At 34.7% G+C, this 72,089-nt stretch overlaps 3 protein-coding genes across 3 annotated transcripts; 2 read left to right on the forward strand and 1 right to left on the reverse strand.

Annotated features, from left to right (window-relative positions):
• The first annotated feature begins 3,593 nt into the window (after positions 1-3,593).
• Positions 3,594-9,746, forward strand: LOC147070284 (G2/mitotic-specific cyclin-A-like). Its single transcript, XM_085949932.1, has 6 exons — positions 3,594-3,653; positions 4,476-4,679; positions 7,668-7,743; positions 7,835-8,013; positions 8,096-8,220; positions 9,548-9,746. Exons 1-6 carry the CDS (start codon positions 3,594-3,596, stop codon positions 9,744-9,746), a joined length of 843 nt encoding a protein of 280 aa, XP_085806058.1.
• An 8,082-nt stretch (positions 9,747-17,828) lies between these two features.
• Positions 17,829-28,878, reverse strand: LOC147070285 (guanine nucleotide-binding protein G(o) subunit alpha-like). Its single transcript, XM_085949419.1, has 7 exons — positions 28,414-28,878; positions 26,347-26,531; positions 23,867-24,027; positions 22,596-22,724; positions 21,823-21,937; positions 20,211-20,385; positions 17,829-19,492 (listed from the first exon to the last, which is right to left on the reverse strand). Exons 1-7 carry the CDS (start codon positions 28,544-28,546, stop codon positions 19,302-19,304), a joined length of 1,089 nt encoding a protein of 362 aa, XP_085805545.1. The 5' UTR covers positions 28,547-28,878; the 3' UTR covers positions 17,829-19,301.
• Positions 28,879-36,657: 7,779 nt separating this feature from the next.
• On the forward strand, positions 36,658-41,809 carry nero (deoxyhypusine hydroxylase nero). The gene is made up of 4 exons (XM_085949580.1): positions 36,658-37,084; positions 38,075-38,401; positions 39,607-39,796; positions 40,206-41,809. The coding sequence occupies exons 1-4, from the start codon at positions 36,805-36,807 to the stop codon at positions 40,321-40,323; spliced, it is 915 nt and encodes a 304-aa protein (XP_085805706.1). The 5' UTR covers positions 36,658-36,804; the 3' UTR covers positions 40,324-41,809.
• The last annotated feature ends 30,280 nt before the right edge of the window (positions 41,810-72,089 follow it).

A 72,089-nucleotide genomic window follows, 5' to 3' on the forward strand; every position in this document is an offset into this window, starting at 1 on the left:
GTTAATCCTAACTTATATAATAAATTAATACAATAAAGTAGGTACAAACTTTATCATATACCTACTTATTAAGTCAAGGATCACAATAAAAAATATAACAAACAAATTTTGAATAGAAGTGTTTGTAAAAAACCTTTACCTTATCACTAATAATAGGTACACGACATACACTCGATAAGCATATAAATCGTCAAAAATCTAATAATATTGGTATAATTTTTTGTTGTTTAATTTAATGTATGATATTGCACAGGGCCGATCATGTGAGTTTTTTAGGGGCCCTAATTAAGGGCAGCATCTTCGACTTTCTCAACGTTTGTTAGTTAAATAATCGTTTAAAATTTTATTTTTCGTATCCGAGGCCGCCATTAACTTGGGGTTACTCAATACAACCCCTTTACCTCTAAATCCGGCCCTGAACATGTTCTCATATTTTTAGAAGGAACAAATCCGTTCATATTATAAGGAAATTCACAAATGTAAGTATCTAGATTAGATTATCTTCTGTACTTTGGTTGTACGAGTAGTGTTTAATAACTTTAGGCTGTTCAAAATCAACGAAAACATGAAACAATACATTCAATTGAAAAAAAACCTGAAAACGTAACTCTGTATGTATTTGCAATATCGAATGATGGTTTATCGCATATTCAAAGGGGCCCGCCAAACCTGTCAGTGATTTGGGCCACCACGTACCTAAAACTTTCACCGGGGCTAGTTATAATAATTATTCTTCAGAAAATTTTTATTATATTTTACAAAAACCATATTAATTGGTGGGTGCTAAAAAATATTTTACACATGTGAACAAGGTCGTGTTTACATTGGCGCATTGTAGTTTTCATAAAAACTCTGGGGAAAGAAAAAGAAACTTATTGTTTGTTGGATAAAATAATGACTCTTACAATAAAGTCATGATGTGACCATTGGTCGCCTTCGTCTACCTCTAATCATTGTAAACTAATAAATGCATCCATTTATTTCGAGTAAAAAAATTAAACTGCTGTGCAGTTGTGTGAATTAGCGGCTAGCGTTGTAAACGTCAGTGCTACATTCTGTCTACAAACAGGACGGCCTTATGACTCTAATTCAAATGTAACAGGTATAACATGATAATCATGTGCAGAATATTGTTTACAAGGGGTGACACATGGATTTAAACATGTATAACAGTTTTCAGATATGACCAGATATTTTATCCGTTATATTGAGGTTCTATTGTAATCAGTGACGTCCCTAGACAAAATGCCGCCCCATTTTTTTATGCAGTACTTTTCATCATCCTTTCATGACTCCAATATCTAAGAATTATGTTGTATGGATACATTACTAACAAGATATAGGTACCCATATACTAAATCTAACTTAAATGCCATCTCTGCTCCAATAGACAATATTGCGAGTCTACGGTTTCAGATAGGTATATTTAAACATACACCTGACAACTTACATAACTCGCGAGTGACTGTGAAGAACGTGACGTCTAAGGACAACGGAAGTAAACTAGACATCGCGAACCCGACAAAAAAATAAAGTCCTGTTGAAAATTGTATAGTACCTATTTACCTAATTAATAGATATATTTTGTTTCCAATAAGTGAGCTGATTGTTTTAATGGAAAGATATTTCCGTTATTACTAAGTTTAGGTAGCTTTTATATATACCTAATGATTCTCCTCGATTTGCCGCCCTTTGAGTAACTGCCGCCCCCAAGCGACGCTCAATCTGCCTACCCCCACGGGACGTCACTGATTGTAATACGTGTCTAGGCTCACAGTTTTATAAGCAATAATGGATAATTTACCCAGAAATTACTTATTTTATTTTTCATACATAAGAAGGTATATATTTTTACTAGAAATAGTCCCCCGAATTTAATTAATATGTACTTGCTTATTTTTTTAAAAGATTTTAGTGAATCTTCTACAGTTTGAAATAATAAAAACTGACTCCTAATAGTTTATTTTAGAGTTTGCTTCATTACACACACATACAATGGCGGCATTTAAAATACACGAGGACAATGGAAGTAATATTATAATGCGCAATCCAAGCATACTTGACCTAAGTAAAAAGTATTCAAATGTACCTGGAAAGAATGTCATTGAAAATAAATTCACTAGACAAAGGACAGTGTTGGGCCAGTTAATGGAGTCAAACACAATAATTATTAGCAATAATGACAAACGGAGTAAAGATACTTCAGTTTATGTGAGTATTAAATTATTTTATTTATTTATTTATTTAGAAAAAGGGTATTACAGCATTACAGCGATTGGCCAATGCGCCATAATACATAATAAGTATGTTTTAATCACATTCCTATAAATAATATTCATTTTTATATGAAGAATCTATTATATTTTTACATATTATGAGGCGAGCAGTATAGCGTAAAATAATATGTGAGAATGATAAGGGGTGTAAAATTTCTCATTGATTTTGTGCTCTGGTGGTCTCTTCTATACACAAGGCGGCTATCGATCGCTAAAGTGATAAATATTATCATATTTATGTATTGAGGCGGTTAATTGTTATGATAAGTTAACCTATCTCGCTCTAAAAGTTAACACAGCCAAGAAGGGGTTGTTAAAACATAGCACTTTTTGACAGTTAACTTATTGTAACAATTAACCGCCTCAATACATAAATAAATATAATAAACTACTGTTGATAGCTGCCTTGTGTGTAGAATAGATTTGCTGACTATGTTATGTTGGTCGGCTCATATGTATCTATGTCTTCAGGTGGTTGACAGACCTAATTTTGTTTTGCCATTGTGTTGACAATATACTTGTTTTCAAGTATAGGATATTCCAGTGGCGAATAATTTAATAATTATTCTACATAATATTTTAATAATGATCAGAACCAGTTTCCTTCGCTTCCATCAGGCAATCTCAACTGATACAATATAATATTCAGTCAAATAGCCATTTATAGTAACAATTTTAAAGACAGCAATAATTAAATGTAATATAATATTTGCCTTCTTCACAATGGCTCTAGCAAATCTTGATGGCTTTTGATGCATTTTGAACACTGACATATTGTCGAAGACGAACAACGTATATGTCGCCCACTTCACGATTTTGAGCACCACATGACCGCTAACATTTGCCTGACTCAGGCCATTATGAAGGGGTCATAGAAAATTCTCTGTTAAAAAATAAGTTAATTAAATTTCAAAGGTATTATTAATTGAAAACATTGTGTAATTTTTTACTATTATTATGATCCATATTAATTAATTTTAAATAAAAAATAATGTTTTGTACACAATTTTTTTTGTTCTAAAATAAAATATCTGGAAGAACTTCATCTGCCAAGTAAACATTTTCACTTCATCTATTATTCTGTATTTATTGTAGAAATATATTGAACATACATACTTTGAAAACACCTCAGATATATCTACTAGAAAAAATCTTTGAAAAATATACAACACCTGTTGGGACATTCATTGAATAAAAGAAATAGTGTAATATATAACTATACATATTACAATGTATTATCTGATACCGTTTTAAAATATGGGCTTCCATAAAGTACCAATTGACATTATTAATAATTATTTATTTTATAATAATAGAATGTTCGAGTACATGAGTCGAATACCACATATCAGTCGACCACCGTTTGCAAAGAAGAAAGTAATGTGGCATTGCCGAAGAAGCGCAACGATCAGTACCTTCTGAAAAAGACATGTTCCTTGGTGCCTCAACTTCACACATTATCTGCTGAATATTTTCAATCGCCGCAATCTGACAATGACATTATTCAAAATATGTCAATTGAATACTCGACAACCAGTTTGAATATACTACGGGTGGAAACTCCATATCAAAAGGTATTTATTTACCAAATCATTATATTATTATGTGATACAAACATAATATATTGAATATTCATCATTATGTATATAATATGTTTGTGATTATAGCTGATTCTCCTAAATAATTAGTTTCATGCAATGATTTGTTAAGTAACTAGATGTCTCCCTGTAATATTTTAAATTCAATCCTTCAGATGTAAGTGAAGCTTATGATTTTTCAACTTCTTTCGTTTTTTCGAGATTTTTGAAATTTAAGAATATATTTTTCTTGAGAATTAGAGATTGGTTTATTTCTCAAGAATTTTCGAGAAATATTTTTAACTCTTTTTTAACTCGATCTAATTTGAGGTCTTCTTTTTTTCCGTCCATGTCCGATCCTACTAAGATCATATTATGGGGCTCCACAGAGTGGAGGTTTGTATTAACAGATTTTGTTTTTACGAGAAATGGATGTCAGCCACTTGCTTAACCTATTAGGTCCATACTCTGACTCATACACAAACTGATAAACAATATGTGTACTTGCGAGACCCAGGATTCGAACCCGGGACTCATAATGTTATAGGTGGACGCTTAAGCCGCGTGACCATCGTGGATGACAAAATTTTTTTCTGTTTAAAGTTAAAAATTACTGTTTTAGGACATTTTACAATATCTCTTGAAAGCGGAGCATAGTCACAGACCCCATCCTTTTTATATGAACAAGCAAAAAGAATTGACCGACAGCATGAGAGCTATTCTCGTTGACTGGCTGGTTGCTATAAGCGACGAGTATAACCTGGTTCCGGACACTCTTTATTTGGCTGTTTCTTACATCGACAGACTTCTCAGCAAAATGTCCGTGGTGAGTATACCTTTTTTCGAGTCCCTCATTGCTGACAGTTTATAGTCTCCTGTGATGACTGCCTCTGCAAGTTTGGTAAATATAATGATAGGTGCAGTGAGACCAAAATGAAATATTTCAATACATATAATGATTTCGCGGTAGTGTCGACAAGCTACATAGATCTTATAAAGAAATGTCATGGCGGAACTCTGATTTATTGAATTATTATGTGATCCTACGATTATTTCGAGCGATTTTATCAAATGCAAAATCGGATTAGCTATATTTCTCTGCCAATAAATAAATCTTATGTCTGTCAGCTAGGCCTGATAGAATTTCCGATTTGCTTATGTGGCGAATTGCAGGATGCCGATCACATCCTCTGGGAGTGTCCCCATATCGTCGCTATAGGATTTGTTTCCCGAATATCCATTTTTGTCGAAATCGACATTTTAATGCAGTTCAATTTCTTTTATCGAACTCTACCGAAATCATTTATAAAAACAATATATTTTTATCTAGGAACAGAGATATTTTTTTAAAAAACCCGAATACGCCATGTTAAGTTACAATTACTCCGTGGTGTTCTCCCGAATGTCCAACTTATCGTACCTGAATATCCAAGTTAATTTCGGTCGAAATAAATCTCTGGCTGCATTTTTATTTCCCGAATATGACTTTTAGCCAATCAAACCGCGCTGACGCCGTGCATCTCGCTCCCACATTCACGCTGTCTAGCTCTAAAACAATCACGCCCACTTTCATATTTTTCGGCCGTCCGAGGGCCTCTTTCAAATTTCGTCTTATTGATATTGTTTTCAAAGTTACTATTGTTTTAATAGTGAATTCATCAAATTCGAAGAGATCATTTATAGCTTATACATCACCAGTTTGCCCTGAACTTATAGTAAAGTTATGGAAGTGAGTATTTTAACCTAAATAACTGCATTTTGTTTTGATAAATGACACAAAATCCCAACGGTTATATGAGTTCTACAGTATGACCCGGCAACTACTATGACGTAAAAAATAATTATTATTTCAAATTATTATTAATCAAACATTGTTTGTCTTTATTTTACTTTTAATCTAGGTATTTCTATGAAAATAAAGGCGATGCTATTGTTTATTTTTGAATGCGCTGATAGTTAATTTAATTTAATATGTATGTTAGTAACTATTTATTTGGTGAATATTATATACTTAGGATATTGGTACCTACCTAATATTAGCAGCCAATGGTAATTAATTTATAGATGCTATTATTTTGTGTTGTCATTCCAATAGTAAATAATATATAATATTTATTTGGTGGTTTGTAATAAGTTTAATTGTTAATTATAGAAATATATAGATATAATAATATACAGATATAATATATACATAATTTTTTGGAACAAGTATTAATATAAAATTGTTAGCAAGTACGAGTAAGTACCATCATAAAATATTGGAGAAATCCGTGATGTCGGTTAGTAATTTGAAGTAGTAGATACCTACTTTTATTTAATAAACAAAAACCGATCGCCGATAGTCGCTTGATTTTGAAGAATACTGATGAGCAGGTATTAAAAGGCCAATAGTTAAAGTTTGTCGTCATAAGTATGTCACCTCATAGCATAGTGGATAATTCGTGGACTGGGTCGTAAACCCAGGAGATGCAGGGACGATTCCTGCCGGGTGTCTTACTTTTTTCAAAAAGATTTTTTCTATTGGTTATAATATATTTTCTCAGAAGTGATTTTAAAAATTGTGTGTGTTCAATTATTAGAATGGTACTTACATTCTTAAATCTTGTGAATTATTCGTTCAATAAAAAAATAGTTAATTACTTAAAAACTATTTTATTAGGTACTTAATCCGAAAAAACCGAAAAAGCGATTGCCGCATGTTATTATTACATACGAACTTCGGTGATTACGAACATTAAGTATTTAAATAGTAGAAGTAATTATTAACAATTATCGTGTAAATAAATATAACATTTGAGGCGCGTCCTTTTTGACCACTCAGTAATCCGTGGGCCGTGCAGCAATACGCTACGGTTTTAAATCCCGAACGTCCTTATTTGGTCCCGAATATCCATTATTCTGAGAGAGCGCTAAAAAATTCCCGAATATCCACAGTGAGTACTTGTAAATAAAAGGTATTTTCTGTGCATTTAATGATTTACAACAGTATATTATTCTTGGAATCTATTCTTAGATAATGTTGCAATCATACAGTGTAGAAAGAATGATTGATACATCTACTGATATTTAAATATACGACAATGAAATTTGTTTTTCGTCTCCTGTAAAATTGCAATTTGGTCTATTCGGGAAACAAATCCTATAGCGACGATATATCGGTTGAAAGGGAAGAGCTTCTCAAGTCGGTCCGACCCTCAGTTGGACCAGTCGGCCATTAGAACTTGGTATCTACGAGGGAAAATTTCTCACCCTTTAAAAAGTTTACGGCATTTTACGGCGAGCGAGAAGATCTTTTCCCATCGAAAATTAACTGTAATACATAAGATCGAAGTAGGAATCATGCACATTCTACTGCAGGCCAACTAAGGTCTTGGGAAGTTGCTTCTGGGACACTTTCGGCACAAATTTGAAGAGTGCCTAACGTTCGTTACGCCACGGTACACGCCTGCATAACGGGTGTGGAAACGTGGCGGGTGGTGGAGAGAAAAGCAAGTAACAAAGTAGATCTTAGTAGGTATTCATTTAAAGAAAGGCTTTAGAATTAGCTACTCTCTTCCAGAAGTTGACTCATTTCTCCATTCCTCTGTTGTTTTCTCAAGGCTTTTTACAGGCCCCTTGGGTTACAACTTTATGGTAAATCTAATCATGTGGATGGATGCCATGTGTAATTTTCACTAATTTACTTAATTTTAGGTCATGTCACATTCACCCAACTCATTGCACTATTTGTATATCTAATTTATTATCCATTGCGAATTCATATAATAAGGAAAATCATTCACAATAATTAAATAAGCAAAAATATTTTTATTAGATTCCATCGAAGTTGCAACTGGTGGGTGTAGCTGGAATGATGATTGCCGCCAAATATGAAGAAATTTACCCGCCAGGTATGTAATTTTTTTTATTCATGTAAAAAATATTTATTATGTCAATAATAGAACGTAAAAATAAATCAAATCGTATATATTTTATTTGCAGATATTGCAGAGTTCTCGTACCTCACGAACAGTACGTACACCACTAAACAAATCCGTTGCATGGAAAAATTAATGCTACGAGTGCTCACCTTCGACCTGACGACGCCCACTGTGCAGACGTTCATTGACGAATTTACAGTGCAAGCAGATATCTCAAACGATGCGATGAATCTGGCAATGGTACATAATAATTTTCAACTGGTAATTATGTAGCGAGTGGCGTTAGATTATCTTACCGATGACATGACATTTTGTTTTTTAGCTAATCAGCGAACTTTGTCTTGTGGAAAGTGTTCAATTCATTCAGTACCTCCCGTCGGAGCTTGCCGGAGCGTCCTTGGCATTATCAAGACATATTCTTGATGAGAACGATGTCTGGCCTCAGAAGTAAGTATGAGAAGAACTGTATTTTTTTATGGAGTACGTGATAATTGATTTAATGATTGATATTAAGAAATACAAATAATTATTAACATAGAACCAAGCTTCAGTATGATCACGATATCGAAACACAATTTGATATAAATAAAAACGATTTCATTTTCAAGAAATTAACTAGAAGAAAGAAACTACGAATTATATATTTTAATGATAAAGATAACCATAAAAATAATATGTAATAATAAGATGAACATGTTCGAACGGACACACATTTTTTCCATCCATTTTATCTTTGAATCAAAATAAATATTATTCTTTTAATGTTTTAACCGGTTCTATGGCTTCAACGAGTTTTATCGCTCTTATATATATAGTTATATTGCCTGTGATTTTAAACTCAAATTACTAGCCACTGTCGATTGATTTGCGTAATCTAAAAAATTATACACACAGTGACATCTGTTTGAATAATTATGAAATACTAAGACACAAATTATCGGTATTAGTGATTTTAGAAAAGGTTATGTTACTTATTGACTACGTACCTATTTAAAAAACTTTTAAAATATAAATTATCATAAAATGTATTATATTGCATCTTTTATAATTTATTGGGTCCTAGTAATATAATGTTCTCCGTAAGTCTTGAACAAAAAAAAATAATTAACATTTTTGATGTCAGGCATGTATCTTTATAATATGTAAATATGTATAACCCTTTTGGTTAAATAATTAATCATACCGATACCTCCTACGTAAAAGGTCAGAAATGCGTTTTTGGCTATTTTGACTTCATTGCCTTTATTATATAATTTTAAATATAAAAAAACAAAAATTCAGTATATATTGTATAGGTACAGTTTGGTTATGAGGAATACAGCGGCAAACACATTTTGAAAATAGCCGATACACTGGATTATTTGTTAGGTTAACCATGCCAAACCTAACCTAAACTAACCCAAACTAACAAATAATCCAGTATATCGGGTGTTTTCAAAATGTGTTTTCCGCTGTATTCCTCATAACCGAACTGTACCATTGTATATTATGCATAAGTAAAAAAATAGGATTCCAGTATTTCAATTAACATTGTGGTGTCATTAAAATTTCTTAAAATCATACTACTGAAGAGTTACCATTTTGCAGTTTCGACGTTATACGTAGGAGGTGTCGATACATAATTTGAAATTATTTTTTTATATTGGGTATAGATTTATCTGAGATGATTTCGAATTATGTATCTTCAATAAAAGAATGTTACATTCTTAAATCTTGTGAATTATTCGTTGAATAAATAAAATAGTTTATTAAATAATTAATGATAAAATTGCAGAATTGAAGATATTTCTGGTTACAAATTGCAAAACCTGATGCCGATAATAAAGCAGCAGTACAAAGTCTTTGAAGATTCACCAAACAAGTCTCTACAAGCCGTTCGACTGAAATTCAGCAAAGATTCCTACAACGGCATACTCGACTTAAAATTCCGAAAATGGTCTGAGTGTGAATTTGAATCTGACATGGATTTATAAGACATTTAAAATGAAGATTTAGTCTACTTGTAATTAATTACTACCTATTTTAATATGTGAATGTGCATGACTATACCATTGATTTATATTTTTATATTATTATTATTTAGTTTTAAATAATAGCATGTAATGTTTACTCATTTACAAGGTGTTCCCAGTTTTAGACTTTTAGCTTATTGTTTTTAATAGAATTTAAAATTATTAATAATTTATTTAATTTATATAAAATATGGCACAACATACTGTCGTGCCAATTTAAAAAGAGAGAAACGTGACTGTTAGATTATTAAACTAATCGTTTTTATGATCACAGAAAATAATATATACCTACACTTGTGTTAAAACATTTCACTTTTATAAAAATCGAGCAACAAGATTATGTTGCAGTGATTTATTAGTATTTATTTTATTATGAAATTGTGCCAAAATATTTATGTTAGACTGGTTTTATTCTTGCATTATATTAATTATTGTTACGAGACTATATTCAATTTACAGTATTTGATTATTTAATCTCAGTGATTAGTCTATTATTTTTTTTAAACTTTTTAGAAAACACCGTGTGATATAAGTACCTATTATCAGTGTGTTGTTTCTATAAGGTGAAAAGGTGCGTATACTGTGTTTTTTATAATAAAGATGCGTGTATTCTCATGCTGTTTTTTAACTACAGAATCATGGAATGTTAATAATTTCATGTTGGATTCTGTTATAGGTGATTGTGGGGTTATTTTCAAAAGTTGGTAACTCTCGAAATCATGTTATGCAATAATTGCAATTTGAAAGTTTAACATCCCCTCTAAAATCAGGCATAATGCTACTTTCTTTGTACTCTCTGTGAATGTTCTATATCGGAAGACCTAGAATTTTTTTCCTTACATACATTTTCATATCATCATCAGCCGGGGTCAATCCACTGCTGGATGAAGGCCTCCCCAAGCTTTCTCCAACTCTCTCGGTCCTGTGTCGTTCGCTGCCACGTATTTCCGCCGAACTTTATCAGTTCGTCAATCCAGCGGCTTTTAGGGCGACCCTGTGGCCGTTTCGTACCCCTTGGGTACCATTGGATGACGGCATTTGTCCAGCGGCCGTCCTTTTGGCGAGCAATGTGCCCCGCCCATCTCCATTTCAGCTGCTTGGCGACGTCTATTACATCGCGTACTCTTGTCTGCTTCCTAATCCATTCGTTTCTCTTACGGTCCTTTCGCGTGATGCCCAACATGCACCTCTCCATGCCTCGCTGTGTGACTCTTAGCCTTTGGACATCTCTCGTGTTGAGGGATACATTTTCATATATAGACACATAATCCATAGTTAACTCTAAATACCTAAATTATCGACTTACCAACTTTTGGCAGCAACCCCAGTAACAAAAAAGATTTATAATACTTAAACGGGGATATAGTGCATCCCCAGAAAAAAGTACTTTATATTATGTGCATACATAGTCTGATACCATATTTCAATAGGGAAACAACTCAAAAAACCTTATTCCAAGATAATGGCGTTTGAAATTTTTGCAGAAATTGACATTCTAATTTTAAAGCCTTGATTTTGAGGAAAATGTATGTTTTTAAAATTCAGTTTGGTTGAATTCAGCAATGCACAATGAAATTTTACAGTTTAATGAGGAATTACCCAGACGTTTCAGTATATAATTGAATTAATGATTATTATCAGAAAGGGTTATTCGATTTTATGACACATTGAAGAAATTTTTGACTTAATTTTTATTGAATTTTGAAACAATGACCTTTCTCACCGAATTGCATTATTAACTTAAAACCTTACAATTTTTAGTTGTTTCCAAGAACAGATTAATATAACAGAAATATGAAGGCCAGTTGCCCTGGACCCTTCAAAAGTTGGGTTTTTTATTATTTTATGACCCAACCTAAAGAACATAAAACGTGCTGACGTCTTTTTTTTGCTGAATTATAAAAAGAAAACCTTCCTACATTGAATGGCATTATTAACACAAAACTTTGTAATTTTGTGTTGTTTTCTTATTGAAATAGGGCATCGATACATAGTTACGATTTGTTGCCAGAAATTTTATGTTGAAAGATAAAATGCTAAATAGAAATATTATATTTTTAGCCATTACTACTACATTTTTATCAATATCTTTTTAGACATTTATAAATAAAATTACCTTTATAGCTTTAGATAAGACTGAAACCGCATGTGGTTTTGAACCGCGTGCCATACTAAATTTATGATTTCTATTCATGGAAATATACATTCACTATCTATGGATGGCTTCCTGGACGATTTATTTGTGAATAGACATTGTTCATATCTTTACACCGTTATCAAATTATTAGGTACATGTTACGTCATTTTTGAATATCTGTGTTTGAACGTACTCATTGAAAGTCGGCGCACTGAAAAACTGAATCAAAAGTGCTTTCTTATATTTTTATAACACTATCCGTACTTACTTGTTAGCTCTAGGTATTTAGATAAATTATATGACCTGTGTTTTTAATACATTTATTTTAATTTAATATATTATACTAGTCAGTGTTATAATATATTGTTTGTTAATCATATGGCTTTAAGGTGAAGAGGGAGATAATCGTGCCAAATATAACCAAAATAATTGTGCATGGGAAACAAACTATGTACATATTTCAAAATATAGAAGAGTTGAATACCTACTAAATATAGAAAGAATACATTAAGTATTGTAATTTGATTTAATAATTATATTCCTTTACGACTGATGTACAGATGTCAAATTAATATGATTGACACCCGTTCGCCATTGGGTGTCAACAATAAAATTGATGTAATTTTTTAGAGAAATACCTACATGTAATTTGGCTACTACTAAAAATATTATTAATTTAAATTGTCGTTTTGATTATGTAATTGATTGTTATATTTACAATTAAATGTATCAATCCAAAGGACTGAAATAAATTTTTCATACAATATAAATAAAAGCAGTTTTATTCACTGTTCTAAATTTTATTGTCCATTATAATATTTACGCATTATTAAACAAAATTCAATTGTAGAGATTAAATTATAATTGGGGTACCAAGGATTGAACAGATACAAGTGTATCAGTGGCCAAATTGAGTAAATCGGCTTCAAATTTCAATTCGGCCTCTTAGGACCAAAGAAACATATTTTATTTTTCTCTACTTTTACAGGTGACACCAAATATAAGGTTTCTTGGTCGATATGTGATATGTCTTTTCAATATAAATGAAGCATGGTTCTCAAATGATCCATTATTACCTACTATTCCATGAAAAATACGTGATATTTCTTTGTGTTTATTTTAATGTTTTGAGTGTTCAGAGGAGAATTAACTCAAAACATACAAATTATCTTCGTAGGCGTGAAAATGTGTAATCACATTCTATAGACCAGGGTTTCCCAAACTTTTTCTGCAATGGAACACTTCGCAAACTCTGAAATTTTAACGGAACGCTTAGTTTATTTATTAGCGCAGATAACCGTTCTGCCAATTTTGGCAACTGTCGTTAAACTGACAAGACTTCTCAGCCGGTCAGTTAAAAACAATTTACCCCATCTTTTTCATGCGCTTGGTGTGAGAAAAGATGGTCGTCCGTCTGTACCTAGATCATGGCCTCCACATCCCGAAGCGGACCCCCAGGCTAGGATCTTTGGAGGCCCCCGTAATTACCGCTAAGGTTAAAGGCAATGTGACGATCTACAGTTGCATATTCCAAATGGTGTTCGAGGTAAAATTAAGGGAATTTTCAGCGATTTTTTGTATTTTTAATACATCCACTTTTATGTTGATATGCACAATATTATGGACATGTCAAATATTGACAATAATCAAAAATTGTAAATATGGCAAAACCACATATTATTAAATGTTGGTATGCTTGAAGTGAAATAGCACCGCAGGCAACATTTTTTTACTATTAGTGCATGTTTGTGATGTGTGTTTATCTCACTTGGCTAGTCGATCTCTCACGCCGGGCCCCCGTAAGCCCAGGCCTCCAGGCTAGAGGCCTGTCAGCCCCCCCCCCCTTCGGGGAGCCATGACCTATCTAGATACTTGACTTCATAAACATCAGTGGAGATTGATCATCACTCGCCTTTCAATATAAAGTAGATTCTTTAATTATTTTAGTTTTACTTATGTTACTTCTACGTAGTAGAAGATCTTTAAATGTGTTGCAGTGCATAAAACCTTTCCAAATGGTCGCGGAACACCTATTCAGGTTAGGCGGAACATAGTTTGGGAAACCCTGCTATAGACCATGTCCATGGGATATACTTACTACAATGTTGGTTGTAAATAGTTTTCATACAAGGCAGTTACATGTTTGAATCATTTTTTACGTATCAATAAAACAGCTCAATCAATAGATGGTAAATAAATAAATAAATATGACAGTATTGTATCTAAAAAAATTCATTTATTATCCGAATAAATCTTTTACAAAATATGCTTGACAGTAAGTATATAATAGTTATCTACATAATATTTTTAAAGACCTCTTTTATCACAGGTATTCTTATAGGCAATAAAATATATTTTTATAATATAAAGCGTACAAATTGTTTTGGAAAACAGTAAATTAATAATTATTATATTTGGTCCACTACAGAGAATCGAGATCGTAACGCTATTTCTACGGGTGCAACGAAAGATGAATACAAATAACGATTATGGATGTCATTAATATAAAGCACGCGAGAATGGTAATTTACGAAAACAGTAAATATATTCAGTAAACAGTACCACGATTGCCGCGGAGCTTAAAGCCGCGTTGACACGGTCCAAGTACGATCCAAGTCTACTTGGATAGGAATAATTAGTATGAAGATGTCTCATCCAAGTGACAGCTTCATACTATTTATTCCTATCCAAGTGCACTCGTATGTGACATCTTCATACTAATTATTCCTATCCAAGCTACTTGGACCGCGTCCTACTTATCCAAGTTAACTTGGATAGGAATAAATAGTATGGAGCTGTCACTTGGATAGGAATAAATAGTATGAAGCTGTCACTTGGATGAGACATCTTCATACTAATTATTCCTATCCAAGTCTACTTGGACCGTGTCAACGCGGCTTAAGCGTCGGTCTATAGTGATGTGGGCCCAGGTTCGAATCCTGGGTCTGGCAAGTACACATATTATTTTTCAATTTGTATATGAGTCAGAGTATGGACTCAATAGGTTGAGCAAGTACCATTTCTCGTAAAAACAAAATCTGTTAATACAAATCGCCACTCTGTGGAGGCCCATGTGATCTTATTAGGATCGGACATGGTCGGGGGGAATGATGATGAATTAATGATGACGATGATGATTTTAATGAATAAAAATGAACTCAAATTATGGACAAGATTTATTGGCTTGAAACCATTGAATTGGAACAGTGATTCCCAACTGGATTTTACGAGAATTCATAAACTCTATTTGGCAGTAGAGACAAAAGATTTTTAAAGTTTACTTTGATTAGATATCGCATCATAACACAGTAATTATTGAAACAGTAAAAGGTTCACTGAAGGGAATTTTTATAGGCGGCAGGAAGGAATAAAAACTGAAAACTTTAGTTGTCAGTGATGAACATCACCACCTACTATGCACTGTTCATTTTGTGTTTGTTGAAGCGTTTTAGGTACCCATTTTATGATTTATTCTCTGTACCTTCAATGGTTCCGTCAAATAAAAATAGTTGGAAATCAATGAGTTAGAAACTTAGAGACATTCACGGTTTAATAAAAGTTTTTCATTAGTGCTGTCATTTTCTTCACTTTGCTGTATCTTTTGTACTTTATCGCTATACTTTGGGTTGGGGGGATTCACCAGAGCGGCTTACGATGTAACTTTACTATCTGACTTTTGTTTTAATATTGTTGAGTTGTGGTCTCCTAATTATAATACGTATTAATAGCTCATTTTTTAAAGATGATTTAAATTCATTTTGAAGATGAATATTTGAGTCGCTTAGAATCATAACTCACATATTCCAAAAATCAAGTTTTGAGATAATCGCTAAAAACCAACAGAGCACTATTTTTTGTAATTAGAAGAACAGTATTGAACTCCCTAGAATATTAATGAGTGAGAGTCGAATAACTTTTTTTTTTTTTTTTAAATATATATACCTAATACTCCTAACGTTGCAGACATACAGCATACTATGAGAAATAGAGCTCCCCGATTGGTTAGGAAGACGTTGGTGACAAAACTCTATTCTTTGAAATATACGACATATTACACCAACAATGAACTTTGTCAACGATTTTCACATGGTTTAAATTGACTTTTAATACTCAACTATTTTTCGGTATATAGATTAATTCATTTAGAATCACTTGGCATATTTAACTAAAAAACGACAAAATTGCAATATGTGAGTTATGATTCTAAGCGACTCATTTCTTAAAACATAATTATATCTGCTGATATTACATTTATCGCTAAAGGTGGATAGGTACAGTTTGGCTTAAGAGATCAAAGGAACTAAATTTGACAAACATTATACTATATACCTACCAAATGAAACAGATATTTTGTTTATACAGGAAGACAATAGTGCTATTCTAATAATTGAGGAGCTGGGTGGAAGAGTGATGTAAATGCTAAAGTATAGTTTTGAGCATGTATTAAATATTTTGATGACGGCGTTTTTTTAATGTCTCAGTATGTACATTTTGACAGAAACGACACAATATGTGGTCATCATATTTAATACCGATAGGTATTAGGGTTCGATACATAGTCACACTTAAGTAAATATGTCAGTTTATGCGTTATGTAGCCAATTAACACATAATGTGTGTTAAATAAATACATATTGTAAACGTAAATATAGTATTGAATGTCGTTTACTCAAATTATATCAAGTATCGATTATCTACTCAAAAACAAAAGACTAGCAGTATTAAAAATGTAACTTATTATATTAACTGATGTAGTGCTGCAATACTTGCAATTCAAGTAGAGTAGAAAATATTCACTGAATGAAAGGGGCAATGTTATCAGTCGTGCATGCATTTATTAAAAAATTACGTTAAAATTATTCAATGTTTATAATAAAATATATAAACTATTAATTCAATTTATATTATGCAGTTTTCATAGTCTTACCGTTGTAATTATGTAAATTCTATGCATAGGATTTATAATTAGTTAGTTTTACATAACGTCGACATCTTTGCATTTGGCCCTTAGTAAAGAGGGAATTGAGAATTTTAAAAACATTCATAGCAGAACACTTTAATTTTACTTATACCCCTCTTAATCCAGCTCCAGAACAATTGAAATATAATTTTTAACAAAAGGCTTCTCTTATTTTTAAAGGCAGTGGATAATATCATAATTATAGCTAATAGTAATTATCTTTAACTAGATAAAATTTATATACTTAAAAATAATTGCAACTGGAAGAATAATTATAGAAAAATGAAATGTAGACTTACTGTTTTGCATTCAGCAACTGAGGTTACTCGATTGTTTATATAATAATATGTATTAAAGTGTTTAGTGGAAACATAAAACAAGACCAAAATTTTCAAAATATTTAAATTACATAATATTATCGTCATTCTATCTTGTACACTTCGTAAATCTAAATCAACTTTTTTTTAAAGAGACTAAAAACAGACTGAATTTCGAATATGAAAAAGAACAAACTTTTCATGCAAATTGATGATTCCTGGCAATACTAGCGTATTCAATACAAATCAAATTACTGACCAAAATGGGATTTACTAGTTTTACAAGATAGACTGATGTAAATCCATGCATGTGTAAATGGGCTATTATACTGTATAATTATATTATTATTGATTTCCTTCATCAAGAAATCATTGATGAATTGCATACAAAATGTGTTATTGAAGAAAGGATGTAAGTAACTTAAAAATAACTAAGCAGTAAAAAAAATATAATGTAATTTGACAAGACGCAGCTGCACAGTAATAGTCCAAATCTTAGACAATAGTGATAAAATAAAATTTGTACTGACTTATTATCTAAACAAATTAATCTTACATCACAAAATATAAAGATTTGATACAATCGAGATAATATAATACTAAAACGTATAAAAATATACTCTTATTTATATGTATTATATTTTTCGAGGCTAGACTTGTGCGGAATTTTTGTGAATAATATTATAAGTGTCTATTTAAAGATGGAAGACATCAAATTTGTGACATTGTGGAATATTTTAGCAGTGAGTTCTACTTAAATATATGGGCGCCATGTTTACTCTACGTTATTCATTTACAGCAGATATGTCCAACTTCAAGTAGGCTGAGATTTACAACACTATCTAATTGTCATTCTTCAACTAAACGTTACATCTGACGTTACAAATATCACAAAGAAATGTTCAATTTCGCATTGTGTTTGAAAATTGGCGGCTCTCGTGGTGCAGTGTGCAAGGCGCAGGCCTTCCGTCACAGAGTTCTGGGTTTGATTCCCAGTGAGGTCAAAATATATTTACATAATCTAATATGTAAATTCCTCAAGCCTGGGTGTTTTACTACTATTATTGGGCTTCACGGCCTGTTGTGGTGTTTAATAAAGAAACAAAAAAAATTTTTTAGCTTCCTGCACAATTTGTAAAAATTCACTTACGGGATATTGACATTAGGCCATCGATCATCTCTTTTGTTCACTCCTGCGGCAGGCCGTGATTGATGCAATACGAATCAAATGATATGACGAGATCACGTGGCTTCTTCATGGGTAATGTCTCCCCTTTAAAACCCAATGAAATTATATTATATTACAACAGAATGTACACGTTTTTACATTTTCTCAACTCAATTGCTCTGGACATATGGTGAGATCAATCAAAATCCACCTGTGTTGGACATGCCTAATCTACGGTATATACTTAGTACTGTTTTGGTTGAGCACAGAGGTGACATACCCATCTAAGAATATGAAGCTTCCATTGCCAAAAACCGATAACTTCACGTATGTTAATAATAACAAAAAATACATAGGTATTCTATATTCACAATATGTTTTGTTTTATTGGCTTTACAATCGAATGTAAATTTGGCCGCCTCACAAAGAGGTTTCCCTACAATTTATTTTTATGAGAAATGGATGTTAGTCACTTGCCCAACTTGTTAGGTCGATGCTGTGAGTTTACACATTGAATAACATGTGAATTTACCAGAAATTAGAATTTGAGACTCGGCTAACAAGGAATTGCTAAACTTTCAAAATCCGTTTATGAAAAATTGATATGTCCAATTACAATGGTAATGGGACTTCTTGTGCGCCATTCAACGCTGTTGGAGACAAATAATTGACATGAAACAGCATTAAATGAAAATGAACATGTTACTTTTGATGTATTGAAGATGCATTGATGTATCCATACATATTATTATGTTGGGTGAGATAATACTATCATCTTCAATATATAAGGGGCGGACACTGGGCATCGCCAGCCCCCGTGCAAACTAAATTTGACAAAACATATATAATATCTTTAAATAATGGAAAGAGTGACACCCATACAGTTAATCAGTATGTACATAACACTATATGGATTATAGAGATGACAGTTTTTTTATAAGAGTGTAACTTGTCCCATATTATCAGCCATTACCATGTCCATAACAACTTGGAAGACACCTTGAATGTTTGAAGTGTCAGTTGCGGTCGTGAAGTGCGGAAAAACAAGCTTATTTTCATTCCTATTCTTTAACGAGAACTCAGCCTGGATAAATAATGCTGCGCTGTCAACGTCTCGATCTGGACCTGAAATATACAACAAAATAATTACTTAACCTTTTCTATCTGGTTAGTTGCCTTGGACAGGTTGCAGAGTTTTAACGACACACGTCGAATGTAGAGCTAGGCTTTAATAAAATCGCTATAATAACGATAATCTGTGGCTCAGTATTTCATAATTATAGAAACAGATGTCACTATGTGTTTAATTTTTTAGATTATACAAAGCAATCGACAGTGGCTACTAATTTGAGTTTAAAGTCGGCCGAGATAACTCGCGAAACTTGTATGTCCGACCAGTCGATCACGGCCACATAGAGTGAGAAAACTCGCTGAAGGCATAGAACCGGTTAAATACAGCACATAGAAAAATGGTTTGGGGAGGTCCATTTCCAAAATATATCTATAGTAATTTAATTCACATAGGAGGCGGGATCAATAAAATCTAGCAGGTCTTCAATCACGGCCTTCCACCCCGCTACATTCTCCATACTCAGACACTCCACAGTTTATGATACAGGAAATATCATTCATTCAAAATTCAAATTCAACAAACTAAATACATTTACATTGAACCTTTCTCAGTGGCGAATGGTGGAGATAGGCTCTGCAGATCGAACATAAACGGTGCACACAAAATTTTGTCAGTCATACTTATTTGTTTTCATTGAACTAAGAATACATATTGCAGATACTGTTAGTTAGTTTTTATAATGTTATATTTAAAACAGTTCTTGGCACTTACCTTTATAGTGTGGGAAATAATTTCGAAGGTGTCGCCCGGAATGCAAAATTTTATCTCTGAAGAGATCTAGCTTATTGAAGAAGAGGACAAACGATGCGTCGGAGAAGAAACGGTTGTTGATTATTTGGGAAAATAGGTTCAAGCTTTCGTGCATCCTGTTCACTGTTGGGTCCTCCTAGAAAATAGCACGATACATATTACATTTTTGCATTTTATTATAATGTACCTATAATAGTACAGGCGGCCCTTGACTTTCGCACGTAATTGGTTCCTGAAAATGTGTTCAAATGTTGAATGTTCGAAAGTAGTGTGATGTAAAAAAAAAACAAACATCAAAAAGTGTACTTTAAAACATTTATTTATCAATGGGTATAATACAGTTAACCATGAGTATTAGCAATCAGGTGTTTTCTTTATAAACTTGTCAAGAGATAGTTAAATATCACCATTTTACATATTTGAGAAGGTGACGGGGATCGGAGGAGAGAGGAGCGACTGCATGGAACCGCACAGTTTTTGCATTATCAACAAAAATCTAAATTTTAAGACATACGAAATAGGGAATTGTGCGAAAGTAGAACTTTTTGAAAGATGAGGGCCACCTGTATTCCATAAGTTATAATAGTTTAGAATTACAACTACAAAAAACAAATCTAAACATTAGGCATAATGCACATTGAAATTCGATTCGACATCAACATAATCCAATCTCAAAAAGGTCAATAAAGGTGCATTTACTACCACGCACACAGACGTGAATTAATCCAGAGTCGAAATATCAAAAACTCTACTGTCAAAATATTCAAGTCGGATAAACGTCATTGACAGTTTCAATTTGATCGCCGCTATTATTATGCTGCCTCTTTCTCTATTTGAACGACTGTTGCTTGAGATTAGCTTAAAAAGCGACTTGAGCGCTATGAATAGTATGAATTTGTCCATGGCAGCGGTGAATTAATACAATCATTAGTAACACTCATGCCGAATGCTTACAACTATGTTGCAGGTGTTTTTTATAAACCAACAATGTTGCATTAATGCTATGTGTGATGGTACGTTAACTATAAATATGTTCTGTAAATGACAATAAAATTCACATCAACAAAGTTGACACATTGCATTTGTATATGCAATCCAACTTTATGAAAGATATTTTTGAAACAGTTTTTATTTATATACAAATAGAATGTCTTTGCAATGATTTATTTGGCAAATGTGGCAAACCGAGGTTTTAACTGGTTCTATGGCTTCAGTGAGTTATCTCGCTCTATGAGGTTGTGATCGATAGGCCACACTACAAATTTCAAGAGTTGTCTCGCCCGACTTGAAACTCAAATTACTAGCCACTGTCGATTGATTTGCATAAACTAAAAAATTAAACAGACAGTGACATCTGCTTGAATAATAATATAAGACTAAGCCACTAATTATCGGTATTACAGCGATTGTAGTAAGAGCATCGCTCTACATTCAACGTGTGTCGTTAAAAATCTGCGGCCTGTCAGATACTGCCATAGTAATATCGTGAGGCTTAGATAAGGTTAAATGATAGAATTAAAAAGATTATGAAGTTACGTGAAGATATGATACAAATTATTGTCTTAGTACTTACAACAAGTGTCATATCGTATGCACTCAATGACACAACAAACAAGACAGCTTTCACATCATCAAAGCAGTAGATCCACTTCCGCCTCTGCGAACGCTGGCCCCCGACATCAAAAACACTAAAAAAAATAAAATACATGTTATTCAAGTTTACCTATGCCAACCTATCAAATTATTATTCCATACTTATGCGCGTAACGATTAGGTGGCCATTCAATATAATTAGCATGCTATTACCACATTTAAATAGCATGCTAATAATTATATCGATTGGCCACCTAATTGTTACGCGCTAGGTGCGTCTTTAGCATCCAATGTATTAAAAAGTAATTATCTAGTCAGCAGTCAATGTGTTAGTAGTGTCATGGAAACCGCGGCTGCATATACATGGCGGGTGGAGATGGGGCAACTCAAATCATTGTTACCACCGTAATAATACATCAGTAAGGCGTGTGAACCAATGTATTTTGAAAATCGTGATTAATAATTGATAAAATCAGATCCAGTTTGATTTTTGTTTGAAATTAGTGTATTTTAGCAGTGTGCGCAAGTTAAAAGTCCATAATATTGTATAATAAAATTATCGTGCTTTGTCGAATGTGTAAATTAGTATCAAAATGAATGTGTTTGGTCGGATCCGACTCTAAATGATGTACCTAATATTAATAATCTACCACTCCACTCCCTCGGATCGTAAAGCACAATACGTTCTAGTGTTACACATTTGGTTAATATTACAATTTTAATGATAGATAGTTCAGATAGAATAATGAATACCTGATAACCACATCATCGATATTGAAATGAGTTTCCATAATTCCTGTTGTGCGAACTCGGGCTCGTAAAACATCAGTTGGCGTGGGAACATATTTATCGTCAAGTAACCGGTCCATATTTTCAAATAAGCTAGAAATTATAAACATACACACATTAGCTTGAGAGCGATGCAATAGCCTTGATGTAAGTGTAGTAGAGAAATAGCAACAGAAACGATAATCACATTTGGCCTGCTTTATTGCAGTGCACTAGAAGAATGGCATCTTGAAATTGATATTTACTTTAAAAATGTAATTTTTCTGAAGGCCCGCAATCATTTTGGATGTGCCTATACAAAAATTTCCCAAATTGAGTGGTAGACCACTACTTATAACTTATGATACAGGATCAGTAGATCACGGTCTACTTGAAGTTGAACATGCCTGCACTATATTATAAGTATGGCTGACTATAGTCAGGCCGTGATACGAAACATGAATTCCAATCGTAATGCTAGTTATTGCTCAAACTTCGAATGCAATATGTTTGTCATATATTGAAAAAATTTTAATATGTTAATAACTAACGAAATATTCAAATGAAAATCTTAATTTACTGCGTTGCATTCGAAAATAAGCAATAACTAGCACTACCATCTTAACTCTCAATTCAGTGCTGCAGTCTGACTATAGTGGGGTTTCATATTAAGTAAAATAATAATAAATTATTCATTTCAGATTTAATTAGTTACAATAGGATAGTATTTCACATTATTGGTTTTTAACTCATTGAACCAATGACATTAATATGGACGAATCATCTAGAAAAGAAAATGACACTCACTTTATTGTCGGGTCTGCCGAATGGCATAATCTGTTCTAACGCCATTACAATAAAGGTGATATTGCTATAAATTCCTGATGCTTTTTGTTGGGTCTGCCGAATGGTTCGGTTCGAACGGGTTCGCTCAAATGAAGATTGACATTAGAAACACTGCTCTAACGCCGTGTCATATTGCTATAAATTCCCGATGCGTGATATCGCATAATGGAAATTGCGTGACGTCTACCTATACATGCCAATGCGCGAATCTACTTGCTAGCTATTGTATTGAGTGCGTCATCCATTAATAATGTCATTGCATTGAACTAACAAATGTTCTCATAACAACCCAATGGGTCCTTGCCTACATCATCGCTACAAAATAAGTATGATATTCATTTTAGTAATTATTTCTAACTTAGGGTGGCATTTTTATGAATATTCTTGTATAGTGGATATTGACTACTCACTATAATGCCGAGTCGTTGAGTTCATATTCATATCCTCGTGCGACCGCGAGACGTACTCCTCGGTCTCTCCAGAGAGCTTGCAGGGCGGTGGCCACGGCCAGCATCACTCGGAATTGAAGATCGAAAACGCTCCGACTCAGCAAAACTTGCTGGGCATGGATCTGTAAAGAATTTGAAATATTATTGAAACACCGATATATTCATATTGAATTTCTATCAATAACTGACCACGAAACCACCATCACCATAGAATACGCCACGGTATTTGCAATAATATTTTTACGATGTTTATGATTATGGAGCAAGTTGTGTAATTGTTTCCCTTAATTCCACAAAATTTCTTCCTTGAACGCGGTGACAAAGATTCGATACTAAATGATTATTTAATATTTACTTAGATTAGATGAGCAAACTTTATGGACAATCGGCAGCACCTAAAATGATTAGGCCCAACAAGGATTTTTATAAATCATTCTGAGAACCGTGGGTTGCTAATCGCTGACCTAATAGAAATATTATACAAATGATTATCCAACAGACAGAGCAAATTGATTTATTCGTAAGTAATGAGATTGCAATATGAGAAACTAGTGACAGCTATATATCGCAAAATGGAGAAATAAAAAAGATTCAAGAGTTTGGAGAATTTGTAATCTTAGTTCAATGAAAACAAATAAGTATGACTGACAAAGTTTAAAATGCACTATTTTTGCCAGATCTCCACAGCCTATCTCTCTCTACCAGCGCTCGAAATGAAAAAATTTATGAACCGGAGCGCTCGACATTTTTCTGAAGATGTTTACATAATGATTACCAAATTTTATGTGTAATTTAAAAAAAAATAGGTGTAAGGCATAAAGCCCACCAAAAAAGCGTTCGATGCGCTCACTACTGAGTAGGCCCCCTCCCACCCGCGCATTGCCCTTCACCTATGTAATAAGGGGCCCAAGAAGCACAAAATAATTATTATTATCAGCGTCTCTCATAACAAAGCAATAAAAATAGTATATTATATCTCGGGGCTTGTAATTACGCAATAACTAAACAATGAGTTCTCTGTTATTAAATAATGGCTTCTCGCCGACGACGACGGCTTCTATCGACGACGCTTCCAGAGCGTGATTTTGCTCGCCGTGTTCAATGAATGGACTACGTTGTATTTTCGTTAATTCGTCCGGCTGAAAAGCCACCAACGGTGATTCATGGGGCAGGCGGGCACAAAGCGTCGTCAAATCCAGTGTGTGCTGGCGTATTTGATTACTTTGTATTTTCGATGATTTACACGCCACTTGTGAAATTTTGCGCGACAGCCCCACTCGCTCCGTTAAGTGGGTTTTACGCCTTATATTTTCTATTATATGGCATATATCACTTCCCTCCATTTTCGCAAGTGAATAGCAAGCTGTCACTTTTATTTTGTTGTCTGGTTTTTCGTCTGGATTTTAGGACTTGGAGGTGAAAATAACACACACCGGAATTGTTTTGGAAACGGCAAGGTATAGTTAAGTTAATATTATAATAGTTACATTTTTAATAATTTATTTTACTCGAGGACGAAATGTACGTGTTTGCGATTTGGCTGTTGCAGCGTTCTGCCCGCCATCTTGTGTTTCGCTTTCAACCGGAAGCATTGTCAAAAAAAAACGGCGACGTTGCAATATTTTTCAACTGTCATAAGCTACGGCATTGCCGGCTCTATTATTTATTATTTATTTTCGTAATCAGCGCTTTACTATTTGTTGGATTTGATACCGACTCGGGCCTCTCCAGATACACAGAGACATCCACAAATGGGGACCATACGGGGGTGTAACACATATCTAGCTCAGACGGTCAAAATATTTTTTCCACGAGACGGAGCGATAATTTTACCAATTTCACGAACCGGAACGGCATTCCGGTCCATTTCAAGCCCTGCTCTCTACTCTTCGCCACTGAACTGTACCTAAATTGTATTGTAAATATGGCGACTCTCATGGTGCAGTGCGTAAGGCGCTGGCCTTTCATCGGGGAGTTCCGGGTTCGATACCCGGTGAAGTCACAATATATTTATGTGATTTTCTCAAAGCCTGGGTGTTTGTGGTTGTTTCACTTCTATTACTAAATACACTACTGTCATTGGGCCTCTTGGCCTGTTGTAGTGTTAAAAAGAATATAATATACTTATAATTATTTTCAATGATTATAATACGTTGATAACTAACAATGTTTCACTACTCATTTCGTTTGTTATAGTCTGTTTAGTGGAAGCCAGCGACAAAACATATTTTGAAAATAGCCGGTATACAGGATTATTTGTTAGGTTAGGTTAGGTTATCATTCTTGAATTTTGAATTTTGAGGAAATCGGCTATGAAAACTGCCACTGTTCCCGCCTGGCTTCCAGTAAACAGACTTGTACCGTTAATTCTAGTTTATCAGGAAGACTTCGCTACTGTTGGAATGGCAAGAAGCTGTACTACATTATATATTTTTGTTCACCTTATTGGAGGAATCTTGCAAGTTGATGCGTAAGCGGCCCATTCCTGTGAGGACATACTTCATTGAAGCCAGAAGGTTGTCCAGCATCGTTGGACGGAACGCACTTCGTTCGGCGCGGCTGAATCCATAGCTATGTATGATTTTCATCTGCTTCACCAAAGTGCTTTTACCACTTTCTCCAGCCCCTGAAAAGTTATAACTATATAATTAAAATGGCAATGTACTGGACAAATGCCGTCATACAGTGGTACCCATGGGGCACTAAACGCCCACAGGAACGCCCTAAACCCGCTGGATAGACGAGCGCATAAAGTTCAGTGCATGTACGTAGCAGCAAAGAACTAGGGATCGAGAAGAGTGGGGGAGGCGTTCATCCAGTAGAGGAACGACCCCGTCTGATGATGATGATGTAATTGAAGAATGTTATGCATTGTATATTCGACTTTTTCTGATTGAGCATACTAACACGTTTTGTAAAATTTTCGGAATCTATCTGGCTGACTTCAGTGAAACAGCAAATAATTTTCAACTATAGGTGCGACCAAATTTTGGACTCGCTTGCATTCAGAGAGCGAACGTCGAGGTGTGAATTCGTCGTGTTTCGTGATGGCGACGGGGGTATTAATTCTTTAATCGTCAAAAGATGACTAAAAACGTTACCCATTTACTTGAAAAAGAAAACATATCAATGAATATATTATTATTGTTACTAATAGAACAATAAACAGAACATTAAATGGACGCATGTTGGATTTATATGACAAATTACATTTCTTTTATTTTGTTAACTGTCAATTCATGGTGGAACTGCATTGTATTGTTGTTTTTATTTAATAAAACGCAATTTTTTTATAGTACATATTCCACTTTTAATTATTATATTAGGACCGGTTTCTTCCGCCCCACTGAGGCGGTGGGGAATATGTACTATAAAAAAATTGCGTTTTATTAAATAAAAACAACAAATTATATTTCGTTCGGCATGCGTCATTTGCACCCGCGACCCGGCCACGATCTTTTTAGACCATACCTCAACTGAGGTATAGCCTTAAGTAATATTGCCAAATTCCAATACTGGGATTCAGAATTGTCAACAAGTAGTTCGCTTTCACCTTGCTCCCACAAAATTATACGTCATTCAAATACTCCCAGATTGCCTTTTGATTTTCATCAAAGTACATCTATTGATTTAGCTTTTGTAGCCTTAAGCCGCGTTGACATGATCCGAGTACACTCGGACCGAGCGCACTCGTACAAGACACCCTCATACTAGTTACTCCCATACGAGCTAGCTCGGAAGAGTAGAACGCGGTCCGAGTAGCTCGTATAGGGGTTACATTACTTTTAAAAACTATCCAACACCATCTGCAATTTGTACTATTAATTCAATGAAAACAAATAAGTATGACTAACAAAGTGTACGCTATTTTTGTTGGATCTTCACAGTCTACCACTACTATGGTGGTTTGGTTTAGGCAGGGTTTAATTAATTTAATAAACTAACGAGGACCATCGACAACAAATACGAATGACTTATCTAAATCAAGCCGTAATCATTTTGGTATGTTATGGGCGATTCAACAAAATAGCGCACACTTTTTAATTCATATTTATTTGTTTTTAAGAATACATATTACACATATTGTTGGTTTATTTTTTAAGTCATGCCTAAACCAAACTATAGTAGATAAAAAAATACTATTACATCTATAAAATATCCAAATTTATGAATGATGGAATTGTATACTTTTAGATATTTTATAGATAGACGAGTATTTTTTGACTATTATTTATCATGGCTTGGTTTTCGCTTAGTTTAATTGAATATTAAAAACTAACCAACACCCTCTGTAAATTGTAGTCTCATTTCAATGAAAACAAATACGTATGACTGACAAAGTTTGTTGCGCACTATTTATGGCGGATTTAAACAGCCTACCTCCACCCTTCGCCACTGCTTAATAGGTACTAATAACATGACAAGAAAACTTTGAAAAAGATTGCAGTTCTTACAACGATTGTGTAATAATGATTCATAGATTGCATTGAGTTGAGGTCTAGACTTACCCAAAAGAAGAATCTTGATGATTTTGCTCTGTTCCTTGGCTAGGACCCCGAGCTCCCGATCTATGTCGCTGGAGTGCCTCCTGGCCGCCTCCATCTCCACACTTTCGCGATGCAAAGTTAGGCACGCCCCCATATTAACAATTTGTTCCCATTACACGACATCGTAAAAAATACCGACTGGTTTAGACAAATTTAAAATAACGTCTAAACTAAACAAATTCACGCAATATAATCGGACAATTCCAATGAATCACTATGATTCGTTGATTGTAAAACATCAATTTAATTTATTCTTCTTTCTAATCTTTCATAATCTCATCTTTCTTACGTCTTGACTAATGAATATTCTCACGAGCCTTTCTCCTCAATTGTTAATATTGTTCATCTCCTCTAATACGCTGTCAGCGAATACAATAGTATTCGCTAGAAATGTAAATAACAACAGCAATATGTTTTTATTGTTCTATCTGGAACTTTACGCAAGTTTAATAACTTTGCGCATAAATTATCAATTCACTTTCGAAATCATAGCTTGTAAATAAATGCATCAACAGTTATTCTGACAGGCGTCAGTAAATACACGGAATAAATTCTTTATGGTAAATACTTTAATTTTGTTTATAGGAAATAATATTGTCTATATGCCATAAATTTTTTGCAATGCATTTTTCAAATATTGTTGGTGGTAGGTAGTTATTAATTATTTTTGTAACCATTTTTTAGAATCACAAAATTATTGCGAACACACATACGCAATATTGATCTTATGCGATTGAAATAAAATTTTAATATAACTATGGGTTCAAATAGACTGACGATCGGGCACATTCGTCGTTGTTTTGTAAAAAGGGCGAATCAACCATTTTGGCGAAATCGAGATTTTAATGAAAATACAATATGTACCCCACTAGCTTTGTTGTGTAAAAACGGCGAATTTTTATCTCCACAGGAAAGTACTTAAAAATGATAATCGACTAAAATTTAATTAATTAAAATTACGAAATAAAAAGCAAATGCGACATATTAGGCCTTTTAAATTTTATATAATAATACCTATTATAATGACAGTATTCTTTCTAAGCTTTATGTTAGATATTATTATAATCATCTACAGGTAAAAAACAAATAAATGTCAAAAGTTAAAAATCCTCCTCCTGTAAAGTAGCATTTTGGTTAATTCGCCCTTTTTACAAAACAATGACGATATATGCTAAGAGCGTTTTAGTGTCTATGATCAAATCTATGCCATTCCGACATATTATACATACATGTATGAGAGCTATGACATCGTACATTACACATTACACATAAGAAACGGGTTTTTCGACATATATGACCGATCGTCATAGAGTGTATTTGAAGCATATAGGTAGGTAGGTATTCTATAAATATTGAAAAACTATTATGCCAGCGCACCATTGGCGAGCCAAAAGTCCGAGGACTTGCGATCCACACACGAAAGCGAATATTCGCCAATCAAGCTCGTATTGACTTACGGGAAAGAGCACGCTTGCGCGATCGCCTTGCGTCTTGAGTGCGAATTTGCAGCGAATAATCATTGCGATTTTCGGGAACGCTGTCGACAGCGAATTATTCGCGACGCACAGATTTCGGAAGGGAATTAAGTTATTATCTTACAAAGTTCAATATTGAGCGCTGCTATTGTTTGACGTTTCGGTATCGAGCATTCAAATACCTACCTATATCAATCATTTTATATTATCATTGATGCAATTTGTCTCCAACACTGCCATCTATTCGCATTTACCCCGTCAAAATATCCCAAAAAAAGCACCCGCATCGGTATGGAAGGTCCGGTCAAAAGAGTCTCAAAAAATAGCAAAATATATGACAAATTGAAGTTTTCATTATATTGTTAGATCTCCTGCGTGCATAAATGTTTCATATTTGTTCATTAACAACAAGTAAATAGGGGGCATTACAGCGCCGTTGGCTTTTTTCGAAACTCTTTTGACCGGACCTTCCGTACCGATGGCGCGTGTTTTTTTTTTGGGATATTTTGACGGGGTACTTAGTGAAAATATAAAAATGCGAATTTTTCATGTAATTTCAATGGAAAAACCATAAAAATACATGAAAAAATATGCAATAAAATTACTCATAGGTATGTATTTAAAAAATGTGGAAAAATTGTTTTGTGTAAAAACTTGACGGCCGCTCAAAATCAAATTTCTGATGTATTTAGTCTATGGCTCCAACCAATGCTACCACCTTACGCGAATTGGGTAAAGATTTAGCAATTCTGAAAGCGCGATAGTGTACGTATATTTTTCATATTTAATTCATAAAAATTATAGAATATTTGGCGTAAAATATTAATATTATTAACAATTTTAAATCTGGCGCGGAAATAAAATTATTTAGTCTATACTGCGCAGAGAGTCTTTCAATCTTTTTGGCGCAGAGATTAGACTCCTTCTTCCAGTCTTCAATCTCTTTGATACTGGGTCTGCCAAACGCGAAATTCGCATCAAATGCAAGCGGTAGCGACAGCGACAGCGGCTGCGTTGCGAATTCGCTGCGAATATTCGCGTTGGTTTGTGCGAGCCTCGAACGATTTGCATGCTCTGCTACTGAGCAACGAACGAATAAAAAAGTTGAACTGTCAAAAGACAAAAGTTGGGATTATCGTAATAATAAAACTCTTATTATTCTTGTTGACTCTGAAGTCCCTTGAGATGTTGATCGTATTTTTTGCCTTGTGTTATTTTGTGCTGGCCCCTTTTTACCCCCTTTTTTCTCGATTATTCACCTCTCTGGTTGCTCATCTTGTTTTACCGGCTAGCAGGACTGACGCTTCTATCGTAGCGTGCTTTGTCTTTGGTTTTTAAATTTGATATGTCTCAAGGAAACCAGGTAGGTGTTCTCTGGACTTCAGAGTCAACAAGAATAATAAGAGTTTTAATGGTAGGTAAAACTCCTTTCATTATTCGCTATTGACTCTGAAGTCCCTTGAGATATCTGTTTGTTATCACCTGGTAAAGCAAGATAGATCCTGCAAGATAGGGTAGATGAACCTAACATGAGAATTAGGTATAACATCTCCTCGCTTTTAGGCTCAGTGCACCGGGCTGAACCGAGAGGTCAACATATTTTGTTCCCCCGCTGTAGAAGTCTGTGTGTCTATCGGTCTCTGGTAAAATGTTTTAAAAGTAGCTTCTTGGCGCCAATTACCTCTCTGCAGGATGTCATCTATGGGGTAGTTCTCTAACCAATTCAGAGAGTCGACTGCTGATCGAGTACTGCCTGGTGATTCCCCTGCATCAGCGAGTACTGACTTCACCCAATTTCCGATGACTGCTCGAGTCGCAGGTTTTGGGGGGCCTCTTGACGAGATAAATAATGCCGGAATATTATCACCCTCTTCTCTTCTCTCATTGGAAACGCAGATAAGTTTTCGTAGCCAAAATACTGGATCGATGTTTTGGCAACTGGAAGCGCTTAATTTCCATCCAGATTGGCGGTGCCTTGATGTGTCTGTCTTGGAACCAAACACTGGCCATAGAATTATATGGTCGCCATTATCGACTAGGCCATTATCCGCTACACTGAGTAGGGTAAGGTCATGAACCCGTCGTCCCGATGCGAGTAATAATAATATAGCTGTTCTGCGTGAAATTTCATATAGGTTGTATTCTAGTTGTGTTGTTTTCTTGAGGTAGTCCACGATTATTCTTGGATCCCAAATCGGTGGTTTTGTAGGTCTAGTCTTGCGGGTGGATATGGTTTTTAACATATTATGACGCACTACTATGTTACTGCTGTGGGTCTTTCTATGCTTATTGACCGCTAAAGTGATAAATATTATCAAATTTAGGGTAGGTTTCTATCAAAATATTAGCACTTATTGTAACAATTACACGAAGCTGGTTTTTATTGTTGCAATAAGTGCGATATTTTAAGAGCAGCAAGATAGGTGCTGTTAAAATATCGCACTTATTGCAACAATAAAAACCAGCTTCGTGTAATTGTTACAATAAGTGCTAATATTTTGATACAAACCTACCCTAAGTTTGATACTATTTATCAATTTAGTGTTCGATAAGTATAGAATGGACCCACTGATGTCTTTACTGATCATAGGTTTGCAAAAGGTAGCTATGGCTGACTTATGTACAAGAATAGTGTTATATGAATGACCTTCCTTATTGTATAAGTGACCCAGGTATCTAGCCACTTCAATCGGCTCGGGGGTATTATAGCTTATCGTGTTGGCCATGCACCATGTCTTCCATTTGTCCCATGCAGGTCTATAAGTCTTCAAAGTGGATGGTCGCCAGCCGGAAGTGAAAAGTGATCGGTCTAGAAACTAGCTAGAAACTAACTCTGCCCACCCAAAATTATCCATAACTGGAGTGATAGGTCCCGGACTTGTGGAGGTGGATGGTTTGTCACCGTATCCACTAGAAATGACTCCAAGTGCGGGATCGAGTACGGGGGTTCCAATGATCTCTGCTGTAGGTCTGCGCTCCAAAAAAACTTCTTCCACCATGGGGCCACTAGTAAATATTTTCCCCTTGCCATGTTCAGGTGTGCCAATACTTGTGGAATTAGATTCGGTGGAGGGAATATCCAGGCTAGTTTGAAGTCCCACTGTCGACTGAAGGCATCGTGGAACAGTGCAAGGGCATCGTTCGGATTTCGTGAGACATACGTTGCGACAACATGGGCTGTGTTGGACGCGAACAGGTCTACGTCTGGGAGTCCCCATCTTTGAAATAGGGGAGCTGTAGCCGCCATAACTAGGTGCCATTCTGGGATAATTTTGCTGCGTGAGAGATGGTCTGCCACGCAGTTGTATTTTCTTGGAAGGTATTGTGCGGTCAATGATATACTGGCCAGGTTGGCGATTTCCAGGATCTGTCGGCAAAGACTTAGTAGGGTTGCAGACTTTGTGCCCCCTTCGTTGTTAATGTAGGCCACCACTGTTTTGTTGTCGGTTTGTAGGAGTAATTCTGATCCCCTGAGCGTTTGCTCCCGGAGTTGTATGGCTGAGAGTACTGCATACAGCTCTTTTCGGTTGGAGTGCCACGAGGATTGGCGTTTTGTCCATGTACCTGATAGGTGGTACTCGTCTAACTGCGCTCCCCAGCCTGAATCGGCTGCGTCTGTGGTGAGGAAGTTATTGTAGGTTGCCCTGTGAATCTTTCCTGAGGAGCCCACCGCTCAAATCCACCACATGATGTCCTCTCGAGCTTGTGGTGGAATCGATGTTGATTTGTGAGGATGGCTCCTTGAAAATTGAGCGCTCGTACGTTGTAGACGTCAGCAATGCAACCTCCCCTGTGGAGTGACGAAGGTTGCAAAGTTGAGTCGCCTGAGGAGGCGTTGGGCCTGCCTGAGCGACCAACTGCCTTTTTGGATCTGCAATTGCAGGTGGTGACGAAGTGATGTGCACTTCTCTGTTGATAGATATTGCCGATTGTTGTGAGTATTCCACGTGATACCCAAGAACTCCCGCTGTTGGGTTGGAATCAGACAAGATTTTTTCTTGTTGATTATCCAGCCTAGTGACTGCATGAAATCTATCATATAAGTCAGTTGCGACAGAAGAATCTCTTTGGACTGATTTGCCATCAGAAAGTCGTCTAAGTAAGTGACGATTCTCATACCCTTTCCCCGGAGGTGTTCGGCCATCCAGTTTGTTAATGAGGCAGTCTAAAAAAAAAAAAAACTCGACTACAAATCGCAGTCCTCAGTTCCCAATGAATACGACAAAATATTCATCAGAATCACCTCCGCCTTGCGCTACTAAGAATTTTCCAGGGTTTTTGCAAGGCGGTTTCATAGGCCCTGGCCGAATTTAAATTAGCAATACCCGATGCGGGTAGAAGAACAGTTTTCAATAAGGCATATTCTCTCAGCCGGCACAATTTTCATTTGACTAGCATCAAGTAGAGTAGTTTGCGTGCCAAAGTCCTTAAGAAACCTCGAAAGTAAATGCGAGATATCCATGAAGGAATCTAGAAAAAAAAAAAAGTCTTGGTGATGCCGACAGTCCGAACGGAAGGCACGTGAATTGAAGGAGTTTTCCTTGGTAAACTAGCAGACGAAATCGTGATGTTGTATAGCTATAGGTAAATGTAGGTACGCTTGGCTTAGGTCTATTTTTACTAACCAGTCTTCCCTTTGCAGGAATGTTGGGACCTTGGAATGGTGGAACAGTTTGAACGGCCTTGGTTGTAGGAAACCGTTTAGGCGTTTTAGGTTGAAGACGGGTCGTTGACTGCCGTATTGCTTCCTTACTAGGAACAGGGTTGAGAGGAAGCTCAGAGATGGTTCTGCCAATTCCAATACTCCCGATTTCTTCAGTTCCGTGATTTGTGAAGTGATCTCCGGCGATTGTCGCGTTTGGAAATCCTTCTGGAATTGTACGGAAGGTACGAGTACTATTAGAGGGGGTTTCTTTATAAACGGAATACGGGTTCCCGTTATTATTTTTAATAATGGTGGTGGTGCACCTTTGACCTCCCAGATTTCCTGGAAATGCTGGAGGCGTCCCCCTTTGTACGTGGTGAGGGAGACCCGGTCACCTGCGTCTAGGGTAAGTGCCCCTCGCACCACCTCGGTTATCTCTGGGAATACCTCGGTTGGATGGGCATGGGCCTCTCGGCAAGCCACCCCTAACCTGGTCAGGTATCCTCCTCGTGTATCCCTGCCTCCGAAAAGTGTCCTTGTGTCCACCTGACGAAGTGCTAGGTTGACTCTCCCTGCCCTGGTCAACCACTTTGGTGGTCTGATCGAAGACCTTCTCACGACCCCCACCTCTTTCTAGGAACACCGCCAGTTTATCTTTATTGAAGATATGTTCGGCGCTAGGTGGGATCCTGTTAAGAGCCTCTCGGGTGAAGGTGTCTTTTATACCGGAGAGGATTTTCTTCCGCCTCGTCTGAACCAACTCTGCCCGTTTTCCACAAAGGATTCGGGTGACGTCCTCAGACACTTTGTTGAGTGCTGAAGAGGGCCCGAACTCCTTTACGACCGTCTCAAAAAGAGCCGTACCGATGGTGTGGTTGCTAACAAAGTCGACCACTCGCTGTAACGCGTCCCGAATACACTCCTTTTGAGCGAGCATCGCATTTTGGAGGCCGGCGATCGTACGCTCCATTAGATGTATCGTTTGCAATGAACGATCGTAGGGGCGTAACTCATCGTTGGGTCCCAATTCAACGAAAGACGGGGCCGCCAAATATTGTTTTTGGGTTTCAGCGTAGCGAACCCCCGCCCAATTATCTGTGTCAAACAGTTGGAGCCTGGTAAGTTCCGCTACCCGAGCTTTGTCTGGCGTCGGAAAAGCAGGCTCCTGAACTACGACACTAAATACAGGTAACGGAATCCTGTTGGGTTTTTCCGCTGTTTCAGGCCTTGCGGGTGGCCGTTAAAAACTTACCGGAGAGTCGATGTTTACCGTCGGCCTCTGCGGAGTAGGCACCACTGCAGGCAGACCCTGTTGGGTCAAGATTGAAAAAATCTGCGATACCTTGTTATCCAGTGGCATAACTGTTGCCCTCAGTTCACCCACTGGATCGTCCAACAGAAATTCTGACTCATTCGAGTCAGTCTCCATCGCTAGTCCCTCCGTGACGTTGTTGGCTTCATTAGGCTCCATGTTATTGCACAAATTTCACAATTTAAGTGCACTTGAACGTTTGACAAAATTTTTTCGCTTCTGAACAAAGGAAAAACAATCAGATAATGAATAACCAAAGACAAAGCACGCTAAGATAGAAGCGTCAATCCTGCCAGCCGGTAAAACAAGATGAGCAACAAGAGAGATAGATAATCGAGAAGAAAAGGGGGTATAAAGGGGCCAGCACAGAAGAACACAAGGCAAAAAATACGATCAACATCTCAAGGGACTTCAGAGTCAAAAGCGAATAATGGCAAGTGGGTGGTTAGAATTTTCAATAGTTTGCTCACTGAGCCAATCGATGTATAGCCGAATGTCACTAACAAATCAATAGGTAGGTAGGTATATTATTAAACCATCAACGCCCACACGTCTCCCTATTTTACGATGTGATGCATACATACGTAATGATGGCAGTTTTTAAAATTCCTAAAAATAAAAACAAACAAACAAGGACATTTAAAATCGCGGCGATTTTGATTATTATAAAATAAAATCTTCTTTGATTACGTTTGGAACATTATAAATTGGAACAAACGTTCACAATATGGCAGCACCGATTCTATATTTTGACGTATATTATCTATGATTCTATAATATGTCAGATTGTCACGTTTAAATGACTGTTCGTAGCGAGAATTTCAAAGCATAGACTTTCTTCAAAGTATAAAACGTGCCTTTCTTTGAAAGTCTTTTAGATTAATAGGATTTAAAATAATTGACTTATTACTCTATCCAATATGGTTAATATAGATGTGAATAAAGTTCGAAATGTAGGGAAGGTATTGAATGACAATACCCGACCACTAAAAGAAAGATTCCGCGCGCTGTTTACATTGAAAAATCTTGGAGGTGCTACTGCAATAGATTGCATAAATCAATGCTTTACCGATGATTCTGCACTACTTAAACACGAGTTGGCTTATTGCCTTGGCCAGATGCAAGATATATCAGCCATACCCGTCTTAAAAAGAGTTTTGGAGGACAAACAACAAGAACCGATGGTTAGACACGAAGCGGGTAAGTTATTGAATATGTACCCCTCAGCAAGTTTGTATTTTTTGTAAATGTGCCGCTTAGGTGGCAAAGAGATTTTACAACTTTCTTTTTAGATCAAACCAAACCTAATCTAACCTACCCCAACCTAATATTACCTAATATTACCTAATATTACCTCATATAATCTTAGTTGTGATATGGTGCATCAAAATGTATGAAAATTATTGACTAACGATTAACGATTATTGGATCGAAAAGCCGATGCGCCAGCAGAAAAAAATATTTATTACAATAATTGTCCACGTGGAATAAACTGTTTTCGTAAAAAAAAAATTATAATAGCTCATGGCCACCTCTGCGGCACAATTATCGTATTTTTCTGCGTTTGCTGTGACCTAGTAGCGGAATGCCCTGTTTTCAAGCCGGGGGTTCGAATCCCCCGCCTGATAGTTCACATGTCGTTTTTTAATGTGTGTTTGGACACAACATGAACCTACTAGGATGAGTAAATGGAGAACTATTTCTTGTAAAAAAACCTGTCCAGAAATGATATCGAGAGGCGGCCCATATCCTCACTGGATAATACAGCCAATAGTATAAAATATACTACAAGTTATTGTTTTTCTTCTAAAAACCTTCCATATAGAATAAAGAAAATTATACTTATCGAAAAAAAAGCAGACTCAGAAAATATATGCATATTAAAACGCCTATTTAAAATAAATGTATATTTTGTGCTCAAAAATTGCTTGTATTTAATAGATGAATAATACGCAGGCTGACACTTTATTTAATTATTATATTCTTACCATTATTAAAATATGGCTGCGTATAGATCCCCTCTCATTTTCAGGTATATTTATATGCCCCCAATCCCCACTACATTATTTACGATTGTATACAGCGCCATAAAATCGCAACTAAAATAATATTGTGGTTCTAGTATAATTGATTAAACACTTTTTTGTAATTAAGAATGATAATAAATGAATGGAATATTTTTTGTTTTAGCTGAAGCTCTTGGAGCTATTGGATCTTCCGAGGTTAAAGAAATTTTAGAATTATATAGCAACGATCCAATAGTTGAGGTGTCCGAAACTTGTCAAATTGCCCTCGGAAGGTTAAAATGGCTATCAAAGAATAGTGAAGAAGAAGAAAATAGCCTCTCAAAAAATCCATACGCGTCGGTTGATCCTGCTCCTCCCTGCCAGACTGATGATGTAACGCTTTTAAAAAAATCTTTATTACTCGAAAGTCTGCCACTGTACGAACGCTACAGATCCATGTTCCAGCTGAGGAATTTGTGTACAGAAGAATCAGTGAAAGCTTTAGGAGCAGGTATTTTGATGACTTGTTTCTTTTGTTGTTGTTTTTTAAAGAAAAATATTCTGTAGCGATATTGTTACATGCATGACACTATCTTAACTTCAACTGAACCCAGAAGACCTAATAAAACTGTATTAATTCAAATTTATCTTCTAACTCAAGTCGGCTAAATTAGACAATGATGCAGTGATGCATCCATCAATTAGATATATCCATATCTTCTTGGTTAGGAAGTTGAAGTAGTACAGGTTTCAATTATCAATAAAGTTGTAATGGGGACAGGGCAGGTATAGACATGGTTAATAGTCAATAGTCCGGGTGTCAGTGTTAGATGCAGCCCCTGGACCACATATTTATTCTGTCCCGTGGTCGCGATACGATTGTGCGATGAGAACAGACTCCGCGGTACTGACTCGAGTGTTAGATGCAGCCCCTGGACCACATATTTATTCTGTCCCGTGGTCGCGATACGATTGTGCGATGAGAACAGACTCCGCGGTACTGACTCGAGGATGTAGTGCTTAGTTCTATAATACGAAGAGGGTTAACCTATGACATGCGGAGTAGTTCTTTTGGTGTGTGAAAGAATTGTAGAACCATGTAAAATCTCATACACCGGCATTGCAGAATGTCCGGTTTTTATTGAGAAGAATACCTAGATAGAAATTGCAGTCGAATTTTGTGCGAAGCTAATAACTCAAAAATTGCAAAACTAACACTTTGTTTAAAAACCAGTATCAATATTATTTATATGTACAACAAATGGTGGTGGGAATTTTATATTTGTATTTTACAATGACATTATTAATGGACGACGCACTCAATACAGTACCCAGCAAGTAAATTCGCATGTATAGGTAGGCGTCACGCAATTTCCATTATGCGATATCACGCATCGGGAATTTATAGCAATATGACCTTTATTGTAATGGCGTTAGAGCAGTGTTTCTAATGTAAATGTTCATTTGAGCAAACCCGTTCGAACCGAACCATTCGGCAGACCCAACAAAAAGCATCAGGAATTTATAGCAATATCACCTTTATTGTAATGGCGTTAAAACAGATTATGCCATTCGGCAGACCCGACAATAAAGTGAGTGTCATTTTCTTTTCCAGATGATTCGTCCATATTAATGTCATTGGTATTTTATTAAAAGTTAGTCTGTTATTATTGTCTGTAAATGTAATAAATTTGTTTTTGTTCAACATTGTTCCAGGATTGAGTGCGTCAAGTGCACTCTTCAGGCACGAAATAGCTTTTGTTCTCGGTCAAATGCAGCATCCGAGCAGTGTGCCGTTCTTGGTGGCCAACCTGGAGGACTCAAATGAAAATGAAATGGTCCGTCATGAGTGTGCAGAGGCGTTAGGTGCTATTGCTACCCCGGATTGTATGGAGGTATTGAAGAGGTAATATTTTATTTTAAAAAGGTTGAATATTTTACAATCAAGGATCCGACCCAAATAAACAATGTATTACCGTAATACGTTCCTTAACGAAACAACCAATGAAAACCTGAAACAGCCAAGTTCCTGCAGTAGAATAATTTCTTTATATTTATTAAAAATTGCAAGCAAGCAAATATGGATAGTCATTCTATTTCTAAATAACTATGCTCAAAGATTTTTATTAACAATGAATCTCATAACTTTCTAATTTTTTTGTAGCAATATAATTTAACCTAGAACTTGCGCAGTTGCGATTTCTAGTATTACATAATATGTTATGTCATTATTTTCTGTCAAAACTATCAAAATTCATGCTTATGTGGTATATTTATACCTCTCTGTTTAAAAAAGATTGTTGTTTTGTTTATAGGTACCTTGCCGATGACAAAAGAGTTGTCAAAGAGAGCTGTGAAATAGCACTGGACATGTGTGAATATGAGAACAGTCCAGAGTTCCAATATGCAGATACCGTACTGAAGGTGGAATGAAAAAAATATATTAACTATCAAAGCTTTTGTTATGTCAGTATTAAGTTATATATATGTGTATAAAATAATGATGATCATTATGAATCATTGGCTCTACACTTACTATTGGTCGCAGCAATCTCCAGGAAATGTTTTAAAACTCTCAATTATATCAGGTCTACTCCAACAATAACACTTATCTCCAAAATCATGTAAAATTGTGATAAAATTGCTATAATGTATTCTATGCGTCTACTATGAAATAACACTTATAGGTTAACCTATTAAATGCTGGGAGGTATTAGTATGGCGTAACACCCGGTGGGCTGCGAATTTCTATGAAAAAAACAAATCTTTTAGAAATACATTAAAAGTAAATCGTGTATTTGTATTTCGGTTAAGTATTACACCATGATTCCAAGAGCATGGCAGTGTGTGTAAAATATATCAAGTTATATAAAACAATCCACTGGGCCTTGAGCACACAGAATTTTGTGACATACATCCGGTTAATGGCAGTGTGTTAATTAGATAACCGCCTGAGCTCTCATGTTGTGATGATAGTGCATTGCGCAAACGTGACATTGCATGATCTTGAAGCACTACGAGTTCGAATTTTGGGCGAAACATGGGTAGTATTTTAATAATTCGCTTTTTAGATAACTGCAGATAATTGTTTTATACATAGAATACGTAGTTACATATTGGGGTTATCTCGGATTGTTGTAATGGTGTTATTGGGCGTTATGATGTTACGTAGTTGGAATAGATCTGCACATATATTTTAATAAAAACATGATTTAGGTATTTGTTTCTTCTTTCAATTTATTTATTTTTTTAAATTCACTGAAAATGAAGCTAAGCCGCTTTAGCAATGTAGCAGTGTAGACATGTCCTTGAGGAGGCCACGACCCATACCAGGTTAAAGTACCAGTGGTAATAATAATACTAATACAATGAGTATCTACATCCCGTGTGATATTCCTATATAATTGAGTAACTGTATGGAAGAGGGTTCTAAATGAAATTGAGATGTTCTGCTTTGGCAGTGTTTTAGAATTTTTGATTGCTTTAAGATGTCAAGAAAAATCATTTTAATCTACCCACAACAGTTGCTGCTAGTTGTTAAAATATAAATTGGTTAAATAATTTTAATTAAAATATTGAATTAGTTTTTCTCATAACTATAAATTAGCACTTATGTTCCTTTTCTATGCCGCTCCTCAATTTTATTGTTATGTACAGTAATTATTTGATTTATGAAGACTTAGTAATGATAAAACTGTATAGGATATTCATTCTTTGATTATAATGGCCTGTTAATACTGTTATCTTAAAAAGTAGCAATGCATACAAGATCAATTGCTTTATCTAACCTGTGAATATTGACTGTCTTCTATTTGATTTAATTAATTATCTGTGTTGGATAAATAAATGTCACTATATTTTTATATAATAATTATTACCACACAAAGAATTTACTAAATAAAAATATGCCTTTCAATTTATTGTATTTTTATTTTACAACAATATAATATAGAAAACAATACATAAATTATTATCATCACCATTCTAACAACCCAGGGGTTGGTCGTAGCCTCGTCCAAGAACTTCCCTTATCTCCCCATATTCTCGTTGAGTTTCTGCCCCTGCCTTTCTAATATCCTTGTTGCAGTGGCGAGGGGTGGATGTAGGCTATTCAGATTCAACATAAATCGTGCATATTCAAATTTGTCAGTCATACTTAAATGTTTTCATTGAGCTAAGAATACAATTTGCAGATGGTGTTGTTAGTTTTTAAAATTCAATTAAACCGAACCATAATGAGTTTAGGTTTGCTATGGGCGATCTGACAAAGATAGTGCACACCTTTTCCGTCATACTTATTTTGTTTTCGTTGAATTAAGAATACATATTGATGTGTTGGTTAGTTTTTTTAAATTCATTTAGCTCTGCCTCACCAAACCATAATCAATAAAATTCTTCTATCTATAAAATATCTAAAATTATCTATGGTTTGATGGCAAAATTTTTGATATTTTATAGATAAGTAAATATTTTTTTACTCTTATGTACATGGCTTGAATTAGGCAGGGTTTCATTGAATTACAACTCACTACTCGTACATTGTAGTCTTAGTTCAATGAAAACGAATATGTTTGACTGACAAAGTTTAGTGTGCACTATTTATATTGGATCTTAACAGCTTACCTTCTCACTCCGCCACTGTCTTGTTGACACCATCCAATCACTAGTGTCTGGGCCTGCCAGTCGACTTCTGAGTACTGTCCATTATTGCTACATGACCCACCCATCGGCGTCTACCAAATTTAATGAATGCGCTTTTTACAACTTTCTTGGAAGAGGTAGTAGAGCTCCGGGTTATGTCATATACGCCATTCTTTTCCTTCTGGTATGGGCCCATATTACACACAGCACCTTTCTTTCGAATACATCAAGCGGACGCTCATTGACTTTGGTGAGGGCCCAGCACTCTAAACCGTAGGTCAGTCTTTATTGGATAAGTGTCCCAGCACGGCAGGTTACTAGATGATAGATCCTAGAAAACGATGCATACTTCAAATATGAATCGGAACACTTCAGATGCAAATTATCGAGGACTCAAACCCGCATCCATTGAATTCCGGCCAAAGTTGCTTTACCAATTAAGCCACCTGCACCAACATAATTACACTAAAATGAACTAATAACTAATTTGACATACCTAATTTGAAAACTTAGAGAGAGAGAAATTGGAATTTCAATAAGAATTCAATATGAAATAGGAAAATAAAAGAAAGTAACACAGGTCAAAGTAGCATTTATTCGCAGACATGATTCTCTTGTTGATTTCTTCTGTAATATCATTATGTCGAGTTACAAGAGATCCAAGGTATATGAAACTGTCGACCGTATCAAACTTGTATGCACCAATATCTAATTTTGGTGCGACTTCTCGTGGTGTGACATAGACAGGCATGTATTTAGTTTTTGCCTCGTTTATTTGTAAACTCATTCTTTTCGCAGATGCTTCTAGTGCTGTGAATGCCTTTTTCAGCGCCAATTCTGATATGGCAATGATGTCGATATCATCAGCATACGCTAGCAGCTGCACAGGCTTAGTAAAAATCGTGCCGCTGCCACGGGCATTAATCTTTGCATCCCGTATCGCCTTTTCTAGCGCATTATTGAAAAGAAGGCATGCCAGAGCGTCACCTTGCCTGAGGCCATTCAGTGATACAAATGGCTCGGATATTTCCGCTTGAAGCTTTACCCGGCATTGTACTGGTGTCATTGTCATCTCTACAAGTTTAATTATTTTCGTCGGAATTTCAAATTCTCGCATTGCTTCGTATAACTGGTATCGATTAATGCTATCATAAGCTGCCTTAATATTGAATTCAGTGGTCTTTTCTAGAATCTGCCTTAGAGTGAATATTTGAGTAACATATGATCTCCCTCGCCGAAAGCCTCCTTGGTAGTGCCCGAGTATTCCTTCTACAATGGGTTCCAGCCGCTGGAATATCAGAATCGACAACAGTTTATATGCAGAGTTAAGGAGTGTCACCCCTCTGTAGTTACTACATTCTAGTTGGTCTCCTTTCTTGTGCAGGGGGCATATCAGCCCATCCTTCCACTTGAGTAAGTATCTACATGGGGAGGCAATATACATGAACGGGAGGAGTGGATACAGCTTGGAGAGGTATTCATTCAGCAGAGGATTGATTTAGGTTTATCATGATGATACTGATTTATTAGTATTCGTATTAGTTTTTATGTGTGTTCTTATGACATTCCGAATTTGTGGAGCAGGCGCACACACAGAAAAGTGGTGTGAGAGGGGGGGGGGGGTCCATTTTGAAAAATATTCATTATAACTTATTATTTTTAATGTGACAAAAGAGGTGGATGGGGAGGGGGGTTAGCAGGTGTCATTGAATGCCTCATTTACTCTGCCTACTGAGTACTTATGGTTTCGCATCGCTTCAACCGCGGATCCTGTACTTTTTCGGCTACATTCCCCATACCCAGACACTTCACACTTTATACACAGTATAGCGATGCACACCTGGTCTGCAGCTATTACTACGGTTGCTCACCTACAAGTAATTGCGACCTGTCGCATCCACAAGTATCCGTACCTATCCGTTTATGTCGTCCGCGCTGTCTTGTTTTTTATTCATGCTGCATCATATTAAAGCAAAAATTGGATGCACCGATTCATTAGTGTCACTGGTCTATCATTGACACAATATTGCGTGTCGTAGAATGCCAATGACATTATTGTTATGTCATTGTAGAATGCCGATAGAAGATGGAACAACCCGCTGAGAAGGCCTATAATCACCCGGGTCATGATCCTTAATCATGAAGTCCTGACGAAGAAGAAGAAGAATAATAATTAATAAGTATTCCATTCACCTACATAATGTGCATTTTTGTCGTTTCTTAGTGGGGGGAGGGGGGGGGGGGATTATTATTATTTATGATTGCAGTTCGACGTGAATGACAATGTTACAAAAAGCAAACAACATTCGTTGAGTTTCCCAGTGGCGAACGTGAAACTCATTCTAGTGTATAAATAAGTTACATTTTAATCAACTGTTCCTTGTTACTTTCGCTAATTAGTCATTATCAACAGTGTTTATAAAATGCAAGGCGCAATCTCAATTTTCCGACAAAATAAATTAGTACTTCGTGATTTGAAAACAATCCTGGCAACCCTAGGGATGAAACGTAGGTACCTACGTCTGTATTTATAACGGAGATAGGGCAGCCAAATCAAAGGTGTTTTTACTAAAAAGGAAAAATGAATTTTTAAATTAATTTATCAGTGAATAATGTTTCAGGTGGTAAACACGCTGTGAATAAATTGGTTTATTATTAGGACGGTGTATTTTCAAGTTGGTTATTATTTTAACAGCTGATGCAGTAGACAGATTATTTTCCATTGCTCTACGATCCAACGTGAATCTTGCCCATCTTCTGAGGATTTATTTTTCTTCACAAAAATGGTTCATAGGGCCGAGCCACACACACGGTGTTGCAAATCGACACAGACTGCTTGTCCCACATCGCAGAAGTACAAGAACCACCATAGAATGTTTACGATAAAACATTAATTTTGTCATAATCATAAGACAGTTCGTTTCCCAGTGACGAAGAGTGGAGGTAGGCGGTTAAGATCCGACATAAATCGTACACACTAAACTTTGTCAGTCAAACGTATTTTTGTTTTCATTGAACTATAATGTGTAGATAGTGTTTGTTAGTTTTAAAACATAAATAATCCAAGCCATAGTATATCATAGTCAAAAAATATTCTCTTACCTACAAAATATCTAAAATTATGCCATTAAATCATACATATTTTGTAGATAAAAGAATATTTTTAATTAGGCCTTAATGATTAAAAAAACTAACCTACACCATCTGTAATGTGTATGCTTAATTCAACGAAATCAAATAACTATGACTGAAAAAGTGTGCACTATTTTCGTCAGATCGCCCATGCCTCATAGCATACAATATAAACTATTATGGTTTGGTTTAGGCAGGGTTAATTGAATTTTAGAAATAAGTATGACTGACAAAGTTTAGTGTCCATTATTTATGTCTAATATTCCCAGCCTACTTCCACCCCTCGCCACTGTCGTTTCCCCATAATTTGGTCATATTAAGATGAAATTTTCCGTTCCTTTTTGAGGAGCGCAGTGACATCCCTAGACAAAATGCCGCCCCTAGGCAGTGCCAAAATGCCGCCACATTTTTTATACAGTACTTTTTATCATCCTTTCATGACTCCAATATCTAAGAAATGTGTTATATGGATACATTACTAACAAGATATATACCACTGAATCTAATTTAAGGGGGATGCTTATACTATCAGAGGCGAAAAGAGGCACCTAACGGAAAAATACGAAGCTTGCAATTTGAGATTTTTTTTGATAATTTACAATTTCAACTGTATTAATTAATAAATATGTATCTGAAAACACTAAAAAGATTTTTTTTTTTTTTTTAATTTAAAGATAAACTGGCAATTGTAAAAAAATGTAATAAAATGTGAATTCGTTGCAGGGTCAAATCTTATTATTACATTATATTTTATGGCCATATTTATTATTAAAATTTAGCTTATTAAGTTTTAGATTTTATGTGGTGTAGATTTTTGACTAATTCATCGTTTTAATATTTTTTATATATATTTTAAAAAACATCGATTTTTAAAAAAATATAAATGTGTATAACTTGAAATCCTTTTTATTTATATCAAATTTTATTTTAGGCATGGTCACAATATTGAAGCTCAAGTTGATATAAATAAAAAGGATTTCAAGTTATACACATTTATATTTTTATAAAAATCGATGTTTTTTAAAATATATATAAAAAATATTAAAACGATGAATTAGTCAAAAATCTACACCACATAAAATCTAAAACTTAATAAACTAAATTTAAATGATAATTATGACCATAAAATATAATGCAATAATAAGATTTGACCGTGCAACGAATTCACATTTTATTACATTTTTTTACAATTATAAGTTTATATTTAAGTTTAAAAAAAAATAAAAAATCTTTTTAATGTTTTCGGATACATATTTATTAAATAATACAGTTGAAATTGTAAATTATCAAAAAAAATCTCAAATTGCAAGCTTCGTATATTTCCGCTAGGTTCTCTGCTGGCATGCGTCTCCCCCTTAAATGCTATCTCTGGTTCAATAGACAATATTGTCTACGGTTTCAGATAGGTAGGTACCTACATTTAAAAATACACTTGACAACTTCCAAAACTCACGAGTGACTGGTAAATAAATTTTAAATTAGGTATGCACGTGTCATTGCTGTTCACCAAGAACGTGACGTCCAAGGACAACGGAAGTAAACTAGACATCGTGAACCCGACAAAAAAATAAAGTCCTGTTAAAACTTTTATAGGAAGTACCTACCTAATTAATACATTTTGTTTCCAACCAGTGAGCTGAATTTTTTAATGGTATGATATTTCCGTTACTACTAAGTTTATGTAACTATTTCTATGTATACATAACGATTCTCCTCGATTTGCCGCCCTTTGAGTAACTGCCGCCCCCAAGCGACGCACAATCTGCTTACCCCCACGGGACGTCACTGGAGGTGCGCTCGGGGCGGCTGCCTCGCTCGCACACCCTTGTTACGCCATTGCCAGTACTAGTCTATATTGTTCCCTTCTCCACAAATTACTCCACAGCTGTGGATACAATTTGGATTGAGCAAATGCATCACAAGAAATCCTCATGAAATAAAGTACTTATACGATTTATAACTATGCATTTTTTATTACTGATTCGCCTCTTTGCCCGATTACCTTGCATAAAATTAGATTAAATTATAGGTATTCACTTGTATTATATAAATGTAGTAATAAATAAATAAATACCTTGATAATATATGTAAAAAAACTATTTTTAGAATTTATTACATCATTTTCATTCTAGAGCCGGAGTGCAAAGTTATCAAGCGTATACTCTACCTAATATTATAAAAAAGAATGTTATGATATCCACATTTAACGTGATTGGGCAGACTAATAAATATTATCCGTAGCAGAGAAAATAACATTTTTTTTCTTCTAAAAATAGCTTTCATATTAACGCTTATATTTGATAGGCTTCACTTTATTACTAGGAGGTACCTATCTATCTAATCAAAGCGTAGCTTGGCAGCATCTCTCGTTTGTAATAATGAAATTATAAAATAAGGAATATTGGCGTTACAATGGAGTTTTCTAGAGACCTACATAGATGTGGAACGTGCTGAAAATAAATTCAATTTCCTTTGCGAGTCATCTTTCGTCAAACTGGAAGTACTAACATCTTACATAAATACCTATCTCCACTTTTCGATCTAGATTATTTGAAAATGGAAGTCATTGACTGTTTAGTTAGATGGATAATATAGGTAAGTACGTACTTCGTTATTATTACTTTTTAAATAAATTATTATGCTATACTAGCTAAAAATATTCAGCATAGCATAATATAATAATATTATGGTACCTACGCAATTTAAGATTACTTGTGTTATGGATATAAATCTCTACTATATTATATGAGATGTTAAAATAGTAAATAATTATTATTAGTGCACAAAATAAAAACATAAAGATAACAAAAAAATATATTATACGACGAAAAAACCGTAGCCTAAAATTTATAAATTCTACTCTATGTAGGTATTTTCAGGGGTGATTTTTTTTGACGCAGGTGACGCTATTGCTTTCTCAGACTATTTAAAAGGGGGCCTCGAAACAGTTCAAACCGGTTATACAATTAAAAAGGTAAAGCAAAACTTTAAAAAGTTTTTTTGACCGTCTCTAATCCTAAGAAGATCATATTATGGGCCTCCACAGAGTGGACTTTGTGTAAACAGATTTTTGTTTTTTAAGAGAAATGGATGTTAGCCACTTCCTTAATAATATAATATTATGTCCATACTCTGACTTCAAACACACATTGAAAAAGATTATGGAATATTATTATTATTACCCAGGTTCGAACCAGGGACCCACGACATTATAAAAAGTTACCCAAAGCATGATAAAATTCCTGCAAATATCATCAGTGGGCCCCTAATATAACCATTCAAACATAAATGCTTACTTGAACTTAAAAAATAAACCAATAATATTTATTATGTGTCATCAATCATCACTGTCATCCTCAATAATAATTATTTTTAAATAAAGGATGTGATTTATGGTTTTTATTTATTTTTTTACGGTAGTGAAAGGCTGAAAATCAGTCAGCACGTTGGGCCTCCACATCCCTGAATTCACCACTTGATATTTTTAAAACAATTACAAAACAAGGCGTCTTTCCGCGAGCAAGAAGGGGACATCTTATCAAAACTCGCTTTTAGCAAACAAATCAATGTAGGTACTTAGTTAAATAAGGAATCGTGCTAATGTTAGTACACTCCATAGCCAATTAAGTAGAGATAAGTCGTTTATGAGACGCCCCCAACGCAATATTAAAGGACATCTCTGTGGCTTCAGGGTAAAAGTTCTTAAGTCATATTTTGTTGAAATTGAGATATTAGCGTCATCGTATCACAAACAATCCACTCTATGTGTGGGAAAAACGGCTTATGTCATTCAAAACTAAAAAAAAAAGATATTGCCGTTGAACATAAGACCATATGTTATAAATATGATGATCAGTTTTGAGTAAAATTACTTAATTGTACTTAAGCACCTATAAATTTTATCATGATCTGTGTAAAAGTTCTTTAGTGAACTTAGGTACTTTTACTCGCACGAGTGGATACACAACATAATGTTTCAAAATTTTTAAGTCGAAGTAAGATGTTTTACCCGCAAACACCAAACGCCTTTCAATTTTTTATTTATAACCCGGGTTATTTTGTCTATACTTAAGTCATTCATTACCAAGTTAAGTCTAGTTAGCAACGCGGCTGTCAGTTGTAATATTAAATACATTTACGTTATTTTAATGTTTCCAATAAAGTCAAAATGTATTCATCAAGATCACAAAGAATAATGTCAATGTTACGTAACCAAGATAATCGCGAAGGTAAGCTTTTTAAGCTACTTTTTAATAATTCCCTATCATATTATTTTAGGATATGTCGTGTTTTTGTACCTAATATGACAGTTTGATTGTATAATCATGGTCTTTTCTAAATTTTAATGATCAGAATAAAATTATTATGAAAAGATCTTTTATACTTATATATTTTTTTTTGTTTCTTATGTTTTAAATTACATGTAAGTATTAAATATTTTTAGAAGAATATCAAAATACAATAGACGTGAAAAATGTATTCATTGACAAGGATGTTGTGATTGAAGAACTGTATGAGCATGCTTTATCATCTCAGGACCGTCATAATTATGGTGAGAGGGACTTCTTATAACACATTGTTTAAGCAATAGATGTTCGGATATCATGTATATATTTTTTTATTGTTTCTTGTGTTTTTAATTAAATGTATTAAATATTTTAGAAGAATCTCAAAATACAATACAAGTTGAAAACGTACTCATTGACAAGGATGTAGTGATTGAAGAACTATATGAGCATGCTGCATCATCTCAGGACCTTCATAATTATGGTGAAAGGGACTTCTTATAACACATTGTTTAAGCAATAGATGTTCGGACATTATGTATATTTTAGCATTGTTTGTAATTTTCAGAAGTTGCCGATATTTCTTCACCTTTCTGTAATGTATCAAAAGATCCTTTTGATAACAGCGATGATGACATTTTGGATCCAGGTTTTCTACCCGTTTCACATGTACGCGAAGAAATTTCAAGCGACTCTTGGGATGATAATAACAGTAATGCTATTGCGATCGAAAATGCAGCATCTCGTGATATACTAACTGAAGAAAATCAAGCTGATTGTATACCTTATCTCCAGTCTAAAAGGTCTAGGGCAATAAGAAAAGACAGGAAAAAAGAGGAATTCCGGAAAATGTTATGTGACGGAGACTGTTAAGGTGACGCATCAGTGAAACGCCAAATAATTTTCAACTGTACGCGCGACGAAATTTTGTACTCGCTTCGCATTCATTAAGAGAACGCCGAGTCAGACACACGTCACTTTGCTGCATGATGGCGACGGGCCAATTAATTCTAAAATCGTGTAAAGATGATTAAAAACGTTACCCATTTACTTTAAAAAGAAAACATGTCAATGAATATATTATTATTGTTACTAATAGAATAATAAACAGAACATAAAATGGACGTATGTTGGATTTATATGACAAATAATATTTCGTTTGACAGGCGTCATTTGCACCCGCGACCCGCAATCCGCACATCGCCTAGCAACGATCTTTTTAGACCGTGCCTCAACTAATGCATGGCCTTAAAGAAATCCCAGAAAAATATTGTAGAGAACAACTTACGGAGTGTCAGCATGAAATGTCAAAATAAATTTGGATATGAGCTGAGGAAGACACTATTTGAGTCATTTTGGGGAATGAATAACAGGGATAGAAGAATCGACTATTTAAATGGTCTTATATCTACACATCCTAAAGTTACTCTAAGACTGCGATCAAATAGTTTAGGACCTAAGAAATCGTCTGTCATCACACAAGTACAATTTGAAAATAGATGGGGAACTACAACCGATTTGTAAATCTTGCTTTCAAAAAACTTTTGATGTATCTGATGGATTTATTAAAAATTTACATTCTAATGTCTCATACTGAAAATATATTTGAACCAGATCAAAGAGGGAAGCATCCACCCATCAATAAAACTACTGCCGAGAGTACAAAAAGTTACACAACACATTAACTCTTTTCCTCGTTATGAAAGTCATTACAACAGTCGCCGACACACTCAGAAACAGTATTTGCCTGCAGATTTAAATTTTATCAAAATGTATAATATGTATAAAGAACAGAATACTACCGAGGCAGTTGTGTCATATAGTATTTACAGGAATACATGGATACATTTAAATTACAAATAAAGCTGTCAAATGACGCCATCTCCATGCATGTCAATCTCATTTCTGCGAAGAATGCGAAACAATCCTTTACTAATACCCAAAAAACAATACTTCGCTATACTTCCAATTTCGAAAGAGAAAAAAAAGGATTTGGTCAGTATACTGCATCTGATTGATCCAATATCTCATGAATATTATAAAAATCTTCCATCAACTCCATTGCAAGAAAAATGAGAATCGGAATTTTGTGAAAATTAATAATACATAGGCTTGCGAAGCCTGAATAATAAATTTGTTTATGTTTTTAATTCATCTAATAAAATTCTAAAATATACATTTTTACTATATGATAACAATAACATTAATAAAATACTGTATTCTTATTAATGCCGTACGTTTAATGTTTTTAAATAAAAAAGTACCCAAATAAAATGTGTATTATTAAACATTATTCTCTATATTATTGTTGTACTTACAATGGGTAAAATAGCCTAAGTCATGAAACTTGCTGGGGTAAAATTGCTTAAGTCATATAAAAATAATAATATGGAAAAATATATATTTAAAATAATACAAAATAGTTACAATAATGTAAATTAAAGGATTGAAACAGAAACAAACAATAATTACTTTTACATAGTCAAGTTATGACACTTTGAAATGTGTTATATTTTTCAAATGCCATTATCTCATTTTGACAAAATATGACTTAAGAACTTTTACCCTGAAGCCACAGCTAATGTTTGTTACGCTATGGTAGGTATATCATACAAATGAGTGCTCGGAGACGCGATGCTTGGCTCTACAACCCGGTGTGGTTGTTGGGCGCCACTCAATAAGGTTTTATATTTATAAAAACACAATAATTATGTTTATTGTGTACTCATTAGGTTCATTCTCTGTAGTAATTGGGATACACACTGAAAAAGTAAATTTGTCAGATACTCAGACTGTTTATAAGATTACAGTAGGCCGCCCCGGGATTATTATATTGCAAATTCATGTCTTTAAATATGGGGAATATTGTACCTATCGTCAATAGAGATTGAAATGTACTTATCTATTTTTACCTAAAATTGTCTATGATTTTACCTAATTCAAGTTTGAACAATATATTATTCACTCATGTAGATAAATTATGTTTATCCATTACCTACTGTGTTCATGAACGTGTTATGTTGCATAATTGCATACGGTCCACCACACATGGCGGGATTATTGAATTAAGCGGAGAGAATTTGCAACGCAAATTGCCGCAGGATCGATTCCTCTGTGAATGACGTTAAAAAGACTTTCATCGGATTTGAGTTAGGTACTTACTTACTAACAGTGACGTTCCAAGGTAAATTACCGCCCCAAAGCAGATTTAAAACGCCGCCCTCTATCATTGTTAATCCTAAATTCATTATCTTACGTATTATCTTATTTATTAGTCGGGTCAGTGACGTCCTGTGGGGGTAGGCAGATTGAGCGTCGATTGGGGGCGGCAGTTACTCGAAGGGCGGCAAATCGAGGAGAATCATTTGGTATATATATAAATAGCTACCTAAACTTAGTAATAACGAAAATATCTTTCCATTAAAAAATCAGCTCACTGGTTTTATCGGGTTCGCGATATCTAGTTTACTTCCGTTGCCCGTCGACGTCCTTGATGACCAGAAACGACACGTGCAGATTTGCGAATAATTAGTCTGATATTTTGTTAGTAATGTATCCAAACAAAACATTTCTTAGATATTGGACTCATGAAAGGATGATAAAAATACTGTATAAAAAAATGAGGCGGCATTTTGGCGCTGGCTAGGGCGGCATTTTATCTAGGGACGTCACTGAGTCGGGTACCAACTTAACAACAGAACAAAAAAGAAATAAGTACTACAATAACATTAAATATCACATTATTTATATTCTAAACATACAACACTGGTTGGTTGGGCCTTTCTGCCTTTTTGGGCTTTTCCCACCTTTAATTCCCAGATATTGTCAAAAGACCAGGCGACCAGCAGTCACGGGTCATGAGACGACTGTGATTACGTTACATTCAGTTACTTCAAGACAGCTGACGCACCTAGGCTTGTTAAAGTTAAGACTCTATCGTTAACCACAAAGTGACTCATCCAAAACGCATCTGCTCAACCTTCGTTGCGCCAAATCTGATACAGTTTGAGCGAACGTCGCATCTATCATCCATCCTAAACTTGTTATCATAATTTATCCCAAAACCCAAATGAAACCGTAAGCTTCTCTCAAAAGTAAAAGTTATATATTCGCACTATTTCCTTGTTTTGCCTTCATTTATAATGTGTCACTACTAAGCAGTGTATACATTGTTTAGCCTTACAGGATATTACTCCCTCATTTATTGTTTCATTATTTAATTGAAAATACATCAGACGCATCTATAAAAAGAATATCATCATTATCATTAAATTTGTGGTGCGACAGCTAGGGGTGGGCCTTGGTCGTTCCAAGTCACCTTCATCGTCTATCATTCGCTAGACTTCTCCAATCCAGAATTGCGATCGCTTCTGCATCCTGGACCACGCCATCCAACCACTGCAGTTTGGGTCTCCCAACACTCCTCCATCCAGACGGTTTCGTATAAAAAAACTTTCTAGACTGGTAGGCCCAGGTCAGATCGTTGAACATGACAAGCCCATTTTATATTTTATCCAGGTAATTTGATGGCACCCACAATTGTGACGTATGCGGCATACTCCATCTTCTATATATATGTATTCTTCATTACTATATATTATATATATTCTTCTGTATATCTGGATTTGTGTGTTCAGAGATACTACTTTGGATTTAAGGTGTTTACGGATTCTAAAGTAACACTTACTGATCATCTGTATTCGTCTTCTGAATTTTGTTTTCATAATACCCATAACAAGAGTTTAATATATTTCATTTCCTTCCGTATAAAATATATTTATTTTGAATAAATAAAAACCTTATATCTTGGTAGACACGTCGAAATATTTTATTACAACGTTTTTCTTAGTTCGTATTCTTATTTGTCCGGTCTACCCAAAATGGATTAGTACAAGACTTAAATCAATTAAAATGCTAAAGTTTTGAATACACTATCATCACGTTATGTGCTGTTACGTGCTGTCGCAGTAAGCTGCCGCTGACGTTTTTCTTGGTATTAAAAATGTTATCAGACTATCCCGTAACACATTTTGAATTACCGAAATGGCCAGAACAACAATGAGGTCACTTCACGCGTATCGCGCTACATCGCCAACCACATGACTCAATGAACGTTTTTTTATTATGCTCTGCATGCCTATAGATTTATACTTTTATAGATTTTATACTCACGTCAAAATGCGTGCTCTTTGTTTTTATCACAACGTTTTTATGAGCTCGTATTCTTGTTTGTCCGGTGGTTGTTTGTGCAGTACAAATCTTGCAATAGATTTTTAACTAAATTCCCGACTAGCTAGACATTCGAAACTTTTAGAATATATCAGAACACGATGCCAATGCATTTTTTAAATACTTTAAGCCATCTTTAAGTAGAATTGAATTCATCTTCAGTTAATTCTGTTTTGTATGAAAAGTTATTTCGACACCATTATTGGTTGCTAGGGGTCTGGGGTCCTAGCAACTAAATTATTAATATACACGTGCGTTACTATGGAAATCAATATGAGTGTCAAAATGACATTTCAGTATTATTTCTATCAAGTACAAAATTTTTTGATCGATTAAGCTAGTCAAGTCAAGTTTATATGATTCAACAGAAAATTTAAAAACGTTGTATGTAAAAAGTTCTTTTTTATCTTGTAATTATTTACTGTTATGCTGAGCATACATATTATAGGACACTGATTGGAGATCATGTTAAGATGATGGTTGATAGCCATTCGCTCAACTCATTATCCCCTTACTCACAATTTAACGCAGTTTGAAAAAACGACATGGTTTTGGAAACAAGCGTTCTTCCGCTACTCTATGAAGCTTTATAACCGATATGATGTTACAACGATCGTAGCAGGTTTCCTGTTGTCCACAATGTTGTCATTATAACATATTTCTAACGAGCGGTTTCAGCTTTAAATACAATCAAACGTATCTAATTGTTTCCAAAACTTTCTTAGTCACGGAATATGTTTCTCACACGGACAAGCACGTTTATTAGCGAATATTACACTACCTATATAAAATTTACAAAAGTTAATATGTGTGATAATCATTTTGTTTAAAGGCCCACATGCCCAACGTAGGTCAAAATGGAAATTTTATGGTATTTTCAAAGCATTAGCCTGAACATTCCTTAAACGTTGTAGATAATCTATTTATATAATTTGAAGCCTTATTATTCTTTATATTTATTTTAAACATTTGGTGATTTCATAAAATATTTTTATTACATAAAATAGTATTCTTTTAAACCTGTCGATCTAATGTTTTAGAATATAGTCATATTTCAGTACATCCATGCGCAGTGGTGTTAAGATTTTTTAGATTTATTATTTTTTAAACGGATTTAAAAAACTATTAGTAAAATTTATGTAAACATTATATTATAGTGAAATATTTACGATAAAAATTATATTAATAATCTCTATGATCCCAAATTTGACAAGAATTAGGCATTATATTATTAAAAAAATGGTTACGATTAACACATTTGAACATAATACTAAAGATACTGATTATAAGCTATGTTTTTGACCTTTCAAATGTGATAAAACATCTTACGAATAATGATTGTTTTATAATAATTATTGACCTAAGAATAAGGTAGAATTTTTTTGAAATACGCCATTTCTTACTCCCTACTTCATTAATCGTCAAAATTTTTCTGCATTAAAAAAAATAATAACGGTTTCTCCAATCGACATATAATTTATTTAACTACCGATTCGCGAGAAACAACTGGGTGACACCACTTAACTGTCATCCCCTCAATGATTATTAGTTGCGTTAAATTCGTCGTACAGCGTGCAAGGTCTGTAAATTTTGGTAGTAAAAAGTGGAAAAGGGAAAGTTATGACGGAAACGAAGACCTAAAGTTTCTAACTCCCTCTTAAATCATGAGAAATCATTTAATCAAAAAGCATCCGAAGAATAAAAAGGTGATTCTCGTAATACGACCCTTCTCTTAGACATCTGTGTATGCTCAATCCAAATTCAATCTTTTATAAACAGACGGATACAGATAATTGCAATTGAGAAAAAACTCTATTAACATTACAACTTCTTCTTCTTATTCGGCCATATCCGCCCCTTAGTTGGAGCATATGGACACTAAGAGGCGTCTTCAAGAATCCCTGACGCTCGCCAGTCTTTTTGCATTGTTCCAGGTCAAAACAGCATCCCGTAGCTCCGCCGTATACAGTCTATAGATAGTATATAGCGGCCTTCCAGGACGCCGTAATCCGGATTGCTTGAAGAACAGGTAAACCAGGTTGAAGTTATCTTCAGGCATCCGCAGCACATGGCCGAGCCAGGTCCAACGTCGCCTCTTAACTCTCAGCGTGATGAGAGGCTGCTTGGCGCGTTCTCTTAACTCCTCGTTGCTCAGTAGCGTTACCCAGTATCTGATGGAAACATCTGTTGTCGAAGCATCAGTATATGGTTGTTCTGAGCCTTCGTAAAGTGCCATGATTTGCTACTGTACAGCAGCACCGTCACAATACAAGTATCAAATACGCGGCATTTGGTTTTAACTGAGTACAATTATCGTGAGTTCCAGAGACTCTGCATCGAGTTGAATGTTGCTCCAGTCATTACCATTCGGATTGCGAGCTCTCTCTGCAAAATGCCATCTCCCGTGATATGTATTCCCAAGTATTTGACATTACAAAACGGCGTGCATATAAATAAATTTGTCTACATGGTTTTATAGCATTAAAATTTTTTCACATTCGTCTTATATTGTATTGTATGTAGTTGAAAAATGAATTGTTCATAAATTATTGCATATAGCTGCATATTGAAAGTTCACATTCATATCGGGTACAGATATTGTGTCAATTTTTTGTGTTTCTCCTGTTTCACACACAGCGATTATTATCGCACGATCATTGGTTGCAGACACAATTCGTGGGGTTACTGTCAAAAGTTGGTAAGTCTCGAAATCATGTTACGGAGTTATTGGAATTTGAAATTTTGACATGCCCCCTAAAATTAGACATAGTGCCAATTTCTTTATGCTTTATGTGCATATTCCATACCCATTACCTATATCAGATGACCTTGAATTTTTTTCTAGCATATGTACATATTTATAGACACGTTATCCGTTGTTAACTCTAAATACCTAAATTGTCGACTTACCAACTTTTGGCAGCAACACATTAAATGTACTTATTCGTAAAACTGTAATTGTTTTTTTCTGTCGTAAGTTTATGTAAATTTCGCCGTAGAGAAAACATGCACCCTCATTTATAGCTAAGGCATGGTCTAAAAAGATCGTGACTAGGCGATGCGCGGATTGTGCGAATGACGCGAGCCGAACGAAATATAATTTGTCATAAAAATCCAACATGCGTCCTTTTAATATTTTTATTATTATATTCGTAATAATAATAGTATACTCATTGACATGTTTTCTTTTTCAAGTACATGCGGAACGTTTTTTAGTAATCTTTACACGATTTAATTATATATTCCTCCGACGCCATCACAAAACAAATTGACATGCGAACAGGTCGACTGTCGCTCTCCGACTGGCAACGCAGCCGAAATTTCGTTCCACATACTGTTGAAAATTATTTGCCGTTTCACTTATGTACGCTCTTACCTATAAATAATGTGCTCGGATCAAAAATCATTTGGAAGCACCTGACGTAGACGGATGATATATCTAGAGAATATAAATTATATCATTGCTTCCAATCACAGTAAGTGTGAAGCTTGTCGTGAAATTTAACGCGATAATTTTCAGGGGTATAATAGTATTCGAACTTATATAATATATGTACATATATAAATACGAGTGAGCATAATATATAATGCGGGTATACTAACGTCTCTGTTGAAGTTACAATAAGGGTGGAAATAGTGGTGCTCTTTACTATTGTATATGAAAGGGAAATTTATTGAATATCAACGTCTTATGTACTATTATACTATCTTATGTATAATTTTACACTTTGAAAAAAATTAAACTTAAAGTGTGTACGTGTATTTTGTGCAGTTCTAATTTTAAAAACATTAATTTGAACTCAATGATAGATGAATACAACAAACGAAAACTGCGTTGCTGTAGTATTTATGAAAAATTTATGTTAGCCACTTGCTCAAATGATTAGGTTCACACTCTGGGTCCAGATACACATTGAAAAACAATATGTGAATTTGATGAACCCGAGGCCCATGAGATTATTTATGATGCCTGACGCGGAACCGTTCGGCTATAGTGGGCGAAAAATTATTAACTGTTTATTAAATTGTACCTGCATTTTGGTGGTTCCTTGGAATAATGGGTACTATTTTGTTAGACAGTGAAAAGATTTATAGTACGATTTTAGAAGATATTTTGAATGAGTTATTTTTTAATTAAACATCTGCGGATCTATTCTATACACAAGACTGCTTTCTTCTATACACAAGGCTACGGCAGCTATCTAGGGTAGGTTTGTTTCGAAGTATTAGCACTTATTGTAACAATTACAATAAGTTAGCTGTCTAACAGAAAAAAAAACTGTTTATCTCGCTCTAAAATTGAACATAGCCAAGAGAGGTGCTGTTAAAACATAGCACTTATTGAAACAATTACAACTAACTTATTGTAATTGTTACAATACGTGCTAATACATGATACAACCCTACCCTAGATAACTGCCGTAGCGACCGAAAGCAGAATTGTGTATAGAATAGATACGCTGGACAGTTATAAAAAAAGGTGATGGGATTAGGTACGAACCACATAACAGACAAAAAGAGGCCATCCATAGATTGAAACCGTATGCGGTTTAGAACCGTGTTCCGTCCTAAACTTATGATTTCTGTTCATGGAAATATATTTCCACAAAAATATTATAACCATCTGATCGTATCCGTTTATACCATACACTTACACTACAAACTTAGTGAAATATATTTTCATGAACAGATATCATTAGTTTAGTATGGCATACGGTTCTAAAATAGGCTCTAAAATAAGCCTCTAAAATAGAAATGTAAAGGCGGTTGCCATAGACTAATATTTTGAAGCCGAATTTTGTTTATAGGTATATCACTAATATTAAATGCGCATGTCGGTTAGGTTACCAACTATAATGCATGCAGACATACATATTGAAAATAAAAATATTAACACGTGTTCAAGTTTATCCTATATTTTTCTACACTCGAGATTCGTAACCTGTTATACCACACCAAGCTAGTTCCCATTAATTCTGTGTTCCCTGGCTATAACTATTTAAAAATGTAAAATCTTGTAAGAATAACGCTAAGTTGGCAACACTGGTTATAGCTGTTTTTTTTTTCTCTGTTTCCTCTCAATGTTTGGGCATACGATGCATATAATATACATAATATATTGTAAACTGCTAAGAGACTTTTTCACAGCCCCTTTGGATAGTTTTATAGAATGCATTGTTATCCAATCGTAGCAAAATTTTCGCGCGCCGTTGCCGGGAAAACACCCGACTGACGTTTTGTTTTCCAACTTCCGGGTTCGTACCTTTAAGTACCTTCCACCTAACGACGGTCCACTGAAAATCGTTCCATGACCCGTCACGCTTAATAGCGAAAGCAATAAAATTTGTCCGGAATCGAGTTTTAGTTTCGATCAAAATTTTATGGAAATCATTGGCCATCAAAATCGGCAGATTGTGGGAAAATAAAATGTCTGACTACTGCGACATAGATTTGGCATCAGTGTATTTTGCACTGTTGCCAGATCAGAAATGTTCTTTTTAAGTTATTTGACGTCTATAAATTAATTAACCTATCAACCTACCTACACACTTATCTAAAGAACGGTAAAAAATGGAACTACAAACTACCATATGGATGCCATTTTGAAAACGTCATTCGAATGTCAGATTCTGTCCAGTTGCGAGTCTTGATTGGGTAGTTTTCGTCAGGGGCTCCCCCAACCATTATTTAAGCGTCGATAACATTGAGCTACTTTACAAGCTGCTTGTTGGCGAATTTAAAAGCGGGCGAGTCGGCTAGTGCGATTGTGATGATGACACACAAAACTTTCCACTCGCTCAGAAGCCAACAAGCTAGCGAGTTGAAACCATCATTTTTGGTACAATTTTGACACGACGTATTGAGTAGTTCGTTTTTTTACCGGAAGGTCGCCACTATCGCTCTACTGCGCAGACGCATATCGGTACCACACGCCAGCGTATAGCCGTGTAGCGTGTAAAGTAGACCGGCTTACAACTTTTCTCCGTAGATTGTTTACAATCTGCTTGTAAGCTAGTTCGATGATGACACTGGGCGAGTTTACAAGTAGATTGTAAATTCGCCAACAAGCAGCTTGTAAAGTAGCTCAATGTCATCGACCCATTAGATAAGTTTATAGGTTTGTACTCAAAGGTTATTTCATTGCCAGCGTAAAAAATCGCAGTATTTTGATAATACTACTTAATATTGACCACTATGAAAGACATATTTACGTAAATAATAGTATATAAGAAATATATACCTATATATATCTAGTGTCTTGTGTTTTAACTAAAAAACTGGAAGTATTGATTCATATTGCGGGTCTAAGTTAAAATAATAATTAAAAGTTACTTGAGGTGTTTGCGCAAATATAAACATTACACAAATTATTTTACCAAACATTTTATTAATTTGAAAATAAGGAAAGTTTAATTAAATTCAAAACTGTCTGGAAAAAAAGTATTTGAAATACATAACAATGCACATACCATATAAACGTGAAGTTGGATAGTTTTGAAGTAGTTGAAGCAACGCAGAGCGAGAGAAAATAGTGAAATACGTTTCACGTAAGAGCAGTCGGAAAAATTTTGTAATAGCGCCTGTACACGTGCATGGATTTTTTTCCGACCATGTCCGATCCTAATAGGATCATATGGGCCTCCACAGAGTAGAAGTTTGTATTAACAGATTTTGTTTTTACAAGAAATGGATGTCAGCCACTTGCTCAACCTATTAGGTCCATACCCTGACTCACACACAAATTGAAAAACAATATGTGTACTTGCCAGACCCAGGATTCGAACCTGGGACCCACGGCGTGAAAGTTCAACGCTTAAGCCGTGCGGCCACTGTGTGTGGATGCATGCATGGATATACTGGCGGCAATAGTGCTTATTTTAAACTATCGTGACAATAACTGTTTACACGTAAAAGTGCTGACTGTCTTTGCAATCTCTATCTCACTATCGTTCTACTTTCTACAACAGAAGCTTCCAAACTTGTTTGATTCATGCATGCAATCTTGCCAACCGCAGGATAATACATGTTTACGCATACATTTTCTTACTGTCAACAGTAAATCCATGCACGTGTAAACGGGGTATAATTCTAAAAATGTAATTCGTGCGCACTATAAAAAATCGCAATCTGCGCAAGTTCAAGGTTAAATTGTTCCACTATAATAATGCATTGATAGAAGTGATAGAACGAACATTGCATTATTTTCCGTTCTACAGATTTGAATTGTGGACATTGACAGTTTTTGTTTTAAGAAATAAAATAATTTTGTCATAGTTTTTTACCGTATGAAATTTCGAGATTCTCATTATTTATCGAGAAATGATTGTAAATGAGAATTTTCACCACACGCAAACATTGAATATTAAAAAAATATAAATTCAAAAACTAAAAAAGTTGCACTTATTCATATATGTATATTGCCGCGTTCTCACGTGGCGATTTTTCAGTTCAACTGTATATTGAATGACAGTTGAAAGTCGGTTGATAAGTGGGAACCATATTTCAACAAAATTTATCAGCTTTTTTTGAATTGAATTGAACGAAGCTGAAGTATTTTCCAATTTAAGTCGTTCAATGGTGAATCATTCGTATCAACTGGTTACCTAGCAATTTGCCTAGTGTAACAAAGGTTATAACAACTCGCAGGTACATCAAACTTGTTTGTTTCACTTGACGCCATCTTGATTACAACTTTCGGTTCAACTGGAATCGATACGACATTCCCTTTGATTCACTGTTCAACGTTTAACAAACAGTTGAACAACAAAAATCGCCACTCGAGAACGCGGCATATGATTCATGAGAATTATTGCCTTTAAGATAATATATCCAAAAAAATAGTATATACAATATATTATATTATATATATTTTTAACACTTCAAAAGGCATATAAGCCCCATGACATTAGGGTAGTTTAATAGTGTTTAGAAATAGAAGTCAGATAATCACAAAAACCTAGGCTTTGAGAAAATCACATACCTACATTCGTCTCTGTTCTGGCAGAACACACTAACTGGAGAATACTAGTTTTGAGTAATTTGACTTTGAAGTTGTTAAAATGTTTGAAATGGTCTATCATGTGAGTTTATTAAGTAATCGTAAAAAGGATGACTGTTTATTTATTAAGAAGGTTTCCACACGGTAAAGTTTGAAATAAGGAACATTTTGGTATAACTAACTCAATATGTCATTTTTTCGAATTAGTGTCTTCTGCCATAACAGTGACGATATATTGTGTTCTCATCGGGCATAGAATCCGGAGTTTCCGAATGCAAGGCCATCACAACACCACGAGAGCCGAGAAATATTGCATATTATCATTATATATTTCCGCTAAGGAAAGACTTATTTGCTAATAATTATTACTTAATTATATTTTTAAATATTATTTTTCTTAAAAATACATATTTTGAAACCTTTAAAAAAATAATCTAGAAAAAAAGTTAGACTGAGTTTGATTTGAATTCAGATCTTTCAAAAATTACTAATAGATTAATTAAATATTATATATACTTCATAATGATTGCTCTTATCCACTTACTATTAATTTTGGGTGGTCGATTATACTTTGAAGTTAGGTAGATATTATTTTTGTTTCAGAGTAATATACTATTTTTATAGATATGCAAATTCCGAAGACCTTTCTGTACATAAGCACTGCGCCCTTTGTAAGTTCGTGTTGTTATAATACGGGTCCATTTGATAAGACGGTGTAACTTGGTGCGTTTAGACGTCGCCGGCGCCGGCGTCGTGGCCCTGCGTCACCATCTGGCGCCGGGACGTCCCTTAAGGTTCTCGAGGAACGTGTTTTACACAAATACCGCTCTGGGGTATTAAAACAGGGCGTAGGTTACCAGCGACACTTGGAATTTTCAATCTGTTTATGTACTTGCTTGTCAACTAAATGAAAGTTTTGCATACTTAGCGCCGAGGGGCTACATCTAGACACCCTTGGACTGTTACAAGCTCAATTTCAAAATATTTATCTACTTTTAAATTGGAGTTTATTAAACTCAATTATCACAATGTTTTATTAGACGATTAAACTAGATAGTTAAATAAACTAAACGCAATACAATCTAATCGTAACAAAATAGTTTTGAAAAAACATACTTTAGATCAGTGGCTCTTAATCGCATTCACCGAACCCTTCTTAATTGGAAAAATGAAATATGATTTTTTTCAAATTCAAAACAGGTATATATTTTACTGGTGCACAAAATGAACCGTGCATCAACATCACTGTGTCCAAAGAACAAAACAATTAAAACATGATTTTCACACAACAACAAAAACATAATGAATATTTACTGAAAATCAGTGTGACTTCTGCTGTTGCCTTTCAGAGACCAGTTCAGAAATACGCGGCTTCACCTTGGCAAGTGCCACTATCATATCATTTTCGCAACAAAGTCTGTTCCGTTTCTTCGTTTTTATGTCCAGCATCCTCGAAAAGGATTTCTCGCAAAGATATGTTGTAACAAACGGTTTGAAAATCTCCAGAGTTTTCTTGGCAATAACAGGGTACGTTACCATTTGTTGACACCAAAACGTTAAGAACGCTGTTGTTCTGAAGAGTTGCTGTTGAACCTGGCTCCGCCGAACCCCTGAGACTGACTCACCGAACCCCTGGGGTTCGATCGAACCCAGGTTAAGAACCACTGCTTTAGATGAAGATCAGAAATCAGAAGAGATAATAATATTTGCTCATTGAACCGATAGTTTCATGTAAATTGTACGCTAAACATTTCACCGCGGCACAGTTCGCCGTGAGTTTTCTTATCGGAAAGAGATGACCGTATACTATACGGATACGGTCTCCAATTTTGTTAGATTTTTCATAGCTGATTTTGGCAAAATTCATGAATTCAAGAATGAAAATCTAACCTAACCTAACAAATAAACCAGTATATCGGCTATTTTAAAAATTGTTTGCTGCTGGCTACCTGTAAAGTGTAAATCGACAAGAACCGTGTTTTATTTAGACATGAATTTTATGTCAGTACTATACGAACCAAAGAGGTTGGGCGGTCTTTAATATACGGCCATATATTTCCGATACAACATTTTACGGTGAAGTCTGATACGGCGAACTGCATACGTACAAGTTTACGGACATGTGAACCGACAGGTAAATAATTTATGATCTCAATTTAAATTATAATATCAAGATTTTGATATATTTTAATTAATATAAAATAATGATAAAGCACGTCTGAGTTCTGGGATTAAATTAACGGCGAAGTTCCAATGCATATTATGCGTGATTTTACCAAGCCCGGATGTTTCTGTGATTGTTTCACTGCTGTAATTGGTACCTACCTAGTGATACTACTAATCAAAGGTAAGATACAGCGGCGAAAACCTACACATGTATGTACAAATTTATTGTCATTATACTCGTACTATATATTGTCATTATACTATTTCACGATTTGAAATAGATACATACATTGCAAAGTATAGAGATAGTTGGCGTCGCAGGCGAAAAAATTGTCAACTCAACAGAATCTACTCTGAAAAGTTGTATTATTTGCACTCCTGCCTTAAGGTGATACATCAGTGAAACGGCAAATGATTTTCAACTATAGGCGCGACGAAATTTTGGACTCGCTCGCATTCTGAGAGAGAACGTCGAGCTGGAAACACGTCACTTTGTTTCGTGATGGCGACGGGCGTATTAATTCTTAAATCGTGTCAAGATGACTAAAAACGTTACCCATTTACTTTAAAAAGAAAACATGTCAATGAATATATTATTATTGTTACTGATAGAATAATAAATAGAACATTAAATGGACGCAAGTTGGATTTACATATATGACAAATTATATTTCGTTTGGCATGCGTCATTTGCACCCGCGACCCGTAATCCGCGCATCGCCTATACACGATCTTTTTAGACCGTGCCTCAACTGAGGTATAGCCTTAAGAGAGCACCTATTTTTCGGCAAAATGAAGCCGTATTTCTTGTGTATAACGCACAGTAGAATCTCGATTTTATTATTATCAACTTAATCTTTCGCCTCCAAACAATGCGTGACATCATATCGTCTCTGTTCTGGCAGAACACACTTTTGGAGAATATTAGTTTTGAGTAATTTGACTTTGAAGTTGTTAAAATGTTTGAAATGGTCTATCATGTGAGTTTATTAAGTAATCGTAAAAAGGATGAGTTTAAAATAAAGACTCTTTATTTATTAAGAAGGTTTCCAGATGGTAAAGTTTGAAATAAGGAACATTTTGGTATAACTAACTCAATATGTCATTTTTTCGAATTAGTGTCTTCTGCCAGAACAGTGACGATATTATTATGTTGTAAATTAAGATACCCTGATTTCTTTTACATCTTGAATATTTGAAACTAGTTTCTATGGGGAGATAGGTGATGTTCAAAAACAATTTTATATTGTGAAAGGAAGCATTATAGGTCACAAATTGGTGTAACAATGGGAACTCTCTAAAGGTTGTTAACAGTTTAGTCTATCTTTTCCAGGGAATACAAAACTAATGGTAAGCGCGTTACTTCCTGGATATGTTGTAAGGCAGCGGTTTCCAACCTGGGAGGCGCGCCTCCCAGGGGAGGCGCGATCTATTGCCAGGGGAGGCACCAAAATTTTTGAATAAATTATTTTTTATACCATAATATCTACAAATAAATAAAAGTTCATATCTTAACGTAACAGTGAAAATTCAGTGCATGAATGTTTATTTTAATATATAATACATATATTTAAATCCTATTAATTTAAAAATGGCGCTTTTGCAAACGCTCTGTTTCGGTAATGCACAAAACGACCGCTGGTTGCATGAAAACAATAACCTCAAATTTAAATGTCACTCGTAGCTAAAGTGTCAACTGAAGCGTGTAGGCAGGGTGTGATATTTTTTTTTTAATTGTTTTTGACGTGATTTCTTTAATATAATATAACAATAATACATGTCTCCACTTTTAAATGATTTCTACGCCAGATATATTGAAGCAAACAAAAATCTATTTCCTGAGTTCTTGGTTAGTTTGCTAATGCATTTTTCATATAATTTTATTAATAGTAAAAAAAGTCGCCTGCGGCGCTGCTTTGTTTCAGGGCTATTAAATATTTTTAATATATGGGTGAAAGATCCTGGCCTGTGGGCCCTATTCACTATGTGGAGCTCATGATAGAATCCATTAATTTTTGTCAATGAACGATGATGAATTTGGTTGACTTCTTTTAAAATTGATTGTGGTAATAAACAAGCTCATTCGTCGCATGAAAAAAAAATAATTAAAAAATGATTTTGATATAAGTAAGTAGTAAAAACTTGTGTGTTAAAAAAGTGTCTGTATTATTTAATGAAATAAAGGGGGGGAGGCGCCAAGATTAGATTTTTTTTAAAGGGAGGCGTAGTAACATAAAGGTTGGAGACCATTGTTGTAAGGACTAAGGAGGTATGATTTTCAAATATGGAGAAAAGTGTGTTGAACGCACATATTAAAGAATGTATTATTTTACAACGTTTTTATTAGCTCGTATTCTTGTTTGTCCGATGGTTGTTTGTCCAGTACAAATCTTGCAATCGATTTTTAACTAACTTCCCGACTAGCTAGACATTTGAAGCTTTTAGAATATATCAGAACACGATGCCAATGCATTCTTTTAATACTTTTAGCCATCTTTAAGCACAGTTGAATTCATTTTCAGTTAATTCTGTTTTGTATGGAAAGTTATTTCATAAAAATTCGTAAAAAGTAAAAGACTATTATTGGTTGCTAAGGGAGTGGTCCTAGCAACTAAATTATTAATATATACGTTCGTTACTATGGAAATCAAAATGAAATGTCAAAATGACATTTCAGTATTCTATATTTGAAGCGCCTAGTTTCAAAAGCCCCTAAAACGGTTTTTGAAAATTGAGTTAGATATGTATTTATATGGATATTTTTGTTACCTATATTATGACCAAAGATTGAACCTTATAAAACGCCAAAAACCGTTAATACGTATGATCAAAAATTAGGGTAAATTTCAAAACCAGCTAAAATGGGTGGGTGTGCTATTCAAATACCGTTAAAATGCAAAGCCAAAATACTCTTTAGAATGTAACGAATTAAAAAATAAAAATATAAAGTTCACAGATTTAATAGATATGATTTTTTCTCATTTTTCTCAAAACCACCTAAAATCGTTTTTCTCATTTTTCTCAGAACTACCGAAAACCGTTTTAGGGGCTTTTGAAACTAGGCGCTTCATTTTTTTTGTTTGTTTTTTTATTTACTTCATAATATCAAGTATAAGTTTGAGCATATTGAGTATTATATTTAAATTACATTAACTTTAAATTACAAAAACGTTGTATATAAAAAGTTCTTTTTATCTTGTAATTTATATAATATTTATGTCTGTATCGTAATATTAATATGCATTAAATATTGTCATGGAAACACAACGCGAACGCAAAGCTATTTAGGTAAATTGGTCTATGGTCTTTTATAATAAGATTAACCTATTCTATGCTTCTCCATGTAAAGTCTGATACTCATTAGCAAGTCGTAACTGTAACCGTTCCAGATACTGTGTAACTAACTCTAGATTCGAACTAATTATTTATAAGGCTAGCGAACTTATTGTTTGGTGTCCATACTAGCTATCGTATCTAAAACGGTCACAGTTACGGCTCGCTAATGAGAACCCGACTTTAGATACGTTGGTTATAAAAAAAAATGGTGTGTGTACTTATGTACGCGTGTTAGAAGTTATACTTCTTTGGTGTAACAAAACAAAATAAGTCGTTACCTGAGTCTATTAATATTACAGTGAATTAGGTTGATGAAAACGTATGCGATTCATCTGTGTCTCACATGGCACATGATAATTGTAATTTAATTATTGTATTGGACCAAAACTCATCTTTGCTATACAGCGGTTATAATCGATTCAGAAGTGCCCATTATGAATTAATAAAAAAACAAATTTTAATACATTTTTTTAATTATTTACCAACTCAACATTCACAAAATTTATTTATTTATATATATATAATTTTACTCATAAATAATACTTACATAAATATAGCTTCAAATCTTGATACACAATATTTACAATGAAAAATAAATATACACTTCAATATAAATAAAGTTCTATGAATCTTTATTAAGAGTGTAGCATGTTAGTCTCCAGAAATTTGTTTATAAACATATATATATATATATATATATATATATATATATATATATATATATATTTATGACACAATATTGGTTTTGTTTACAACACGTGCTCTTTACTTAGTTGTATTGAACGACTAACTAAATGACACTATGCGCATGCGCATGTGCCCTTGAGGCCGAAATAAAAATTATGTGTTACATCGGCGCGCGCAACTTCGTCACACGCCGAAAATACACTCTGATATGTTTTCCCGTTCACGTTGCGTAAGGTATCCATCCCTTTTGAAAGGAATCAGGTGCATTTAATAATATATTCAAGACTTTTTTTATCCGATTCTTTCCGTTTTCGGAAATAAGCATAGCATAAGTTTGACAGGTCAAAGGGAGTTTGGACGTTTGAAAATTCGACGCACGTAGCAATGCGTCTCTCCCGCCGGCCATCTCCCCCGTGCGGCGTTCAACCACGTGTCAGTTAGGTGACCTCTGTCATATTTTCTAATAAGCGTGCGCCCGGGAAACGATTTGGCGAAATGGGCATAGAGACACGTCGCCTTTAACAGGTTAAAAATACTACTGTATTGATGTCATACGTTATATGGGAAGTATGCTTATAAATGACATCATATTATCATTTCATTTTTATTTAAAAATTAATGCTATTGAACACACATAATTTGAAAACACTTTAGAAATATACCTGCTAGAAAAAATCTTGAAAAACAGGACAAGAACCGAATCTATATCCATCGAATTCTATATTAATGCACTATACAAATTTAGCCAGCTACGCCCTACCCAAATACAATGAAACTAACTAATGGCCGTATAACTGAAGTTCTGAACAAGTTTGAAAGTGCGGTTCTCATGGTGCAGTGCGTAAGCAGTGGCCTTTCATTCGGGAGCTCCGAGTTCGATGCCCGGTGAGCACGCAATATATTTATGTGATTTTCTCAAAGCCTGGATGTTTGTCATTGTTTCACTTCTATTACTAAATACACTACTGTCACTGGGTCTCTATGCCTGTTGTAGTGTTAAAAAGAATATATATATATATATTTATTACAATATACTAATAATAGGTACTTACCTTGACTACTAGCCAGTGTGAGGATCTCTCCAAATTTTAGTATTAATATACAAGCATTTATTTGACTATTGTTTCTTATTCAACGAATAATTCACGAGAATTTTGAATTTAGCATTCTTTATTGGAAATGATTAGCCGGTGGTTGTGCTGCTGTTCCCAGGAGATATCTGATTGCAATACATATTAAGTTTTAGTGAAAGTGATCATTTTTCTGGAGGCTACTCTCATGTGGATTCAACAATGCCTGGATGTAGTCGATGGAGTGATTTTCACCAACTGCTGCCATTCGATGTTTGGAAGGCATTGAATATGCTAAGAGTCAATGTCCCAAACTGTGGGAAAATGTGGGGTATCTTAACCCGTAAGCCAATGCAGGAAGTCAGTCATATGCTGGTCTTCCGTTGTATCGGAGTCATATTATGCAATGAAGTGGACTTACTGAACGAAATTGACACGGCGATCTCTGCTACGATGTTTTGGAGAGAAATACATAATTGCGGTACATATGCATCGATTGACGTTACTTGAATGAATTTGAATTCATATTCTCATTTGTCATAAGTTTTATAATATTCCATTTATATAGTTTTAAAGAAAACCGGGTTTCACCTTCCAGCATCGTCAAGCAATATATTAAGTAAATGTACGACTAACATAGATAACAAGAGTTAGGTTAGGTTAGGTTAATCATCGAAACACCAATGTTAAAAGCAAACCTCGGGTCGTTAAAACGCTTGAAGTGAAAAGCTGAAATCAATCAGAAATTAATTGATTTGCATTGTCAGACTTATGTTGTGTGTGCGATATTTTTGTTTCATGGTCACATTTAAAGGTTTACAATTTCTTTTAGTGAATTTATTGTAAGATTATAATATACGAGAGTTGACATATTTCCATACTGTTCATAAATATTATTCTCTATGATGTGCAGCATCTATCGGTAATGGTGCTCGTTCATAACCAAAACGGTATGTTCGCACTAAGTACACATTTGAATCCGGGAAAAGGGGTGGTTTTATGAACATCGTTAAGTGCACTCTTGCCCGGATGGACAGCGGACGTGAGAACAACTTTAATTTTAAAGCATGAATTATTTCAAATTCGAAAAACGTACAGTTTACCGCGTTTTGATGACCGGATTCCCTCGAATCTTTTTGACAAAAAAAAAATATTTGAAATAAATCACTTTGAATCGAATCATAGACAATACTTTCACGTACATACACCTACAACCATTTTGGGATTGTACTTTATCATATTTTGAAGACGATGTAAAGTGCATTGTAATAGTTTGATTAATCACATTTTTTACCTACCTAATTGAATGGGTTTGTGTTATAAAATTCTTTGAATATACATATAATATAATAAAGAAAATTATTTATTTTGTTCCAAAATGGAGTATGTGGGCATCCTTTTATTTCGTAGATATACTAATGGAAAAAAGTAAATTACCATTATCGGTCCTTTAACGGCCCACATGCTCAGCGTACGTCAAAATGGAGCTTTTATGCTATTTTCAAAGCATTATACTGGACATTCCTTAAACGTTGTAGATAATCTATTTACATAATTTTGAAGCCTTATTATCCTTTATATTTATTTTAAACATTTGATGACTGCATAAAATATTTTTATTACATAAAATAGTATTCTTTTAAACCTCTCGCT

This window comes from Rhyacophila brunnea, unplaced genomic scaffold, assembly GCF_057557595.1.
Source record: "Rhyacophila brunnea isolate RB1 unplaced genomic scaffold, BYU_Rbru_1.0 scaffold_22, whole genome shotgun sequence".
NCBI lineage: Eukaryota > Metazoa > Arthropoda > Insecta > Trichoptera > Rhyacophilidae > Rhyacophila > Rhyacophila brunnea.

Bases quoted from the DNA above. Each gene is read 5' to 3' on its own strand.
- LOC147070284 (XM_085949932.1), top strand. From the start codon at position 3,594: ATGTTCGAGTACATGAGTCGAATACCACATATCAGTCGACCACCGTTT. The intron at 3,654-4,475 runs GTAATGTGGCAT...TTACTGTTTTAG, and splicing joins CACCGTTTGCAAAGAAGAAA to GACATTTTACAATATCTCTT. The intron at 8,221-9,547 runs GTAAGTATGAGA...ATAAAATTGCAG, and splicing joins AACGATGTCTGGCCTCAGAA to AATTGAAGATATTTCTGGTT.
- LOC147070285 (XM_085949419.1), bottom strand. From the start codon at position 28,546: ATGGGGGCGTGCCTAACTTTGCATCGCGAAAGTGTGGAGATGGAGGCG. The intron at 26,532-28,413 runs GTAAGTCTAGAC...ATAACTTTTCAG, and splicing joins CATCAAGATTCTTCTTTTGG to GGGCTGGAGAAAGTGGTAAA. The intron at 21,938-22,595 runs GTATTCATTATT...TATTTTTTTTAG, and splicing joins ATCGATGATGTGGTTATCAG to TGTTTTTGATGTCGGGGGCC.
- nero (XM_085949580.1), top strand. From the start codon at position 36,805: ATGGTTAATATAGATGTGAATAAAGTTCGAAATGTAGGGAAGGTATTG. The intron at 38,402-39,606 runs GTATTTTGATGA...ACATTGTTCCAG, and splicing joins AGTGAAAGCTTTAGGAGCAG to GATTGAGTGCGTCAAGTGCA. The intron at 39,797-40,205 runs GTAATATTTTAT...TTTTGTTTATAG, and splicing joins TGTATGGAGGTATTGAAGAG to GTACCTTGCCGATGACAAAA.